Consider the following 70,616-nt stretch of genomic DNA (forward strand, 5'->3'; position numbering starts at 1 on the left):
AAGGCAGCAGAGCAAAGCTTGCTGTCAGCTTCCATAAATAGCAAAGATTTAAATTATTCAACAGCAGGCAAATGGGATGCACATTTATACAGAATGTGAGCATCTCCCTTGTTAGCTCTTAGAGCCCAAGATAGCTGAAGCATTTCCTTGTAGGCATCAGTCAGCTCCAACATAAAAGGGCAATACAAGAGCACAGAATCAAAGGAGTAGTTTTGTCTGTGGTTTTACACAAGGGACCAAAACTTTCCTGACTCTTAAGGTTGACTTTGGCAGCCACTAAACTTCTTGCTTACACAGTGCAAATAACTGTGTATTTGAAGAGCACTCTGTACTTTGAGAAGTGTTTAAAAACAAGAAACCTGGCTTTCCAAGGGGCTCTGGGTACTTAGGTACACTGCTGAAATGTCACTGACATTCACAAAGCTACCCCTCAGTGACAACTAACCTTGTAGGTGTGTAATGGTCCATTATAGCTACGTTATATAGGTCCATCATAATACATATAGGTACATTATAATACATATAAGTACATTATAAATAGCCATGTGCTATTTATAATGGCTATCTGTAAGTATGGGAGCCTGGAGCTGGAAGGTGGACAGCAAAGTGGGGATTCCCAGGCCAGCACCTGATGCTTCTCCAGGAGGCCAAAAAGAAACTGAGTGAAATGCCACATCTGGGCTGTTTCCAGCACCACCTTGGTGTATTCAGCAATGGCTCAGATGCCTTCCCATATCCCCAGTGCTCAGGTGCTGGCACTCCTGCGAAAAGGCCCCCAGCCCCAAGCCACGAGGTATCTCTGGTGTCTGGTGCACATACAGAGCCCACCAGGAGTGATAAAATACCACTGATCTGCTGATCTCATGTGCCAGGCTCAAAGCAGAGGGAGTGCTCTCCGTGCACCAATCCCCCTGTGTGCCAAGGAGGTCTGCAGACACCACCACTACCTTATGCCCAATGATTTAGGATGTTCCCCTGGAAGGCTCCAGGAATCAGTGCAGTGCCTGGGGCTTTGGGAGATTCTAGACAGAGGAAAGTTTCAGACTGAGTTGTCCTGGGCAGGAGGAAGCAGTAGCTAGCAACCTGTTGGCTACAAGGGGAAGGAACAATGCTGATTCCTCCTCAGGCCAGCTACTGGAGTAAAACTGGCTTAGAGAGCAGACTCCTCACTTATGCTCAAGCAAAATTGGTTGTTTACAGTGAAGAAGAGAAAACAGATGCTACAATCCTAATTTGTAGAAGGACCCAAAATTTCCTCTGTGGTACACAGTCAAGTAGAACTATCTCCACATATTAAAAAAAAAAAAAAAAACAGATCCAAGAATTTTAAAAAGTCCCTTATAAATAAATGAGCCTAATGTGCAAGAATCCAGCATGGTCCTTGAACATATAAAAATGGCAATGTATCATGTAAGGATCTTGTGAAATGTGACTTTGCTTATGCTTAACAAGAGGACGATGTTTCTTGGTTTCAGGGATTAAATTTTCCTCCTGCAAGCAAATAACACTTTGACAATTAATAGAAACCAAAAAGAAATACAGGCTACAAGATTGTTCATTTCAACAAAATAATCCTAGTATCTGAAACAGAATGGCTGAATATTCAAGAAAAATGAGTTGAGCAGAATGTGCAATCACATTGGGAAAATCTATTACTTATTCAGTAGCAAATGCATTAAGGATATCATCACAAGCAGTAGCACTGCCAAGTACTATTAAGCAGCCGTGCATTGAGTCAGGCTGCTCCTCATAATTTATTAAATGAATGCCTCTTTCTTCATTCCAGCAAAGACTGGCTTCTGAGATTGTGATGCTAAGAATGATTGGATGAATTGCTTTCTTCAGGACAGTTTTCCAGAGAGTGATGCTTTCTGTTTGCTTCATGCACTGTGGAAACCAATGCCTGATGTTGGCAGGAGTCCTGTGGGGCTGGGAGCCCTCAGCAGTGTGGCCCCAAGCTCCAGTGAGGGGTTGGGAGCATTTCTCCTCTGCAGAGTGCTGCAGAAAAAGCCAGCTGGTGGTCCCCTCACCTGCTCTGCTAGAGAGCTGAAGGCTGGGGACCCTCAGGGAGCAGCACATGAAATCCTGGATGGTTCATTCCCACATCAAGCCTAGAAAATAGAACAGTGTATCTCCTAATCTCACTACTCATTTTTTTTCTTATTTCCTTCAGGCTATTTGTAGCACATGCCATCCAGAAGCTGCAGACAGCACTGGTACAGGAGTCACTTCAGCAGCTCTAACGTGCACCATATGAGGATTCTCCTCAGCTGGAATCATCCTTAGAGAGCTGCAACCCACCAAATTTACATTTCCTTTTGCATCAGGGAACCTGTGCAAAAATTTACCTAAGGATCAGATAATAGGGTGACAAGATGACTTTGTATTATTTACAGTAAGCACATACAAATTCATTTTTACAGGAAAATCCCCCTGATGAGAGAAGAAAAATGTCCCATAGGAGTGGGAGTAAAACTTCACAACCACAGGGTGATTTGGGTCAGAAGGCACCTTTAAAGATCATCTAGTCCAGCCCTTCTGCCATGGCTAGGGATTCCACCCACTAGATCTGATTGCTCAGATTCCCATCCAGCCTGTCCTTGAACACTAACAGGACTGAGGCATTCACATCTGAACAACCTGTTCCAGTGTTTCACTACCCTCACTGTAACATATCTCTTCCTTATGTCCCGTCTCATTCAGCTTGAACATTGCTTCTTGCACTGTCCCTACAGGCCCAGGTAAAAACTCTCTTGCCATCTTTCTTGTGAACATCCCTTATTTATGGAAAGGCCCCATTACAGCCTCCCCAGATCTTTTCTTCTCCAAGCTGAACAATCCCAAGTGCAAAGCCCTCTGTCAGCAGCTCTCCCATCTCTCCCAGACAAGTTTGGGCTGACTTTTCTGCCATTCTAGGCCAAGTCTTTAAGAAAATGCACAACCAAAACAAAAATCAGGAACACCCTGAAAATATTTACATATCCAGAAGCAGGTAACATGTCAATGCCAATCTTTTTAGGAGATCCACACTTAATAATGCCCTGCTGCCTTTTGCAACACTCTTTTCAGGCAACAGCAAATGCTTCATCTCAGGAATTATCTGCACTTTTGTTGTTAATTATGCTATTACAGAATATTATAGCTGTCCAGGGAACCCATTCTGTTTAGCCTCCATCCAAATAAACACATAATCCTCAAAAATGTTATATCTACACATATAGTTAATTAAATTGGGGTGTTCTGAGTTTGAAGTCCACTATATAAACCCTTTGGAAAAAACCTAAGTCCTTTGGGTTTCCCTTGTGGACTGCCATACCAAATTTTCAAGCAGCTGCAGGAATTGAAATCTGGAATGTCACCATTTTGGCTTAACCTGGCCTGCCTCCTGTCCCCCCTGGAGCATTTGTGATAAGTAGCTCACCTCTGTGACAAATCCTAATGCTTGGCAGTTCCATCCACAAACAAAAGGCAGTCCTCTTGATGGACATCCTCAGCTTCCCAGGCCCAGATGGGGATTTCCCTCTGTTGTTAGCACACACACTGCCATCGATCTGCTCAGCTCCCTTGGAAGCCACCAGGAGTGCACCCAGCTGCTTCAGCAACAAGCCAGCCACTTGCAGGGGGTTAAGCTGCAAGGAAGAAGTGATCTCCATTTTATTCCTTGCAGGTCTGCTGCTATAACCTGAATGAACACTAACCAGGATAAATGTGAAACAGCAGTATAGAAAACCTTGAATGAATCCCATAATTAGCAGACACACGCACACGTTATTCTATTTCTCCTTTCAGAAAAATTTTTGCTTTCCCATCATAAAACACAGCACAATAAACTATTAAACTAGAAATTTGGATGACCATATTCTTCCTCATGTGTCTGAAAATCTGATAACAACAAATGTTCCAAGAGGAAAATGTCTTTTTCTTTTTTATCCCTTAGCTTCTCATCCCCAGCATCTTCATCCATCTTACAAGGAAGATCATTTTTTCATGCAAACTGTGCAGCTAATTCGCTCAGTTGTTTTGATTTTACATTTCTGAGTTGTCATGATGCCAGTACCTGTGGGAAAAGTTCACTGAATCCAGATAAGGGATAAGAGATCTACCCTGTCAAATTGAAAGAGGGCTGGCTGGAAGCTACATTTTGTTTTCCCTTTTTTCCACTTCTAAAAAGTAGAATTGAAACCACAATAGAGAACTAAGACTTGAAAATATTACTGAAACATTGAGGGGAGCAGAGATGGATGTTCTATTTCTTATGCATGATGTATCTTCAATGAGCAGGATAAGAGGGAGAGGAAGAAGAGGCAAATTATTTATTTTGGATTATTTCCTCTAGGAAAATAGAGTTTAGTTTAAATTAACATGTTTGGAAACTGCCACAAGACAGATACAGCAGAGAGAGCACCTTGGATATCTGAAATAAAATGAAAACAGCCTGGTTTCCTTTCTCATTCGAGGTGAGAATAGGTGTAAAGTGAATGTTACCATCTCTGTCCTGTTTCTAGAAGAAGTGAAATTCACCTCGGCTGTAGGGATCTGTTTCTCTTTCCTTTGTTTCCACTGTGGGACAGAGTCCATCCCCCCAAACTCCCATAAACAGGTGGTAGCTTCAGGTGGAAAGTCACTCATCCAAACATGCTTTCTAGTTTATTTTCAAAGAGGTGATTGGCAGGGCCCTCTCTCAAGCCTCTCTCACATCTCAGTCCCATTTGAGGTGGTCATCTCCACCACATCTTACTCATTCCGTGGTCTGCAAACCCAGCACTCAGCAGACACTGATAGAGATGGAGACAGCTGTCATCGGGCAGCATAGCCTACAAAATCACAGACAATTAACAGCTTTTTCTGCCCAAAGGTCTGAGGGACTAAGGGCAGGCAAAGCTGAAAGCCTGACAAGTGTCTGCCGAGTGTCTGGAGGAAGAGAAAGCAGCTGGAAGCCGCTGGTAGACTGTGCCAGACAGAGCCCCTGTCTGGGGCACTGCACTTCTGAGAGATCAGAGGACGAGCGACGTGATCCGGAGCTGTGACAGCACAATTGTTGCATTTGCCTATTACATCTGGCAACAGTTTCGTCAAGGGCTCAGAAGCTTGCAAGTTTGGCGTGTCAGACCATGCATCTATTTCCCAAATCACCGCGCTGACAAAAACTCAGTGGGAGATGCGCTGCTGCTGTGATGTGCCTCTGTGGAGAACAGCACCTCTCCCTTCTGCCGAGATTTTCTCTCAGTGTGAGCTGCTGCTTCTTGTAAATGTCTCTCTCAAAACGCTTCAGGTCTCCTGAAGAACTTGCCAGAGCACAGTTTGGCAGCTGTGGTTGAGGTGCCTGCATCCCAGCCCGGATGGGAGCAGAAGGGAACCTTCCCAGGCTCCACTGCACACACCAGAAAGGCTGTGGGATGTGAGTCCAGTCAGTGGGAAATGACTTGGGTTTCTACCAACATCATCCTCTGTGTTCATCCTCCCTGTTTCATTCAGCGTCCCTTTTTTTGGCTTACCCATTCCTCATGATTCAACACAAGTTTTTCTATTCCCAGTGCTTGCTTTCCTCTTAAGTCTGGCAGTCTTTGTGACCTCCAATATATCTGGCAGCTGGCTCAGTACTCACTCATACATGGTTTTACTGAAGAAGTTTAGTCTAGTCTAGTTTAGGGAAATTTAGTTTAGGGAAGGTCAGTGGTACAGTAATTAGCTGAAATATAAAAAGTACAGTGTCTTGTGTAAATGCATCTTGCCTCTGGTTTATCTCCACCTGGAGAGGTAAAGACCATAAGCTCAACACTAAAGAAGCAGGGAAGGACACTTCTGGAAGAGAGTGAATTGAGGAAATACAGTTTATTTGGGAAATGTGTTTAATTGCCTGAAGCACTGAGAATACTTGCTTTCAAGATTTTAGTGAATCGTATTTGTGCTGCAGAGTCAATTTTATCTCTGCCAATTGGTCAGAAATTATCTAAGAAATCACATACAAGTCTCCCTTTTCCACCTCATTCTCTGTTTTAAGAAGTTCTCAGAAGCCTTGCTAGCATAGACAACATGTTTACCTTCATATACCTGGGGTGGGGCAGGGAGTGGTGGTAGAGCTTAACTTCTCTTTATGCCACCTGTCATATTCCTCACCAACCACACAATCACAAAATAAATCATATTTCACCTGCCTTTTAACTGCCTCTGGCAACACTCCTTTATTCATTATCCAACAGTATTACTGGCCTATCTCAGGTCATAGGATAATTGCTTAAAAAATTAACTTCACCGTTTTCCCAAGAGAATCTGGACTACACAGACACAATCTGCAGGGTGCTCAGCTGTCATAAACTGTTCAAAAAAGGCTAAATCAGGACAAATTAAAAAATGAAAAATATGACTGAAATATAAGTGAAAAAATATAAGTGAAATTTTCAAAGCAGCCTATACTTATGAAGATAAATTCCTTTTTATTTTAAAGTGCTTCCACTGTTGTTTTGGGGGGTTTTTTTTGGTTTTTTTTTTTAATTCCAAAGTATTTTGTTTCATTAAATTCTGTCAACTTCTTCATGCCTTTTCAATTCTGGCTTCCTCCCATAGCTACAGGTTTCCCCTACAATGCCACCTAACATAATAGCAGTTTCTCTGGCTATTAAATAAATCTAGGAGCTCAGCTTGGAGCACCCACAATCTGACACTGGATCAAAGGCTGCTTGGACACTACTTTAATCACACTTGCAGGGCAAGGGCTGCTTCTGTACTGGAGCAGGGAGAGGCAAAATGGATGCTCTAAGTTTTGCTGCTGCCACCCAAATTTTGTAGGGAAGGTTGTACAGACTCCACCTTGTTAATACAATCTTTCTTCTTCTCTAGAGGAAAAAGGATAGCAAACCCAAAAAGATCCAACTGAAACAAGCTAAGAAGCAAAGTTTGAAGTAGGAAGGAGAAAATACTCCCTGGGAAGTGGCATCACCCACTAACTACAGCATAAGCTCAAAGGTATGGAGGTAAAGAAGGAAAAGATGCATTTTTTACTTTAGGTTTTGTCCCACAAGAGCCAGAAAAACTTGACAGAGACACCCATCACAACTTCATCACTACCACAGCTTTCAGCTGTGGAATGATTAAATCCCAGAATTAATGCAAGCATTTCCTAGGCTAAATAAAATTCTGTCAAACCTGATTTCCATAGCTGGATTATGCTTCTTAGGTTTGAGCAAGACAGCCAAGATTAGCCAAAGTCTTTCAAAACAGAATCCCACCTAAAATAGCCTTGGCTTCATTGTCAGGTCTAATTTTACTGAGTTATATCTTTGTCACAACCCTAAAGAACTCTGCTACAGATAGGACAAAATTGTGAGCTCCTTATCTCTACCCCAGAGGAACTCCAGGCAACCAGGAAGCAGTTTCACAGTCTGTATTAATCTTTGCAGTGCAGAGGCTGCTAAAGTTTTGCATTCAATAGCTCATATTTACCCAGACCTCTGTGTAGGGGCACAACCTTGCCTTTAAACAGGAGCTCACCACTGCTGCTAGAGAAGATAAAGAAGTGGAAGATGAGAGCTCATTTTTCCCTGTGATGTCAGAAGCTGGCCACCTTCCAAACAGCTGGGTGGTTTTTCCTGAAAACTCACTACCAGTACTCACAGCTACTGCCTCAGATGTTTAACAGAGGAAGGGGGAGAAGGTTCAAGGCAGTAACTGAATTTACCTGTGACATTTCATTTCACTGGAAACCCTTTATTTCTGCTAAGAAGGATGTTCACATGGTCCCCTCAAGTACTGCCAGTTTAATTACACCTTCAGTAATTCAGTCAGTGGTTGCTCAGTCTTCCCAGTTGAATTATTAATTAGCAGAGTGCAAAACCCCATAAGTGAGGATGTGAGGTGGAGCACTCTAGGAACACAGCTGTGGCTGCACAGACACAACATCTGGTAGAGTGAGTGATGGAGCTGTTCTCCATCTGAGCCTAATCTCACATCCCCAAGCACACAGGATCTGCCTTCTTCCCTCTCTGCTTCCTTCTCTTTCTGTCCTTTTGTTTTTCTTCCTTAAGAACTCTTTGCATCACCTTTCCTGAACAGAACTTTTGCATGGCTTCCCCCAGTAAACTGGTCCCCTCCCAAACACATTCCAAAGCAGGACATTGGAAGGAAGGAAACACTTGTTTTCAAGAGCTTGGGAAGAACATGAGCTATCTCAGACTTCAGTGGGAATGAAGATAAGGGTTTTGTACAATAGCTAACAATTAATTGTTAGGGTTGGAAGTGACCTCTGGAGATCATCTAGTCCAACCCCCACAATCCTTGAAAGAAAATATGGGAAGAAGGTGTCCCTGCCCATGGCATGGGGGCTGGAACTAGATGATGTTTAAGGTCCCTCCCAACCAAATCATTCCATGATATAACAGATGGGTCAGAGATGTGGCTATAGTGAAACAAACTGGATAGCTTCACTGAGACAGAGGAATGTGGAAAGCAAGAGGGAGATTATACATGAAATGGCAGAGAGAAAGTAAAAAGGCCCTTTTTAATGACTTAATTAACTATCCTTATGGCAGCTTTCTTTCAGTTGCTAAATTTGCATATATGCTTTCCCATAGTGATCCATATTTCTAGTTATTAACTTGTGACAAGGTCATCCACTTGAAAAGAATTTATGAACAAGGCAATGAAGTAATTAATTTCTCTGTTAGAGAACTTGTTTAGTCAATAAAAGTTCTTAAAATATTAAGAAATTTTCTGCTACTTGGAAGAATATACAGAATATGTGTGAATAAGTAGCAGGAAAAAACCCTTTCCCCTCAAGAAAAGTGATGGGCTAATTAAACCACTTCTCATACAGAGATACAATATTAAAAATTAATTAATTACAAAACATGACTTTCTGCTGGCTTCAAGAAAGCCCGTGCATAAATTAATTGACAGGTGTAGCATCCAAATACACTCCATGGAAGGGAATCAAAACTGTGATGGTCACTATGGGATACACAATCCATAACTGGTGGTGGTGGTCCATAAGTAACAATCCACGCTGTCTTTGCATGACCCTATGAGATTAATGTGCTTACAGCACAATCTTGGCACTTATGATGAGATGTCTGCTTTCCCTACAGAGCAGCAGCACTGAGTACTCTCCAACTGTTCAGTCCCCTTTCCCCTCCATACACATTTCCATATTGCTGCTTTTCTGATAATCCCCCATGGCCTCAGGACTTCCTCTGTAGCTGAAACAAGATACAAACCGTATTAATCTCAGAATAATGAGCCAGACCTCTTCTTCTACATGTTGCCAGCATCTTTGAAGCTGATCAGAGAGAGAAATAAATGGATACACATCTCTGGGTGAGCAAATGAAGGCTCCTTCCCAGCACGGGCTCCTCATCATTGTTAGTGTTATGTATTGCTGCCACTGAAGCTGTGCAGACACAAAGCCGTCCTTTGTAGGGGCTGAGTGTCACTGAAGCACAATGTCCTTTTCTTCATAGCAAAATACCAACTGGAAAGAAGTCAACAAGGTACAGGGAGTCCTCCTTGTTTATTGACTGTCTCAGGGACTGAATGCTGAAAGTAATTTGCACCAAGTTGTTGACCAGTTCTGGAGCTTTGGCTCAGGATTTTGCTTTCCTGGACAATGGTCAAGGAAGAGACAGGAATTGTGACAGTACAGGATTTCAAACCAAAAAAAAGGGGGGAAGTCTGAGCATAGTGCTTTGTTTCTGCCCTGCACAAATCCATTTTTTTGCAAAATCCAGAGGGACTACTGCAGAGCCCAGCACTAGCTGGCTGGAAATACAGAACCATGCTTTTCCCCGTGTATGCTGCTTAGATCTGTAGTTCAATAAAGGTGAAATTAGCCCTAAAGCCAAACACAGGAAATAGGAGGAAGACACCAGGAAAGTCAGGCCATATAAAATGTAAGACCTTCTTTTAAAAAGGGTGCTAAACAGCTAGCATTTTCTTAAAATTTTGAATGGGGAAAATAAGAGTTTAGGTTGGGAAATCACAAGACATGCCAAAGGTATGTGTATTTTGGCAGGGCAGTAAGCAGCAAAGGGGAGCCCACCATGGCCAAATTACAAATTACAATGCAAAGGTCTAAATATCCAAGAATTGCAGTAAGAATTGCCTCATGGAGGGAGTCTGGGAAAGCAGAGCACAAAGAGGCCATGGAAGACAGCAGAAGGCAGTTCCTGCAGCAGCAATAAGCCTCAAAGTTGGTGCCTCTGCTCCTCCTGCCTCCTCAGAACCTAAGAAGGTCAGGGAGTTGTTATTATTTATCACAGCTACTCTGAGACTTAAAGGAATATGTTGAATGAAGAAATTTAGATCCCTATTACCTGATAAACTGTGGATTTCACTCTTGAAGCAGAGGCCTTGTAACTCACATTTTTCTCACAGCTTTTTCTGCTCCCTGCTCTTTTATGGAGAGCTACCTGTAGTCATGACTAACAGTGAACACGTAAGAGAAATTCTCTTGGGATACAAATACAGAATGCACAAACAGCAATCTGTCTAACAATGCTGTCTACAGCTTTAAATTCAACAAGGAGCTTTCATCTTTTTATTTTTTTACCTCCACAGGCTGGGAAACCTCAGAGAAACATATTTAGCCCTGGTCATGGCTTTTTCATTTCAGCTTAACCTGTGCAAAGAACAGAGTCTTGCTTAAAATCTCAATTCTCCTTCATATCTGTGCGACCCAAATGTAACAATAAGGTCTGCCAAAGGTAATGGAGTCTTTCTCTTCCTGCTTCAAGTGCAATGCTCCCGACACAGATAGAATTCTCGAAAATCATATTAACAAAGCTGATGTCTATGCTCTTGGGAAGACACAGTCATTGCAATCAGGGTTATTATAGCATCAATAAACCAAAAAGAATTAAATTACTTTTGATCAAAGCTGACTATTCTCAATTGGTTGCCCGTTGAATTTGTATCAGCCAAATTAGCCAGATGAGGAAGATACACTCTGGTGGCTTGAAAATGAAGTACAACTCTTTGATCAGAAAGAAAAAGGAAGAAATTACTGCAAATGCTTGTCCTTCATATTTTTCAGTATGAAGTGTCACATGGGAAAAAAGATTTCTTTGGGAAATTATCTAAACCAATGCTTTGCACATTGGTACTGCTGGCTTTGCTTGTGCATTATCTCTGGATCGTATATTCCTGAGGTTTCTCTTCCTAACAATTTAATTGCTTGCATTGTTTGTGTTGCCTTTTTTTTCCTTTTTCCTATTAGACATAATGTCTTGTTTATAGCAGATAAAGAAGGCACCTTATTTCTGGACCAAGAAGAAGCCTTTTACTTCTAGAACTACTCTTATTTTCAAATTTATACATTACAAATTCCTGGGGACAGATTCTGCCTTTGTGGTCCAGCTGAGTCATACTTTTATAAATAACTTCACTGCATGAAATGGCTTTTCTTTCAGTGTAGACACTGTTTCTGCAGATGAGAAGTGATTGAGTTTGGTCCTAGGAAGCTTTCTGCAAAAATCTCACTGTTTTTCCTCTTGTTTTAAAGTGGAAAGGGGAAAAAGGATCAATAAAGGGGGCATGATTTAGTAATAAACCAGATTTCCAGTTTATCTGGAAAGGTCTGGATAAAGACCTGTGCCCCCTCAAATGTTTTCATGTATGGTATCTTTGCAGTAGTTTACTTGATGAAAACACAAACCAGGCCACATTAGCAATCACCACAGGTGATATTTGTCATTATTCCCTCATCTGTGACAGCAGACAACACAACAGGCTGATAATCTGCAAATAGCTCCAGTTCCTTCCCCTGCCACCAACTGAGGGAGCAATTTTGAGAAACTCACTTGTTCTTTTGGCACTTCAGTTTGCCACCTGTCGTGTAGTGATCGTGCCATTTAGCTTCCAACACAACCTGCTACTACCAAAGTGATGTATGAGGGCATGGTACTTGCTCTGCACCCATTTCTGCAGGGCCACACACACGAGCACTTTGCACTTACTTGCATTTCCTGCAGCAGCTCCTGCTGCACTCCTCATATTCCACACACAGATATTGGATGCCTCTTATTTCTACACACTTGACCTTCATGGGTTTTAACCCTTCCTCCTCTCCTTTTCTGTAGTGGCCCTGTAGCAATCTGCTCTGTGCTGCAGAAAAATACCTGACAAATACTCATTTGTGGCAAGAGAAATTGAAATGTGTGAGTATTTTCCTAAACTCCTAAAAGATTCCATCCTTTGTGCACAAAATGACCTTATCCAAAGGACTGTGGCACACCTGGACCCTCAAACTCAAATGATATATCATGATGGGTGTTGAAAATGGACAGGCTTAATTTTTATTTCCTTGACTTCCATTTTAAAAATCAAAAATTTAAAAATAAAGATTTACTTATCTCATTAATTGACTTTGTAACCAACAGCTTCTTTTTTTTTATAGCAAGTCTGTCAGTCACTTGGAAATTACAATTTCATTTAAAAGAAATCCTATGGAAATCAACAGCTTCTTGAAGATCAAGATATCATTTATCCTGTTTAAGAGAGACAGAATTATGTTAGATATCTATAATTGGACAGACTCCTGATGTTTTTCAAAACACCTTATATCCTCTACTTGCTCTGACTATGACTGAGTAGGAGCTGTCAAAAGATGAATGAGTAGGAACTTCCAAACCCAATATATTTAGAACAAACATTTTGTATTGGACTGGCCTGTCAATTTTGAGCCTTAAGCTATTCAGTATACCTTTTGAAAACCTCTATTATTTGTATTTAATAGTAATCCAAGATTATAAAATTAAATATATATCTTCCCAACAGCCTGTTCAAAATCCTTAGTTCCACTGAGAGAATGTCACATAATGTGCTCCAGAGCTACAGCATAATGGAAAGCAGAGCTGTAAGCCATACTGATAGACAAGCTGATGAGCTGTGTGATGGGGCTGGGAATAGAAACAGCTTTAGTCTGCCTTGGGAATGGATGTAAAAGCTGGCAGCCCCATAAGTAGGAGCTCATTGTCCTTCTTACACCATGACACACGCTGCATTTATAGTGCCTGTCCCTCTTGCACCTTGGTGAGCTGATTCCAAATTTAGGGCACATAAAGTGTTATCCTACCTTAAAACCAGGACATGTCAGAACATTTCTGTATGATTGTTTAGTGAGAACAGCTCCATCAGAAGAATCATCTCGTACAGAAAAGAGTCTGTACCCTTTGAAGAAACCAATGGAAACAGATACCTGTGTATTTGGATAAGTACATCCCAATTTTTCAAAATTTTAGGAATAGTTTAAAAGGTAGAACATGCTAGAACATTATAAGCTAGGGCTGGATTTCTGGTGAATGCTTTTCCAAATCTTTTCTTCTTCATTTTCAACCCACCATCTTAGAACCAGGAAATTTCCTTTACTTAAAAAAACAAAAAACCAAACAAAACCTAAAAAATTTAAACCACAGGATTTAGCAATGACACTCCAGAGAACTTCCTGCCATATTTTGTATGTTGACAATTCCCCAAAGGCTTTGTTTTGGTTCTTCTGCTCCAGTTTCAGGGGTTTTTTTTCATAGATTTTTCCAGCACTTTAAATATGAAATGAATCCTATAACCTTTCTTCTTCTAAGTATGTGTATAGTCCTCAACTAGTGAGGAAAATATAGGAACTGAAACTGACATGTAGGATATTTGAAAGACATCAATCAGACTCAATTTACCACATTCATCACAGGCAGTCTTAGTTTTCAGCTGTAAACCAAATCTGTTTGGTGCTCAGTAGCAGTTTCCCAGGTACATGCTCAGCATTAAATACAGGTAATTGCACGCATACAAATGTCCATGTTTCTGTTCATTAAACCAAATTCTCCCTTGAATTATACACCACTGACTTCAACAGAATCTCCTACGAATATACCTAAGAGTGCAAAACTGGATCCATCACTGCTGCACAGTTTGCTTTCTTTGCATCCATTTAAAGGCTTTTCCTTCCATTTGGCTTCATTCTTGAGTCTTCAGCAGGTTAAGAGTGAGGTAAATTATTTGGAAACATCTCATATTTATTGGTCCTCCTTCACAGCATAAATTATACAATGCAGTCATGTGAGATGAAAGAAGGAATTTTGTTAATATCTTACTTAAATATTAATTGACAAGTTCTAAAGACACAGGAACCTTTATCACTCCTGTGCTTCTAAAACATTTCAAACCTTTGATGGGGCACAAAATCTTCTATTCCCTTCTGAGCAACTAATATTTTTTAAAACACCACACTGGTTTCCTTTTCTTTCTAGTTTCTGTCTGCTGTTTACAAATAGATCCTTGTGGCTCCATGAATTCAAGAAAATTATACCTTGAAATTCACTGGAATGCCATCAGGCCTATTATTTTTGGGACTTTCTAGCTGCATAAATTAGATGTCAACTACCTGAATACATAGGCATAGAAATATATAGATACAGTTTTATACAGGCATAGAAAACAACATGAAAAACCATCTGTAATTAAGGAGAAATTATAGATAAAACTTCCATTTCAAATAATTCCTCCAGCAAATAACATAGGTGCACAAATATAAACAAAAGTGTATTAGTCCTCCGTATAGATTGAATTAAGTCTAGTTGGAAGTTAATTACAATACATTAATTTCTATTTCATAACAGTTATCGTATTTTTCCTTGTATTCATAAAATTCAGTCTTTTCACAGAAGTTCTGCTTACACAGGTGCAAATTCTTTTAATCTGTTTCCTATTGCACTTGAGATCTCAGGCTTTTGTTTTACACCTGCCTGAACCCTGCACTGCTCTGCCACCTAGTGCTTTGAAGGAAGGTGTCTTATATCAAATTCCAGCACAGGATGTTCAACAGAATAGATGTTTCTGTACAGAAACATTTTATTAATATTTCCTCACTAAAGGGGTGATTAAGGAGGAACTTGGTTTATCATCTTCTGAGGATATTATAATTGACCATTGCCAGAGATCATCTCTATGCAGATCTTAGAAATATACAAAATTGTTTAGCAACAGTCATCTTTGTATTTTAGGATATTACATCATCTTTATCAATCTTTCGAAAACGAAAAATAAATTAATTTTTACAAAAAATCCTAATAGAAGAAAAAAAATGATCAAATATCACCTGCATTTAATCATATGAAATTTTTAGACAAAAAAATGTCTATTTCAACTTCTAGCAGGTAGCCAGAGAATCAAAATGAAATTACTGGTGCATAAAAGCTTTGTTTGTAAATGTATTCTAAACCACAGCATTTGCAACAATGATCTTCCCTCTTGTTAATTTTAATTTACATTGTATCCAAAAGTGTGAATTTTATATTAGCACTATTGTGGTTTATATTTTTCTAAAAGTACATTTAAACATGGCTTATTTCAAGTAACAGACCATTTTAGAGGAATTTTTATTTTTAATTTTATTTGAAGGTAATGGAGCTTGACATTGGCAGAGTTAACATGACAAAGCTCTTCTTTTGAAGGAAAAGTCATTTAAACAAGACTGCTCTGACTCTCATTGAAGATAATTTCTTCTTTGAAAAATTAACTGGTGTGACATCAGTTACATATATGAATCTTCAATATTTATTGGTTGGTTCTAATTTTTCTTTTAGATACTATGAATGCCAAATTATTTCCCCCCCACATTACTCAAAAACCACAATGAAACATTGTCAAGCATCTTTTGTCTGGATTGCATAAATGCAGAATAAACATAAGCCAACATGAACTGTATGGCTCTGAGATGAAACACAGAGTGGCTGGGGTTGGAAGGGACCTCTGGAGATCATCTAGCTCAAACCCCATTACCTTTCCAGGGACTGAGGTTGACTGGCTTGTAGCTCTCTGGATCCTCTTGCTCTTTTTGAAGTTTGAGTTCTCATGTACCTCTCCATGATTTTACAAATAACCCTTAGCATTTGAGGGCGCACCCCATCAAGGTCCATGAATTTGTGGGCGTTGTTTGCCTTGACACCCAAAATGCTAATCTGATACTGATTGTACACAATCTTTTCTCCAGACTTTTTTGCTTGCCTACAGAGTCAGAGATTCCAGAGGGCTGCCTGAGCAGTAAAGATTGAAGCAAAAAGAGATCTTCCAAAACTCCACCTTCTCTGGATCCTTTGTCACCATCAGCAGTGAGCCCGCATTTTCCCAACTCTTCCTGTTGCTACTGATATACTAGAGAGAGCCCCTATTGTTGTCCTGGATATTCCTTGCCAGATTTAATTCCAAATGGACCTTAGGCTTCCAGATCTCATTTCTGTATACTCTGAAAACATTCCTATATCCCTCCCAAGTGCCTGAGAACCTTGCCCCTTTTTTTCACAAGCTTCCATAAATTTCCTTGTTCTCTTCATGTTTTGCCAGAAGCTCCCTGCTCATCTGTGCAGGTGTTTTGCCCCTTTGCTTGATTTCTTACCTGTAAGGATTCTCTGATCTTGATCTTGCAGGAAGTGATGCCTATTCAGTTTTTTTCCTACAGAACTGTCAAATACTAATATATAAAAAGCAACTGAGTGCAATTGGCAAGGTGTAATTGGTCCTATATGTGGACAAATCAAAGGACTCTCACCTCTCTCTAAAATACACTGCCCTGTGGGAAAGGTGTGTGTGTATCTGCCTTACTGCTTGGCTAATCTCAGCTCTAATGTGTCAGTCTCATCCCATGCAGCTCTGTCAAACGTTAGCTTTCCACTTCACATCCTGCTGGATGCCTTTTTTTGGCTTCACTTCTGAACAAGCAAAAAATAGACATGACTGGACTAAATCCTGTTTGGACAAATCAAAAGGACTTATGTTGTTTGCCTGTTTGGATACTGCCAACTGAATGGCATCAATTTACACTTATCACCTTTCATTATGACCTTACTTTATGGAGGAAATCTAATAACTTCTCTAACATCTGTTACTACCGGTTATGCTTCAAAGCATGGGATCCAGAGCAAGAAAAGTAGAAGTGAAACATTCCAGCCCACATCAGTCCACTCCATAAGCAGGCATAAGGAGTTCAGCCAACTACAAATCAAGGCTATTGTGGAAAGTGTGGTCCTGTGTCCTCCATTTTCATATTCCTACAGTCCACACTGCCACTTTTCTGACCCTGACAGAAGATCCCTATGGGGAGTTCCCCACCAAAAAAAACATGATGTAGAAATCCAGGGAACAGTTCTAAGTAAGCACAGCTCCCTGAACCAGGAAGGAAAGGAGCACATACACTCAAATGCCAGGGAAATAGAGGGACAACCCAGACACAGGTAGTTTTCTGCTGAAGGGAGCAGTCCATTTGGTGACAGAGAAAAACAATGAAAGGAAAAGGAGAGCCCACATTATCAGCAAGTGGCTCCAGGATTGGTGTCATCAGCAGAATTTTGGGTTCTTTGATCATGTGGCAACTTTTACAGTACCTGGCCTGCTGGAACTGGATGGGCTCAATCTCTCTGTTAAGGGCAGAAGGATTTTAACTCAAACTGGCAGAACTTGTTGAGAGGGCTTTAAGGAGAAGGGGATGCAGTTGGGCTGTCTGAAAGCAGACCCAAGGGTGGGTAAGCCTGAGCTAGGGGTGAAATCAGCGGCCCAGCTGAGGCACATGTATACCAATACACACAGCATGGGTAATAAACAAAGAGCTGGAAGCCATGGTGCAACAGCAGAGCTATGATGTAGTCACTATCATGGAAACATGGTGGCACGACTCACATAGCTAGAGCACTGCACTGGATGGCTACAAGCTCTTCAGAAAAGATAGGAAAGGGAGAAGAGGTGGACGGGTAGCTCTTTATATTAGGGAGGCTTTTGATGCCATAGGTATTGAAACTAATGATGATGGAGTTGAATGCCTACGGGTATGAAAGGTCAACAAGGCTGACATCCTACTGGGAATTCATTACTGTCCACCCAATCAGGAAGAAGTAGACAACTTATTCTATAAGGAGCTGGAGAATGTTTCAGGAACACCAGCCCTTGTTCTTGTAGGAGACTTCAGCCTCCAGACATCTGCTGGGAGCTTAATACAGCAGAAAAAAGGCAGTCCAGAAAGTTTTTAGAGTATGTTGAGGATAACTTTTGTCGCAGCTGGTGAGTGAGCCCACCAGGGGAGAGACTATGTTAGACCTGTTGTTTGCAAATAGAGATGGGCTGGTGGGAGATGTGGTGGCTGGAGGCCGCTTGTGATCATGAAATTATAGAATTATAGAATTCTTGATATTTGGAGAAATCAGGAAGAACATCAATAAGACTTTTACATTGGATTTCCGGAGAGCAGACTTTGGCTTATTTAGGAGACTTATTCAGAAAGTTCCTTGGGAAGCAGCTCTTAAAGGAGTTCAGGAAAGATGGGTGTGCTTCAAAACAGAGATCTTGAGGTCACAGGAACAGACTCTCCCTGTGTGCCGAAAGATGTGTCAATGAGACAAACGTCCAGCCTGGATAGGCAACGAGGTTTTGAAGGAACTTATGAATAAAGTATCATCTTTGGAAGGAGAGTCAGATCTCTCAGGAAGTATTTAAGAGGGCAGCTAGGGCATGTAGGAAAAAAAAATTAGAGAGGTCAAAGCTCGTAACTTAATTTGGCAACTTTTGTAAAGGATAACGAAAAATGTTTTTACAAATGTATTAATGGAGGAAGGAAAGGTAAGACCAATCAATGTTCTCTATTGGATGAGGGAGAGAACTTAGTAAATGTAGACAAGGAGAAGGCAGAAGTGCTTAAAGCCTTCTTTGCCTCTTTAGTGGGAAGACGGCTTGTCCTCAGGATAACTGTCCTCCTTGACTGGCAGATGGTGTCAGGGAGCAGAATGGTTCCCCTGTTATCCAAGAGAAAGCAGTCAGAGAATTGCCGAGCTGATTGAATGTTCATGAATCTATGGGACCAGATGAGATCCATCCCAGGGCAATGAGGGAGCTGGCAGATGGGCTTGCAAAGCTGCTCTCCATCATTTACCAACACTCTTGGCTCACTGGAAGCTGGCCAATGTGATGCCCATTCACAAAAAGGGTAGGAAGGAGGATCCTCGTAATTATAGGCCAGTTAGCCTGACCTCAGTACCTGGGAAAGCAATGGAACAGTTTATACTGAGCATCATCAGGCAGCACTTACAGGCTGGCCAGGGTATCAGACCCAGCCACCTTGGGTTTAGGAGGCGTGGGTCGTGTTTGACCAACCTGGTCTCCTTTTATGACCAAATGACCCACTTGGTGGATGCAGGAAAGGCTGTGGATGTTGTGTACCTGGACTTCAGCAAGGCCTTTGACACTGTCTCCCACAGCATACTCCTGGAAAAGCTGGCAGCCCATGGCTTGGACAGAAGCACTCTGTGCTGGGTTAAGAACTGGCTGGATGGCCAGGCCCAGAGAGTGACAGTGAACGGTGCTGCATTCAGCTGGCGACTGCTCACCAGTGGCGCTCCCCAGGGGTCCGTGCTGGGGCCAGTGCTGTTCAATATTTGTACTGATGACATGGATGAGGGTATTTATAGGATACTGGTGAGAGCCAGGGAAAAAGCAGCTTGGATTTTCTCAGGCTGCTCAAAGGAAAACATAAGAGAAAGAATTACTGATAAAGATTAAGCACCTGCAGGGCATGTGAGAGATGTGACAAGGGGTGTTACCTTCCTTGCACCAATGAAAGCAAGTCTATCCTCAGTTCTGTGACCTAGTCTATAAAAGTGTGCTTGTTTCTTTAATAAAGGCTTTTGCTTCTTTTCTGCCTTGGAAGGAAGTCATGGTGCTATATTTTTTCACTGCATTATAGACCAATAGCAACAGGTATTGAGTCCTTCATTAGTAAATTTGCAGACAACAGTAAGTTGGGACCATGCGTTGATCTGTTGGAAGGCAGGAGGGCTCTGCAGAGAAACCTGGCATTGTTGGATGGATGGGTAGAGTCGAAAAGGATGAAGTTTAATAAGTCTAAGAGTCGAGTCCTGCATTTTGGCCGCAATAACCCTGTGCAGCGCTATAGGCTGGGGACACTGTAGCTGGACAGTGCCCAGGCAGAAAGGGACCTGAGGGTACTGGTACAGCTGAACAGGAGCCAGCAGTGTGCCCTGCTGGCCAAGAAGACCCATGGCATCCTGGCCTGTATGAGGAACAGGGTGGAGCATAGCAGGAGCAGGGAGGTCATTCTTGCCCTGTACACAGCACTGGTGAGGCCACACCTTGAGTGCTGTGTCCAGTTCTGGCCCCTCAGTTTAGGAAGGACATTGAGACACTTGAGTGTGTCCAGAGGAGGCAACGAGGCTGGTGAGGGGCTTGGAACACAAACCCTGTGAGGAATGGCTGAATGAGCTGGGGGTGTTTAGCCTGGAAAAAGGAGACTCAGGGGTGACCTTATCACTCTGTACAACTCCCTGAAAGGTGGTTGTAGTCAGATGGGGGTTGGTCTCTTTCACCAGGCAGCAACTGATAAACCAGAGGACGCAGTCTCAAGCTGCGCCAAGGGAAATACAGGTTGGATACTAGGAAAAAGTTTTTTATGGAAAGAGTGATAAAATACTGGAATTATCCCCCTGGGGAGGTGGTGGAGTCACCACCCCTGGATGTGTTTAAACAGAGATTGGATGTGACACTTGGTGCCATGATTTAGTTGAGGTGTTAGGGCATGGGCTGGACTCGATGATCGTGAAGGTCTCTTCCCACCTAGTGATTCTGTCATAGGGTTGGAGTGGGTTTGCATTTTTTTGGCAGCAAATACCTACTGGGGAGGGGCTGAGCCACAATACCAAAGATACTGTGTGTACACTGAAATCCCAAACAAAAACCAAAAACAGACTTAAACCTAATGCAGTGGTGCTGCTGTGTGCCTAAAACCAAAGTGAAAAACCAGGCAGGTGCTGCAAGTGCACCTCTGAAGGGAACCAGTGGAGAGCGCAGGCAGAGGTGCCTCCTCTCTGCCCAGGACTCCAGCTGAAGGCACCATGGCTGTGAGCAGTTTTCCAAGCACACACTGACCATCTACTGAACAGCTGCAGAGAGACAGCTTTGACTCCTGCCACATTTACAGATTTCCAGTCACTACATTTCAGTTTGGTTTTCCATTCAAGTGTACGCTGAAGGGGAAAAAACCAGACTTTCCACATCCCTTTAAATAGAAAATTATCTTGTATACTGACAATAGCAAGGAACACTCAGCCTTCATCCAGTGCAAAGAACAAAACCGCAAATACTACATAGTAACCACTGTTTTGCTCAAACCTATGACTTTCATCAGTTATTTCAAACAGCAGCACTGTGGAGAGATCCACACAAAGGAAATAACCAAATAACTGCATCTTTCCTTGCAAATAACCTCTGTTTTTAATCAATATCACTTTTAAACATTTATTCCCCTCCGAAAGAGCAGCAGCCAAAATCAGAAAGCAAATTTCCCTGGGCCACTTAACAAACTTTACTGTACATTGATGAATTTAAAAGATGTTATTTACAAAACTAGCATAGAACATTACCATTCAAATTGTTCAGGGTATAGTATGCAGATAGCCAAATCCAAGGCAGATTCTGATTTCTCTCTGACTGCTGTGATGTATCACTGAGTAGCATTTTCCACTACATGCTAGAAAAACAACACCTGATTGTAAAATATGACAGAACACAAAATTCAGGCTTCCCAAAAGGCATACCAAAAGTTCAGAGGAGTTCTGTTCACACTAAGTGAATGAGAAAAACATTCTTGAAAATCATGAACTGTCTTCCTGCAGCAACTGTTTTTGCTACCACTAATTCCACAGCATCAATTTTGAACAAACCAAGATGGACGCTTCCTGGCTCTTTCAATAATCCGCTTGCCTTCATCTTTTTCTGTGGGTTTTTCTCCTTCATAAAGAACAACAGTCTCTACAGTTGGAGTATTAAATGGTCCTCCTTCCTTCTTGTATATTTCCATCCGTATCAGTCGAGTCTCTTCTTTGACCTTTGCATAACAATAGCCACAAAGCACATGTTTCTGCTTCAAGTTTCCACATTCAGGACAAACATCTATGTTCCTCTGAAATGACAGCGGAAAACATGGAATTCTTTAATGTGAACAGCAATAAAAAAAGAAACAGGGAACAAATAAAAATATTAAATTAGAGAAACTAATCTACTGTTTCAAAATGTATTCTACACAACTTATCTGTAATGTGCTGCTGTGTCAAATGCTTGCTACTAAAAATAACCTATAAATTCAGCATCTAAGTCATTATGCCTAATTATGTTTGGAAATCGTATGGACTCATTTAGATGCAAAAAAAAATCTAGGCTTTTTCCACTTATGCTATCTATCCGTTCAGCCGAAGTTCACATTTTGTTGGCTTGCACCTCAAGTGTCACTGTTTATTTAACCTCAGACCACTGTCATACATGATGAAAGTACCTGTTACAAAGGATTTTTAAAGATTACAGTATCTTTTAAGCTTATTAATTTATAAACAAAGTCCAGAGAGCTTATGCAGTCAGTACCTCCCTCAGCAAGGACTCCCCAGAGCCAGGGCTCTGCTGCCCACCTTTATCTCAATGAGCTTGTTGGGATTCCTCCGCCGGCAGCGGTTCACCTCGATGGTGCGCCTCTGCTTGGGCGCCGCCATCCACAGCACGCTCTCCAGCGGGCTCGGCGCCTCGGCATCACTCCACCCGCGGGGAACAAGGGCCGGGCCTTGCACAGCTACTGCTGGTCCTGCAGGACAAAGGAAAAGAGGGCGGTGACTGTCCCACTCTCTGTACTGGTGCAGCCTTCCCTTGATTATGGCGTGCAGTTTGGGCACCACAACATAAGAAGCTCTTATACAGCATTCAAAGGAGGACCATGAGGAAGCAGAGGGGCAGGCACTCATCTTTTCTCTGTGGTGACAGGACTCGAGAGAATGGCATGACGGAATCAAGAGAGATAAAGGTCAGTCAAGAACAAAAAGTTCTTCCCCCAGAGGGTGGCTGGACATGGAACAGTGGAAGTGGTCACAGCTCCAAGCCTGACACAGGTCAGGAAGCGTCCGCACAACGCTCACGGTGTGACTCTTGGGACTTACTGACCTTTGTGTGCCCCTTCCAGCTCACCATGATCTGTGATTCGGCGAAAAAGAAATTCCTTACAGCCAAGCCCCATTTCCGTGCGGCCGAGGAAACACACGGATGCTGCTGTCACCCCGAACAAGGCCAGCGCGGCGCCCCCGCCCTCACGGACCCCAGAGCCCTCGCTCACTCCGCCCTTCTGAAGCAAAACGAGTGCCTCAGCCCTCTCACAGAATCACAGAATTGATGGCGCTGGAAGGCACCTCTGAGATCATCAAACCCTTCCTAAGGCAGATGACACAGGAACGCGTCCAGTTCCTTCAGCTGGGTGGAGAAGAGGCCGGGACCTACCCCAGGGCGGGCTCTGGCCCCCGAAGACACCCGGCCAGAGGCCGCGCTCCAGCCGCCCCCAGCAACGCTGCAGCAGAGCGCGAAGCCGCGGCAGCGGAGAGCGGACCAGCACCAGCACCGCCATAACCCCACAAGGCCCCGCCGAGCCCTCGGGGGAGGCGCCCCTGTTCCTGAGCCTTCTGGGAAACCGAGTGCCTCAGCCTGTCACGACATTGCAGGGAGACAGGACCAGGACTCCACGTCCCAGCACTACACTCGCCACCAGGAGGGCGGGGCGGCGGGAGGTGGAAGGAGGACTCGAACTCCCAGTATGCCTCACGGCGCGCCTCTCCGCCAACCATCTCCCGGCACTCTCAGGGACCGGCCACCACCCGCCAATCAGCGCGCTCGCTGTGCCTTCGCCCTGGCAGCGGGAGCGGCAGCCGCGCCTGCGCCGAGGAGCCGGCGCGGGGAGCGCAGGGCTTGTGCCAAAATGGCGGAGCGCGGCTACAGCTTCTCCCTGACCACCTTCAGGTGCCGGGGCAGGGGCGGCTGTGGGCTCGGGGGCAGAGACTGAGGGGCTGTCGGGCCAGCGGGAGAAGGGCGCGCAGCCTGAGCGGGGCTGCCTGCCGGCGGCGGCGAGGCGGGACCGAGGGGGCGCTTTGCAGAGTCATCGGGCCTGCGAGCGCTTGGGCGCAGCGGGGCTGGACGTGGATAGGAGCGGCGGGCGTGGGGAGAGTGGCGGGGGTCAGGCGGCCGAGGGGCCTCTCCAGAGGCTTCCTGAAGGGCGCGGGGAGCCCTTCGTCCCTGCAGGCCCTGCGTCTCACCTGGTGTCTGTCGCTGACCTCGGGCCCAGCGCGGGCGCCGCTTGTGCCTCCTCGTTGCTGAGAGACAGAGCTGCTGTAGGACGGCGTTCAGATCTGTCTCGACACTGATAATACCTTACAGCCAGTGCTTGGCCCAGCAAACTCGGGATCAGCACACGCACTATAGGCTGGGGGATACTAATGTGATTCTCAGCGAACTGGAAATGCGTGATGGCAGCTGAGCTGTGGTGTCCTGAGAGCTTGCTTCAGAACAAGCCTTGCAGATATGCGAATGAGTGAAGCAGATGAGTTTTAAAATAGTTTGTATTCCTTCCTGCTACACTTGGCAGTCGCTGCTCTCCTTGCACTTGGTGTCGTGCGCAGCCCGAATGAGGAATGATGGCAAGCACAGAGTGAATGTGCTATTGGAGCAGTGAATGTTGGGGTGTTGCTCCAATACCTAGACTGAAGATTAATTCAGAATAAAGGAAATTACCTTCCATTCATTTTTGAAACTATTAAGGTATTCAGACCTATGTTGCATATAGAAAAATGAACAACTGGACACAAGAACCTTTATGCTGCTCGTGGTGAAGTGTCTCCTTAATCTCATCCGAGAGTCACACTATGTAATTGCAAAAGGAATTGCTAAAAGCTTGTTCAGTTGAGCAAACGAAGCAGTTTGCCACCTCAAATGATGAAAAGAATGTTCTTGATGGATGGAAGCAGCCCATCATGCTTGCTCTGCTCAAGATTGAATTCTTTATTAGTTTTCAGAAATTATTTCCTAAGGGAGTTACAAACTTCTTGTATTTTACAGAAGCACTACGTGCTTGGAATGATTGTTCTGATTTGTTACGCTTTGTAGTGGAAAAGCCAGAATTACTACTTTGTCACCCTTATTCTGTATTTCCTCAGTGTATAAATGACTACACCGATTGATTATTGCTTGCTTTGTTTTCTTCATCTAAGCACTGAGTTACATAATATCCAATTTTAATTCTGCAGCTAGTAAAGCAGCAGTGTCTGAAATACAGCCTAGAGAATAGATACACTTGCAAAATCACTGGTCCAGTGCGTGGCTGTCTCTGGTGTCCTTTTTCCTGGGGATGGAGAATTGACCCCTCCAGCCCTGTCCTTGTGAATATGTTACTTTGTAATTTACTTTGCTTGACACCTGCAGCTCTTTTCCATAATTCTGTATCTGTTGCCAGAATAACAGGGATTGTTAAAACAAAATGCAGGAACACCTGGGAATGGAATAGGTATTCAATCAAAAAGCATAGCTGCATTTTGCTGGCTCCTTTCAGCAGTGAACGTCAGTGTCTTGAAAGCTTTTGGAAACAACACAAAAAATTTGGAAATTACAATGTAATTTCTGTAGGAAGTCATGACATGCCCTGAAGATTTTTCCTACTGAGTGGAAAACTTCATTTTGCATCTTCTTTTTTAGTCCTTCTGGAAAGCTTGTTCAGATTGAATATGCTTTGGCTGCAGTAGCTGCTGGAGCTCCATCAGTTGGAATTAAAGGTATGTCCTGAAAATACTTTACTGACAGATTTGGGATTTTGACTATTTTTCGAGAGAACTAAACCAGTTTGGATCATGTACTGGGTCCTTTGTACTGGATCCTTCTTTTCTATTACACATTTTGTTACTCTTTCAGTGGATTTTTCACATGTTTTAATAGGTTTAATGTTTACTGGGGTTCTTTTTTGGGTGATTTTGAAGACATTTCAGCTGGTAGATGTTTAGTTTTGGGGGTTTTTTGTGTTCCTTTCCATATATATAGAAATAACACATAAAAAAGTTACTTAGATTGCTCAATTATTAATGTTACACAAAATCTTTAGAATGGGATTATGGGAGTAGTATGGTTATATAAATAAAGAAACAATGTGTTGGGTGTATTCATCAAAGTATCCCTCTTTAACTTAATTGTAAGTTTGAACAGCTTTTAAAAAGAGAGGATGAAATTTACAGTTTAATAAGATCATTCTGTGTTTGCTAATTTTAGTTTAATTTTTAAAGAAATTTTTTGTTCTTTTCCAGCTGCAAATGGGGTGGTGTTGGCAACTGAGAAGAAGCAGAAATCCATTCTGTATGATGAAAGGAGCGTCCACAAAGTAGAACCAATTACCAAACATATAGGCCTAGTGTACAGTGGTATGGGTCCAGATTACAGGTATTAAAGCATTTTGTTTGATCACCATTTAGATGCATATTCATACAGGAAGTTTAAGTAAAAGGTAGCAATTAGCTGTTTCTTTCTAAGTGTACATCATAAACTATATTGCACTGTAAATGACATTCACTTGAAATTTTTCTTAATATCTTCATTAACTTGTCAAATAACCTTGTATCCAAAAAAGCGGTGTAATTCAGCCTTACTTTTAATATTTCAGCAATTACTTGGTTGCTAAAGATAGCTCAGCATGATCTTATGTTTTTACACTGATGTTATGCCAGATGTACAACTGCTGAATAGATATTTATTACTGTGATTTTTCAATTCTAGTTGGAATTTTTTTGACATAGTACTTTTGTTGTTGTTTTCAGAGTACTTGTGCACAGAGCTCGGAAGCTGGCCCAGCAGTATTACTTGGTTTATCATGAGCCCATTCCAACAGCTCAGCTAGTACAGAGAATTGCTTCTGTGATGCAGGAGTACACACAGTCTGGGTAAGTGCTGGAATTGAAGAATATCTTAGAAAGATTGTGTTGTTTAAATGCAATGAGTAACAGCTGCCCAGTGATTGGAATTTTTGTGGAAAAGTGTGCCAAGGGGAGGAGCACTGACTGAGAATGGATCTCCACATCTTGCACACAAACATGTCAGCCAAGACAGGACACTTTCCGTTTTGTTCTGTTGGTCGACTTGTCCTTATTACAGCTCTGGTCTGGGGAGAAGACCAGCACACCCAAAATAATTAGTCACCTTTGACATTCACTGGATAATTTATTATGATTTGTTTTCCTGTAGTGGTGTTCGTCCCTTTGGTGTATCACTGCTAATATGTGGCTGGAATGAAGGGCGGCCGTATTTATTCCAGTCAGATCCATCTGTAAGTATCTTACACTTGTAAGTTCTGCTGCTTTACTAAAACATATGAAGCTTTGCATGTGCTCATGAAATACTTTCTGAGGTGAGAATAATAATACAGAGCTAGAATGAAACATAACTTCAGAAGTCAAAATGGGTCATTGCAGTAGGTTCTTGGAACAAGCCTGCATCATTCTGTGCTTACGTGTTCTTGTACTGCTTGAGGGATGGCAGCTGTTTCTGAGGGAGATCATCCATTTTCATACCTTCCCTCATAGTTGATAGTGCCAGCAAAAATGGTGTTCTGCAACAGATACTAGGAAAAAAGAAATTGACGGTTTATACTGCTCCAAACTGGATGGAAGTTAAGCCAAAACCTGTTGTATTGTAAATGTAAAGCACATGCTTTGGTATTTAATGACAGTGGTTAATTTAAATGAGTTTATTTGCTGGGTTTGCATTGCACTTAATAAAAACTGTTCTTTGATGCATGTGAGAGGTGCAGTGCTTCATACAAAAAAATGAGGTCATTGTAGTGATCACTGATGCTCCAGTGTAACAAGCAAAATGCAGATGCCTTGTTTCAGACAGTTTGATTGAGGCTGATGGTCTTCATGCCAGGGGAATGAATACAGTCTTGGTAGTAATGAGCATAAGTCAGATGGTTGATTTGCAACAAGTTTATCTTCAAAAGAATGTGTGGGGTGAGCCTCAGCAAGGATTTGAGTGTACACTTTCTCAAAGGCCAACATACTTATTTCCATTTAAGGAATCCCAGATCCATGCTAATGACATCCTGAATGTGTCTTTCAAAGTAGCAGGAGGATGAATACACATTTTGTACAGTTTCACAGAATATGTTCCCATATAAAATTTGTCTCATTATGATCCAGAATTGTCTCCTGTGGTCTCAGAACACTCAGTATTTTCAGAATTGCTTCTGTACTTTTTTACCAAGTTATTGAATACATAGTGTTTCACTAAATTACACAAAGCAATTCAATCAATGGATTATTGCTTTTACAGGGAGCTTATTTTGCCTGGAAAGCAACAGCAATGGGAAAAAATTACGTCAATGGGAAAACATTTCTTGAGAAAAGGTAATGTATTTGATATTCTTTGAAAGGATACTGTGTTTTGTTCAGGTTCCATATAAAATAGCCAGATCTAAAAAAATACATACTTTTTAAATTGTAAGGACAAAGTTTTAAAATACTTAAGGTGTGATGCTTCCAGTGTACTTGTTCATGTGTGCACAGGACATATGATTTATTTAAATTCCAACTTTTGTGTTTATGTAGAATTACTTGAGTGCAATAAACATTTTATTCAGTGTATTTGCAGCAATATTATATACAGTGTCAGTAGAAAAACTAGGGATATTTTTTAAACAGTATCTTTTGCTGTTAATGTCACTATGTTTACAATTAATCTTTGTATGAGAAACAGAAAAATTTTAGTAGTTTGGGGGATTTTAGAGACTCCAGGGTTATTAAAATTTGTAAAGGTTTTTGTCCTATTCTGAAATAAATGAATGTCTGTTCACAGATACAATGAAGATTTGGAGCTTGAAGATGCCATTCATACAGCTATCTTAACACTAAAGGTTAGCAAAGTATTTAAGAAGGAAGTTTCTTATGTCTTCACTGATAGATTTACTGAACTGTCATTTGTTTGGGTTTTTTTTAATAGGAGAGCTTTGAAGGACAAATGACAGAAGACAACATTGAAGTTGGCATCTGTAATGAAGCTGGTTTTAGGAGGCTCACTCCAACTGAGGTTAAGGACTACTTGGCTGCAATAGCCTAGTAGAAACTGAGCTAGACTGTGTGTTTCACACAAAGGTCTTTTTAATTTTGGCTACTTAAATGTTTTTCTTTGCAGTTTTTGCATACTTATTTCTACATGGTTTGTCTGAGAGATTTTTTAAACATCATGGGTGCAAATACAACGGTCCTTGATAATTGTAATACATGGAATCTTGTTAAAGATAATTCTTTCCCTTGATACACAAAATACTGTACAAAATGTAAAGTTATAGTGACAGCTTGAAAAAGGCTAAAGAATAAAATCAAAGGCCATTGTTTTGGGGGAAGGTGTCTGTGTGTCTTTTTAATCCCAGCTTGTTTATCTACATAAAGCTTAGGTTTCAGTATCCTTATTTTTGAGGAGACAGTTTTTCACATACAGCGAACTTACGTTCAGCCTTCTTTTAAAAAATTTAAATGTTGAGTGACAGGATAATTTTTTAACTTTGTTGAAATGTTAATTAACCTCCAGAAATAGTTTTATGTGTTGCAAAAGATCATGTACTTTCACAAATGGGCAGGAAAGTCTTCCATTTCCATTTCAGGTGTGTACTGTGATCTAATAGAGCCTCTTCTTTTGACCATCCTAGCTTTTGTGTCACAAGAACTTGTTTTACTTGAGTTATTTCTTGGCCCTAGAAATTGCACCTTTTCAATCTCAAAATACTGCTAGGAAAAGTAGAAGTATTAACTCTTCCTGAAAACTAAATGCATTTATCCCCATCAATAAAAATCAATGGGATTTACAAAACAGAATGAGAGTATGAAATGTAATTTCTGTATCCCTTGAATTGTGCTAAAGCATTTTCCAACTTGCAAGATCATTTTAAAGATGTAATGAAAGGAGCATTTCATTTGTGCACCATAAATTTTACAGATATCATTGTGTGGATGTGTCAATACATTTGTTACATGTGTCGAGTTGTTCAAGTCAAGAAAACCTACATTTACTACAAAAGAAACAGGATAAATATACATTTGCCATTTATGTCACTGCTTTCAGATTTTATATATTTTAAAGCAATCTGATTGTTAAAATGTTGATAATGAACTGGGACCATAGCTGGGTCAGTCTGCTTGTACGTAAGGCTGACGTTGTAGGGGAGCAGCCTGGCAGGTCCCACTTCAGCCAGCCATAATTAATGGAGAAAATACAGATTATGAGTAGAAAGTAGTATATAAGTTGATTGACCTGTCTTCTGATGGTTTATGTTATCATCAGATGAAGAAGAATTTCTGAAGCATGCCATAAGTGAAGTTTTATTTCCTAATGTCAGAAATAAAAGCTCTGTCCAAATGGTTCATTAAGATTACTTTTTGAATATTTTACTCTGAGAACCAGGCCGTACTCTGATTCTTATTCTAGAGAAAATAAAACAACTCAAATCTGAAACTGAAAGCCTTATATTTCTGCAACTTTGATTTAGAATTATTTATGCACACTTAGTTTTTTAATGCTGTATAAATATTCAAGAGTTTTCCACATGCAAAAATGTGTGTAGGTACTTCAGAAATTGACTGCAGTGGTTTATTTGTCTCTGCTAATAGAAACAGTTGATGAGCATAGAACACCCTATGAAGGGTAGTTTAAACCAAAGCAAGTTTCAAACCATGGTAAACTACTCCTTGTTTTGTGTTAAAGGATGGGAGTAGGTTCTGTAGTCTACTGCCAATGATTTTCACTGTGATGAGCCAAGCTGGTGACTGCTGTCACACTGCTAAGAACTGAGTCCCAAAGCTCCCTGGTAATACTTAAACCCTGCAGTGATCAGAGATCATGGCACTTGGTGTAATTTGGAAGCAATATGCATAATATTTTGAACTCAGGCTTTATTTAGAGTATTAGATAATCTTCTTACTGGTAGTCGGACCTTGATACTATGCTGCTCTGATGGGGAAGGCGGTGTGGTTTTTATCTTTTTTTAACTGCATATCTAGAATAGTAGCTAAATTTTATCTACTATTTAAAGGGAAATCTTTAAACTGCAGAGAACTAAGTAATGTATTTTTTAAATTCTTAAATTCATATATTTTTAAAATCTTTAAAATTTAAGGAGTTAAGTATTTTTAACTTGAAGATGTATTTCTTAAATCACTTCAGGAGTGAGTGATACTAGTGCAGTGGATTACCAAGTTTTATGGTGGTTGTAATTTTCAAGAAGCTTTAGGTGCACGAGATTAGCTTTTTATATATATATATTTGTAGAAACTGCATGAAGGGGTCAAGGTGCAATAAGACAGACAAACACTGTTTCTTTGTGAGCAATGACAAATTGCAGGCTTGATTATTTCACCGCACTATGAATTATAACTTTGTGTCATTTAACTTGTTCTTATTAATGCAGTCATCTGAAAGAAGAAAAAGAAGACACTCGTTACTTGAAGCATGTAATGTTGATTTGCTTATCCTGGAAGAAGATCTGCTCCAGGGTTCTCAGGATATGTGACAGCTGTGAGGATTGGGCTTTATTTAACAAGTGGGATCAGGATCTGAGAACAGTAAATTGATTTAATGAAATTATTACTTTAAGTCACACAATCATCAGGTTGATATCTGGTCCAGCCTCCCTGGTCAAGCAGGATCATCTTAGAGCAGAGGGCACAGGGTTGTGTCTAGATGGTTCTTGAATAGCTCCAGTGAGGGAGACTCCATAACCTCTCCAGGCAGCCTGTTCTAGTGTGCCATCACCTACAGGAAAGGACATACAAGTGCAGTAAGCCTCTTTGACTTTCTGTCGCTTTCCAGATCCTGTGAAATCATTCAGACAAGTAGAGATCATCTCTCCCTGCAAGAAGTGGCAAGTCTCTCCCACGCTGGAAGGGAATGTTGCTGCAGGTAGAGTGGGACCATGGCTGTGTCTGCTGCATGGAGGCAGGCTGCAGCTTGGGGCAAATATTGGGGACATTTGCTCACACATTCACAGAACGGTTTAGTACAGCACATTTTTGTTGTCCAAATGTAATGGACCCAGTGTGCACAGGGTCCAACATGCATGGAGCTGTTGCTTCTCCAGTGAAGTTAAAAGTACAAGGCTAACTTGTCTCTGGCCTGTCGGTTCCCATTACTCTGTGCTATTTCAGCCTTGCTTTGAATATAGTGTGCTGTTTTAGGCACCACACTGTAACAAAGATAGCTATAGAGGGCTTCCAAAGGGGAGCAACAAAGATAGCGAAGGGCTTGAGGGGAAGCCCTGAAAGGAGTGTCTGAGGTCACTTGGTCTGTTCAGCCTGGAGACTGGGGACACCTCATGGCGGTGACAGCTTCCTCATGAGGGGCAGAGGAGGGGCAGGCACTCATCTCTGTGGTGACCAACGCACAGGACGAGCTGTGACAGCCTGGAGCTGTGTTAGGGGAGGTTTAGGTTGGTATCAAAAAGAAATTAATCGCACACGGTGGTTGGGCCCTGGCACAGGCTCCCCAGCACCAAGCCTGACACAGTTCAAGTGTTTTTTTAGTCAATATTCTCAGGCACACGATGTGACTCTTGGGGCTGTCCTGGGGAGGGCCGCAGTTGCACGCAACGATCCTTGTGAGCTCATTCCAAATCAGAATATTGAGACTGCGTCTGACCTGTGTAAAGCATTTCGCCCTGGTAGGGTTTTTGCGATAACCCGCGGGCAGGCCGGGGATCGGAGCCAGGCCGGGCGGGCTGGGGCCGGCGGAGCGAGGCGGGTGGTGCGCTGTCCCCGCCCGGCGGCCCCGGGGGAGGTGCCGCGCTGGGCCGAGCGCGACACGCCACGCCAGCCCGGGGCGAGGGCTGTGGCCGCCGGGCTGTGAGTACGGACTGCGGGGGCCGGCGAGAGGGGCAGGGAGCGGGCCCGGGAGCCCCCGGAGAGGCGAGGCGGGCCGAGCTTATCCCTCCCGGCAGTGGCTGGGGGACAGGGGGAACAGGAGGGACAAGGGCCGGCGTCCCGCTCCGTCCGCCCCGCCGGGGCCGGCGTGTGGGCCGAGGGCGAGGCCGGGGCCAGCCGAGGGGCCGAGCCGGGCCGGGGCGAGCGCTGAGGGCGCCGTGCCCTCAGCCGAGATGGCGGCGCGGCCTCCCTGGCGCGGCGCACACGTGATGGCGGAGCGGCGGGGAGAGGAGGGGGCCGGGCCGCGGGCGGGGGGAGACGGGAGGGGAGGGGAGGGGAGGCCGGACCCCGGGCGGGAGGGGCGGATCGGGCCCTGGGGCGAGGGCAAGGGACTCTGTGTAACTCTGCAGCGCCACCGCGCAGTTTGTGCAGAAAAAGCAGTTGCGTCTGTGGTCTTATTGTCACTGCAGCCCTTGATTTACTCTATGTGTGTAGGAGTTGTAGCTGCTATGGGGAGAAGTGCCCAGTTACTAGTCGTGAGGTTTTACTCACATGCAAGGATAAGCTTGTGGTAGTGGCAAAGACTTCGAGGGGGAAAAGCTGATTTTTCTGGCCTCCTGTGGCCCTGAAGAGAGTTAATAAGTTGTATTGGAAGGCATCAGGATTCTTGGCTGTGAAGAGGCCGGAGGAGATGTTGCTGATGCTGGATGTAGACCAGGCCAGTAGCAGTTAATGCAGGACCAGGCCATGTCTTGTTGCTGCTTTTCAGTTGAAATTTCATTTATCTTGTCCTTTAATACCAGTTTACTTTAACATGCGTGTTACTTAAGAATTATAGGAAGAAGTACAGTGTTTATACTTGTAGGCAGGAGTCAAAATTGATTAATTTCATTATTAATAGGGGTTATTGTCTTAAATATGCTATTGTTTGGTGTAATAGGAATCCTACATTTTCAAAGACAGCACATAATCAGTAAAGGAATTCCTATCATACTTTCGCCAAGGAAGGCCTACTAAAGTAATACAGATCGAAAGAATAGATTTATCAGAAGCAACTCAATAAATCTCTTAGTAGAATTAGAAAACATATCTCTCTGCTCTGGGCTGGAACACTTTTTACTGTGATGCCTTTTACTAGACCAGGTTGCTCCAAGCCCCATCCAACCTGACTGTGACCTTGACCACTTCAGGGATGAGGCATCCACAACCTCTCTGGGCAACCTGTCCCAGTGCTTCACCACCCTCTGAGGGGTTCATGCACTGAGTTGAACAGTGCAGGCTGAAAGCTGAGTATGTGTAAGCATGGTGAGTAGCTTTTAATTTTAGTGGTGTGATGATAGGGAGAGGCAAGATTTGCATATGGCATTAACATTAACATAAGAATGCTTATAGCATTCTAATGTTGGTCTAGATGGCAGCCTTTGCAAATGATCTGTGTGAGTTAACATCCCTCTGACTGGCTGACTGAAGGTCTCACATGGCAGGTGGAGGGAAATCACAAGCTTGCAAGCTCTGTGTGTAGACTTAAATGCTGCCTAGCTGAGAACTGGGGTCTTCTGAGGCTGCAGGTTGGATTTCTAAAGGTGAAGGAAAGGGATTGAATTCATCACCAGGACTTTGTGTTGAGGTTCCAGTTGCTTGTGCTTTGCAGTAGCTGTTGCACTAAAATCTACTGCAAAGCTGGAGTGCATACTGTTAGAACTCTTTTGACTGTCTTTATTCTTGGCCATACATTAACAATCTTCTCCTTTGTTCTCACTTGACAGGAATAATGTTTCCAACATGTCTGTGCAGTCGCTGCTTTGTGAAAGAATTGCTGTTGCCAAAGACTTGATTAAGAGAGCAGAAGCTCTTTCCAAGTCCCAGAAGAGGAGAATAGAAGGTGGGGCAAAGCTATGTGGGAAACTGAAGGCTGAGCTGAATTTCTTACACAAGGTAGAGGCAGGGAAAGTGGCCATTAAAGAATCCCATCTGCAGAGTACAAACCTTACTCACCTACAAGCCATTATTCAGTCAGCAGAGAACCTGGAGGATGTTGTCAGCGTGCTCCATGTCTTTGCTTACGAGGACAGGTTTGGAGACAAGCAGACGCTGGTGGTGGATGTCGTGGCAAACGGGGGTCACACCTGGGTGAAGGCCATTGGTCGTAAAGCTGAGGCCCTGCATAACATCTGGCTGGGAAGAGGCCAGTATGGTGACAAAAGTGTCATTGAGCAGGCAGAGGACTTCCTGCAAGCGAGCCGGCAGCAGCCAGTGGAGTACAGCAATCCCCACATCATCTTTGCATTCTACAACAGCGTGTCCAGTCCTATGGCAGAGAGGCTCAAGGAGATGGGAATATCTGTGAGAGGAGATGTTGTGGCTGTGAACTCACTGGTAGAACCATCTGCTGAAAACGAGCATCTTAACTCCAGTGAATCAGATGAAGAAGGCCCTGAGCTCCTGCAGGTGACGAGAGTAGACCGGGACAATTTAGTGGCCAGCATTGCTTTCCCTACCCAGATCAAAGTAAACGTCTGCAACAGAGTTAATTTGGACATCACTACCTTAATAACCTATGTCTCTGCACTGAGCTATGGTGGCTGCTACTTTGTCTTCAAAGAAAAAGTGCTGACAGAGCAAGCAGCCCAAGAAAGAAGGGAGAGAGTCCTGCCTCAGCTGAAGGAGTTCATGGAGGGAAAAGAGCTCTTTGCCTGTGAATCTGCTGTCAGAGATTTTCAGTCCATCTTGGAAACACTGGGAGGACCTGGAGAGAAAGAGCGAGCTGCATTGCTTGTTAAAAGAATTAACGTGGTGCCAGATCAGCCCTCTGACCGTGCCTTAGGACTAGTGGCTAGTTCAAAAATCAACAGCCGCTCTCTAGCCATTTTTGGGACAGGAGACACTTTAAAAGCCATCACCATGACTGCAAATAGTGGGTTTGTGAGGGCAGCTGCAAACCAAGGTGTCAGGTTCAGTGTTTTTGTCCATCAGCCACGAGCATTGACAGAAAGCAAAGAATCTTTTGCCACACCTCTACCAAAGCGCTGCCCATCTGATAATGGAGTATAAGTCATTAAATGAGTTAGTAATGGAAATACTGCAGGTACTGCACTGGAGGCATTTGGAGTAACAGAAGCACCATAGCAATGCACTTCTGGGTGTGTATCAATGATGACAGCAACTAGCAGTGGAAGAGCTCCTCAAGGGATTTGTAATATTTTTACTCCTTCCTGGAGGTTATTTTTTTGTCCAACTGGCCATTAATTTATTCACTGAAGTAATAAGAATTCAATGAAAATTGTTAACTGGCTTACAATGTATTGATTGTATCCATCCCCATTAAAAACTTCAGTTAAAGCACAGTTACTGAGGTGCCTTTGTTATTTTTGTCCTCTTCAGAAAGGTAAAATTCATCATCTTAGATGAACTTTGGGCTTTGCTTCATGGAACTTAAATCTTTCTTTCCTCTATTCTGTTCAATGTTTTTTTTGGTTGATTCACAGGGACCTCGTGCAGAGACCTGTGCCTTTTTGGGAGTGTGATGTTTTGTGAAGATGTGACTAGTAGCCATGAATAGAAAGCAACTTAAGCCTTGATATACAATAGGTATTTGTATACCATGGTCACACTGAATTGGGCAGAAGCTTTAAAATTCCAGGAAAAATGAGTTGAAATTGGAGTTTATTTTGCATTAATACGTTGTGATTCTTGGGCTAAACTGGACAGCCAGTGGTAGCAGACCAAGGAGTCACGTCTACTTCACTATTCTCTTTGCCTTTGTCCAAATGCAGAGTCTTGCTGGTTGTAACGTCCAACTCAAAGCTTCAGATAACAGAATCCTAAACTGAGCTAGCACCCAGGTAGTTTTTGATATTAGCATGCTCTTTGCTGAGTACTCATGGTGAACTTGAATCTGGCTTTGTTGCGTGTGGATTACCTTAAACAAAGCCTCAGTGGGGTCCTTCAGTGTTGGAGTGATGGAGGAGATTTGCAGAGTATGTTCTTAAATCCTAGTTTGCTCTGTTGTAAAGAGAAGCCTTTTTACTTGTGGTGTAATTGCTCTTTATATTCAAAGTGTAGAAGAAACAACTATTTTTGCTGTATTTTTTTCTTTTACTTTGCCTGGGAGAAATTTGCTGTTGTAGGAGTCTTTATCATGGCTTTTTTTCTGAATGCTGTAATAACACCACTTGCTGTTTGGTATTAATTTTCACCAGTTTTCTAGTGGAAAATTTTGAGATGTCAGAGTTGAGAGAAGCTCTGAGCCCCAAGCAGTACATTTTTATCAGGTCAGTGAAAGAGATACCCACTGAATATTTTATAGGGTGTTGTTTAACACAGTTGCATTATTATACAGCTTAATAGTTCAGGCAAAGAACATTTTCATGCCTCTCCACTCTAAATTATTTTTACAGTACGATGTATCTGCTGTGCTGCCCTTAGCCTTAGGTTCAAACAATTTTTTTCTGGTCCCCAGCAGTGACACAGACATACTGGAATGCCAGCAAGACCACTCTGCATGCCTTGTTCAGCTGAGTAAGATGAACTCTCAAGTGGCAGAAGTGCACTTCTTGGTGGTGGGATTCTTGGTCTGTTCTTATAGTGCCTGTGGAGTAAAATGTTAGGAGTTGTCACCAGTAACCACATGCTGCATAGCTTTATCTGAAGCTTTTAGCAACGTGGAGAGCAGTCTGCTCTCTATGCTCCCCAATTTCTGTGGGTCCCTGAAGTAGTTCCTGAAGTTCAAGGTGTGTGGAGATGGATTTTGGGTTTTGCTGCTTCAGCATGCAGTGTAGTATCTGCAACTTTCTCAGTTCCATCTTGGTGAGTTCTAACAAAACATCTAGCTTGTTTCTACAGTCTAACACAGTATAATGAAACCTCATGGCAGGATTCATCTCCCACTGTATCCACTAATTTTCTTGGAAGTTCTTCTGAAGGAAAAGGAGAACAAGCACAATGAAACAATAATATGTTGGCTGTGCTGCAGAAATACAAGTCTGCCTTAGTAGCTAACAGCACAAGCTTAACTGTGTGGGAGCTTAGAGTGGTAGTAATCTATCATGGTGTGATGGATTTACCAGACACAGAGATGTCTGTGAAATGTTATAAACAGCTGGAAGGAAAGTACTTTTCATTTCTGCCATGAGAGCTCTTACACCTGTGTGATGTCTTTCCTCTGCAGAGGTGTGGGAATAGGGCTTGGGGAGGCCATCTGTCTAAGAGAAAAAGAACCGTGTGTTTCAAAACTTGTGTTTCTGTTTTGCATCACATGTCCTGAAAAAGGCTACAGGAAACCTCCTAGTTAATAATTTATTAACAAATATGTGGGGGAGAGGGGTTCTTTTTGTCTGTAGCTCAGAGCTGTAAAAATCGAGGTTCCAAAAGACAGCTTACTATTTCATATGTTAATGGATTGGAATGGACCTTAAGGATCACCTAGAACCAACACCACCTGCCATGGGCAGGGACACTTCCCACTAGACCAGGTTGTTTAAGGCCTCAGCCAGCCTGGCCTTGAATACTGCCAGGCATGGTATATCCATAGCCACCCTGGGCAGTCTGCTTCACTGTCTCACCACATTTGCAGTAAAAAAAAATCCTTCCTAATATTTAACCTAAATTTTCCCTCTTTGAATATGTACCCATTACTCCTTGTCCTGTCATTGCAGTTTCTGATGAGGAGTCCCTCTCCAGTTTCCCTGAGGTCCCTTTCAGATACTGGAAGGTTGCCATCAGGTCTCCATGCAACCTGCTCTTCTCCAGGCTGAACAGCCCCAATATTCTCAGCCTGTGTTCATAGAGGAGGTGCTCCAGTCCTCCTATCAGCTTTCTGGCCTCCTCTGGACTTGCTCCAACACTTCCATGTTGTTTTTATGTTGGGGACACCAGAACTGTGCACAGTACTCCAGGGGGATCACATGTGAGAAGAGTAGAGGAGCAGAATCACCTCCTTTGACCCTCTGGCCAGGCTCCTTGTGATCCAGCCCAGGATTAGATTGGCTTTCTGGGCTGTGAGGACACACTGCTGGCTCATTTGGAGTTTTTAATCACCTGTCACCCCCAGGTCTTTCTTAGCAAGGCTGCTCTCAATCACTTCTCTGCCCAACCCATTGGTGTGTCTGGGATTGCTGTGATCTACATGTAGGACCTTGCACTTGAACTTCGTGAGGTTTGCATCAGGCCCTGGGCTGCATTACCCCTTCCCTCCGTGGTGCCAACTGTATCACAGAGCTTGGTGGACTACCAAGTGGTCCATCCATCAAATCCCTGTCTGTCCAATCTGGGACAAGGACATTGTGCAGAAGTGTGAAATGCTTTGCATTTGCAGCTAGGCAATGTCAGTTGCTCTGCCCGTCCACCAACACTGTAGCCCCATTACAGAAGGTCACCAAATTTGTAAGGTGTCATTTTCCCATTGTAAAACCATTTTGGCTGTTACCAGTCACCTCTTTGTTGGTCAGGTACTTAGGATGGTTTCCAGTAGAATCTGCTCTGTGGCCTTTCCTGGCACAGGTAAAACTGACTGGTCAATAGTTCCTTGGGTCTTTTGCTTTCCCCTTTTTAAAAATGGGGGTTACATTTCCCTTTTCCCCATCATCAGGGACTTCATCTGACTGCTGTAGTTTTTCAGAAATATTGAACAGTGGCTCAACAACTTTGCCAGCTACCTTAGGACCCTTGGATGAGCCTCATCGGGTCCTATTGACTTGTGCACATTCTGAAACCTGGGATGGTCTCAAACCTGATCCTCTCCTAGAGTGGGCTTCATGCTCCCAGTCGCTGCATCTGCCTCTCTTGACTTGGGTGGCATGGCTGGAGCACTTGCCATTGAATACAGAGGCACAGAAGTCATTGAGAGCCCCAGCCTTCTCTTTGTCCAGCGTAGTCAGGTCTCCCTTTTCCTTCTGGAAGGGGCCCACATTAGCCCAGTCTTTATCTTGCTTGCAATGTGTCTGTAGAAGCCCTTCCTGTCAGCCTTAATATTCCTGGCCAGACACAGGTCTAACTGGGCCTTGGCTTCTCTAAGCCTTGTCCTTAACCTCTCATACAATTTTCCTGCTGTTTTCAGGCCCTCTGTCCTAATTTCCACTTTCTGAAAGCTTCTTTTTTCACTTTGAGTTTGTACAGCAGCTCCTTGTCCATAGAGGCCTCCTGGCATTTTTGCTAGTCTTCTTGTTGTTGAGATATCTTGCTCCTGAGCTTGGAGGAAGGGATCCTTGAAATTCAGCCAGCATTCTTGAACCCCTTTCCCTTCCAGGGCTCTATCCAATGGGACTCTTATCAAATAAGTCCTTGGAGAGGCAAAAGTCTGCTCTTCTGAGGTCCAAGGTTTTGAGATTGCTGTGTTCCCTCCTCACCATCCTTAGGATCATAAACACCATCTCCTGGTAATGCAGCCAGGGCTGCTTTGAAGCACTACATTCCCCACTAGCTCCTTCCTCTTGGTGGGCACAAGGTCCAGTAATGGTACCAAAGATACTTTTTTCCTTCTTTGTCATATGCATCCTATCATTCCCTACTAAACCAGGCTTGGCAAAGTGAGTCCTAAGAGTCTGAGTAACCAAAACCCTGACTAAGGCACAATTGCTCTAGCCATTTGTTGACCTACCATATTTGTTTGCATATTCCAAGGCCCTCTCCATTGACCTGGAGGATTAATGAAAAAACTACTTGAACTCCACGGCCTTTATTATGCCTCCCAGGGCTCCTTTTTAGTCCATTTTAGTGCTTCCCAGGCTGGTGCCAGCTGTATCACTGGCTCCCACATGGAACTAATGGTAATAATCTGTGTTGGAGTAGGCTTGGGAGCTTCTCAGTAATGTCCCAGATCCACACTCCTGGAAAGCTGCGCACCTCCCTTGGGAGTGAGTCAGGCCAACAGAAAAGTGCCTCTGTATCTCATAAAGTAGAATCACCCACTCCTATCACCTGCCACCTTTTCTTGGTTGTACTAGTTGTTAATTTCTTTATTTGTGGAGAAGGTTGAGCAGCTCCAGTTATCTCCTGCTCTCTGAAATCCATCTGGATCATCAAGTTCTATTCCCAAAGGCTTTTGACTGAATTGAAGGCATATTTACTCCTCCTCTAGTCTGATGGGTGATGACTCACTCCCTAAGTTTTGTGCTCTACCTTTGCACCCTGGCCATTCAAACAGCCCCGTGTGCTCCCTGGAGCTGTTTAAGTCTCCCTTGAATGCTCCTGGCAATGCTTCCTCCTTGCCAGTGATTTTTTACTGATTAATCTTTTTTACAATATTACAGGATATAGTCAAAGGTAGGTGCATTGTAACAGTGCATTTATGCATGTTAATTCTTTATGGTCTTTCAATCCTTTGCATTTAAGTTAATATGCTCGTAGCTTTTTTACCCTGAGGAGGGCTTTGAATGAATAAAAGGGAGACAACTGCTTTATTCTGCTTCTTACTGTGACTCTAAAGAATTTCCATAATTTTCCTTGCTGTATTGCAGTCAGCAATCTTGAATATCTTCGTGGGCACCCTCTAAAGAGTTTATCCAAGCCACAGGTGAGAGGGCAGCAGCCTGCATTTTAACACGGTAGGTGACCCAGAGAAAGCAGTGAAAAGCAAGTGACCTCTGTATTCCTGGGGTCAGAAGTGGGTGGGTTCTGTTTGCAGTATTCCTTCACAGCTGCTGCTACAGAGCTGGCAGGCTTGTTTTGCCACTTTTGTGACACTTTCGTGTGACCAGCAAGGGCAACTCTGTTTAAAAGCCTCTGGAGCCATCGTGTGGTGATTTTCTTCATTACCAGTCCTTTTTGGCCAACAAGGTATTTGTTACTGAATGCATTTTCTTTCTTTTACTAATTTCTGCCAATCATATAGGCAATATTTTAGGAATATTAAACCCTTTCTATATGCTATTAGGCAACTTATTGTTATTTTTTGTTTCCCTGTTGCATCTTGCCATGAAAAACTCAGAATGTGGATGCTCTTTTTTTTTTTTTTTTTTATTTTTTTTTTTTTTTATTTTTTTTTTTTTCCCCACAGTGGTGTTTTTTGCTTATCAGTCAAACAGAAGTGTGCTGTTGACAGACTCTAAAAATTGTTTTATAAGATGAAAGAATGCTGACTTGGAAACAAAATGTGTTTTGATTGTAATATTTGGTGGCTTTTTATATTGCCTTTGAATATACTGGTGATTCTACTCATAAATCAGTGTTCTGGTTTGGTCCATTTAGGTATCTTTTACCTAATGCCACCAGTAGAGGATTAGATGTTAAACTTCCCTTATTTATGACTTTGCAGATGAGCCATTAGAAGATGGAAAATCATATCTGAAATTAGTTTGTATAAACAGAAATCCAAGGCTGCTTTTCCTTTCTTCCGACATCACACAACTGCTTTACATACACTACACCAGGCACTAGAGAATATGGAGATGTCTTACTTGCTGCTATGGATTTTGAGGGATTTTTTTTAGCAGAAGTTTTCAGCATTAAGTTCCTTGAGAAAGATGGTGTCCTAAATTTTTTGTTTTTAGGGAACCTTTTTCTTCTGACACTTCTAATTTATTTTAGAGTATTTCTGTCTGGTTCTCTAAGGAAAGCCAACATCACTGTTCTGTGCAGCACTCAGTTCTGCTCTCTTTGCTCCAACAGTAATCATGTCAAACAAAGAATGCTGCAATTGATGCCAGGCAATAGGAAGCACTTGGATATTATATGAGAAATAAATCAGTAAGTTAAGTTTTTGTGCATTCACGTTTCTGTGTGTGTTCTTTAATTGCTGTTCTGGCTGGCAAAACTTGTAGATCAACGATTTATTTGCCATTGTACCTGCAAGCCATTAAAACACTCAGAGATAGTTTTTGCATGTTTGTAGCCACAACTATTTAAAAGCTAATGGGCTAAACAGCTGTTTGTGTTTCAAACTGCCCCTGTCATCTGAGGATACCTTCAGCAGATGTAAAGCATTCTGCTGGAGTCAGCTGGAGCCTGAAAATGCTTTCACAAGCCTGCCTCTAGTTCCTTCAAGCTGAAAGTAGGCTTGGTCATAACAGATATAAAATAAGAAAACACAAGCATCAGTTGTATGAAATATGTTCAAGAGGTGACATAAAAAAATAGAAAAAGAAAACCACCCTAAAATATTTTAACCTTTTTTTTTGTTTAAGTGGACAAAGGAAGGAATTTTAAATAATGACGAAGCATGTACTTGCGATGACATTCTTTATTTCAGGTTATTATGCAAGCAAAACAGCACAGGTCAGCTGATATCTAATTAATCTGGTAAGGTAAGCATAAATTAGATGGGGTTCTGGAACTGGAGGCTATGGTTACAGTTTTCCTGCAAGATGTAGTTCTTGGAATAGCTCCTCCATCTAGCTTGCAACAGGAACCTCAAGTGTGTTCTTGGTGGTGAAATCACCTCTATAGGTAAGTGGATGTTGCTTTTTCATCAAGTTTTAAAGTTGCAATTTACTCTAGACCGGAAAAAAAAAAAAAAAAAAAAAAAAAAAAAAAAAAAAAAAAAAAAAAAAAAAAAAGAGAGTGAGTATCATATTACTACATGGCTGAGAACTGCGACTTTGGGGCTTTGCAAGTTGTTCCCTATGAAAGCCATAGAAATTAAGGTTGTTCCTACATAAAGTATTGTAGGGAATAAGCAAACAAAACCCCCTCCTCACAGCTTTATTTTTCCATTGTGTGTATTTAAATGATCCTCATCTATATCTCTTACGAAAGGTGAGTGATCTCACATATGATGAAATATGTAATATGAAATAATAGAAAAAGACCCCAAATCAAACCTCAAATTAACAAAATAAGGAAACCCCCACAAAATCCCCCAAATAATTAACATGATAATGAAGCTGAACTCCTTTATTTATTAATGATACATGATAAAGCAGCTCAGTGGTATAATAAGAAATATGAATTTACAGGCCACAGAACTTTTATGCTGTGTAGGTACCAAAATCCTCCTCAGGTCTTTCTTCTGCAGGATTCATTTGGCCCATCTTTATTGAGATGGTGTTTATCTGAGTGAAATGTCACTCAAACATGCCACAGGCCTTCATACCAATGGAACCTGACCATATAAATATGTTTTCATTTTTAGTGTGGTTGGGTTTGTGGTTTTTTTCCCTCATTAGAAATGTGCATTATAAGCCAGCATTAACTATATCCACAAGAGAAACCTCTTCCAGGTCAGGGGAGGTCTGACCTTTTTGCTTTACATAGAGTTGTAAAATGCACTCATCCCTCATAACACAATTTAGCTTAAGGAGTGGTGTCTTCCTCTCAGTTGCAGCAATTCATTTATGTTTTTGGAATAAGGAGAGGCTAGATATATGCCATTTATCCTGCCAAAAGTAGACTACATGGAAAAACAGCATTTTGATTCACCCTCTTGCCTTAGTGCAGGAAAGGTGGGAGGTTGGCGAAACAAAACTGAAATACTAACAATATGGACAATCAAAGACAAAATGGGTCTTACCAGATATTTCAGTGAATGACTCCTGGCTTGGTTCTTGGCTTGGCTCCACACTGGGCTTAAGGGTAGACTCAGCACTGGACTCTCCACTCAGGTCCCAGAAGGTCTGTTCACCTTCTTGCACTGCGTCGTTCCCAGCTTGCTCTGTGCTGTCCTCCTTGTGTGAGTCTCCGCTGTAGTCCGGGGGCAGCTCTGTGCCTGGTTGCAAGCTGGGATCACTGCTTTGCTCCATGCTTGTTGCCTCAAGCACTGGGGTAACAGGGGTACCTGCAAATAAAGTGAGAGGAATTTACAGGATGAGGAGTATGGTTTGAAAAGTTATTTCTAGGGATATCTAAAAATGTGTATAGTTCTTTTTATGGATCAGAAATCCCAACTAGGAGTCTAGGGAGGGGGAGAAAAATAAGTCTAGGAATAAGTACAATATGAATGTGAATCTTATTTAAATAGACAGAGGTGGATTTGCCAATATGTTGTGGACTCACCTTGTGCCTTTAGTTGATCAACCAGGATTAGAATCAGCAGTGCTGAAAGGATTGTCATGTTTTTCAGCATGGTCACCTAAATGCCAAGTAAAGAACAAGCCCTTGGAGTACAAATTGTAATGTGTGGTGGACAAAAAAGCCCTGGCTATTTAAAGGCAAGCTCCTACATCTATGCACTTTGACATCCACCTGAAAATAACAGGTTACAAAACCAACATCAAATTACATTCTCAAAATGAATGAAGGATCTATCAGAGGCTGTGATCAGGCAATTCCTGACCTTTGTTTCAGGGTGAGATAACCTTTGCTGCAAGCAGTAAAGGACTTTGGGGACAGAGAGGTGGGACAGCAGTGGCCCAAACTGCAGTAGCACTGGTAGTGATGTCACTGTGTGCCTCTGGCAGTGCTGGTTTCTCCAGGCAGTTGATCCTGTTGGTTTTGAATGAGGAGCTTCAAAAATCCTTTGATATGACACTTGACAGATTGAATATTCCTTATGGGTAAAAGGTGAAAGGTGAGGTGTGACTGAAAAACATGCACCTGGCTTCTGTGTTGTAAGGAAATAATACCAGTGTGAAAGAACTGCCATGTTTTGGTCAAGCATTTCATTGGGAAGACTTCCTTTGTCATGGTTGAAAACCTGTTTGTGTGTGTATTGTTCAGCCTGTGGTATCCCAGTCCCATAGTAATGCACTTCAAAAGTTTGGACAGAACCAGAAAGTCTAGGGAGGACCTGTCTCCTATGCATGGTTTCATCAGCAAAGCACAATTACTGTTCCAAGGGTCATTTCTGGTCCAGAGAAGTTGCTCTAATCACATTCATGTAGTTCAGTTCCCCATGACCTTTCCTATCCAGGGAAGTGGGTCATGACCAGACACTCAGAAGTTATGGCAACTGTAAGTTATGTTTTGGGGTAAGTTATGTTTTGGGGTCTGCCAAAGGAGTCGTGAACCTCAGGGCTGTGTGAGCAACTCTCTGTGTGTTGCAGATAGAGAATTGTGAGGCTGACTCTGTAGATTACACTTGTATGAGTGAGTGGTCTATTTGCTGCAACTACCAATTCTGGAGTAATTAGGGGAATTAGGTTAATGTCAAATCGATGTAAAGGAATTCAGAATCCAACTCTTTAAGATTTCCCCCCTCCCTGTTTCCCTGATTTCACTTGTTTAATATTGCATCAACTTAGTTTTTGAGCACAGTGTTTCTTTCAAGTTGCTTCTACCTCTAGGGTTTGCCTGAGGCATTATTCTTCTAATCAAGCTTTTTATGCTGCAACTGAAGGATTTTATTTATTTCTTGAAAAGAAAAAGAAATACTGATGTCCATGAACACCTACTGGTACATGGTTGCTGCAGCAGATTTCTCCTGTGTAACTAGTCTCAACTGAATGTTGATGTGTAACATCATCTCTTTTCAAGTGTGGAAGAATTTTTCTTCAGTATGGAAGAATTTGTTGCCGACTCACCTACAACAATGTGATGCACAGGTCAGAAATCTGCAGATAACTATCTGCAATGAGCAAGATTCCTCAGTGTAGACTAAGAACTCTTGTTTTTTGTTCTTGAAAATGTTTTTCCTACAGAGTTTTCATGAGGTATGGAGCCTGCCAATTTTGAAGAAGAGTAAATAAGTATATTGCAGAATTTGTTACTCCTAATGGGTTACTCCTGTATGAGGAAACTGAAAGAGGAATTATGTTGCTCCCTCAGTGGATCTCTAGTTTGGTTTTGAAATATTTATCTTCCCTTTTAATAAAACTCATTGAGCACAGTAGCCCATCTTGCTCTTCCCAGATTCTTCTGTTTGTTTCATTGTTATAGTTTCTAAATATATCAAGCAGCTAATTTAGGCATTTTAAGGCAGGGTTACAGGTTAGTTGTTTGCCTGGAGACAAAGTTAATTTCACTGCTATTTCACTGCTCCCAGTCGTATTGTTAAGGGGAAATCTCAAGAAGTAGTAACAAAGGGATACCTTTTGAGTGGGATTTCTTACTGTGTGAGGTTTTGAGTTTTTTTCAAAAATTAATAGAGACTGTCTCTATTCAGTATCTTCAATGGTCTGAAGGTAAATGCAGTTAACATTACTGAAGGAATCATCAGATGAGATGAGAATCCTGTGAAATAAGTAATGGTGAGGACAGAGGTGTTACAGGTTTATTGCTTTTAGCTACAATTTTTCAATGTGCCCCAGCCATCAAGACAAGTTACATGGACAGTATAAAGGAATTAAAGTCATACTTAAGCAATGAAGGCTGCCCCTAGAAATGTCTTGCTCCAACTGTTTCTGTCCCCAGATTCCCAAATGTGGCCCACAGGCCAAATATTAACATTATAGAATAGATATTCTGTATACTACAGAATATAACCAAACTAGAGAGGATAAAGAAATAAACCATAAATGCTGAAAAAAATCCTCCCTGTGAAGGGACAAATATTTTCAGATGTAAAGTCTGTTTATTTTATGAAGAAGAAGGATACAGGAGTGACTTGTGTTTTGTCATTTCATAAAGGGAGAAAAAAACCCAAAAAGCTGAGTCCTAAAGCAGTCATTAATGGCAGGGATGGAGGCATAGACAGAGACTGGATTGATGCCAAAGCAAAATTAATGATTTAGGTACTAATAATTGAATTTACAGGGAACTGAGTAGTATTGAAAAAGCCAATGGACTAAAAAAACCCTAGGTATGATTATCTAATGGTTCCTCTTAGCCTTGTCTTTTGAGTCTCAATTGGCCATATTGATATTGGACTCCTAGGAAAATGCAAATACTGTAGGCAGGTCACCACCTTCCTCTGTGAGGTGGTGGAAGACATTTTGTCTCACTGTTAAAATGCAAGAAGGTTACAGCATTTGTATCTTTCTGGTTACAAATGTGCAGTTTGTACAAACTGTTCCTACACTGTGTCTGCCTCAGTCATGTGCAGAAGGTGGAAAGTAGTACTAGTGTCCCCTTGTCTTTAGTCAGGACAATAGGAGTGAGCTCCACCTTAACTGAATGAGAGTTTTGGAGGGTATCTGATAGAAACTGAAATCTAATCTGATAGTTACAGAATCTCTGCTGATACCTGGAGTGTGACAGGTTGTGATGCTGTGACAGACCATCCCTGTGCTTATTCTTCACTTGTTCTCCATTTGGTCCAGGTGCCTTGGCTGATATGGAGACTGGCAACTGGGACTCCAGCAGGTGTGGGAAAGGAAATTCTTCATATGCTTCTGTGCCTGTGCAATGACTGGATGTGGGAACTTGTCTTGCATTGTAATGATTGAGTTCAAGAACTCCAAAGGTGTGCTGTGAAATCAAGCAGCATGCAGGGAAGTTTTGACAGCAAGTGATGGTAACTGAATGTGATATGTAACCACCCTTCCCCCACCTCCAAATTCAGAAATACAGTGCAGGGTATTTAACAAAAGTGTTTTCACATCCTATAAATATTGTGAATAAATGATACTAAAATAATTTTTAAAAACTTGTTTCCTTTCTTCCCTTGCATGATTTTTATATTTCTTGTACTTGAAAGTAAGGCAGAGGCATGAAATGAAGCTCAGTGAAGCTAGGAGCAAAGCAAGGGACATTGTTTGTCAGATGGTGGAGGGATTAGTTGTGAGAGGTTTGCACAAGCTCAGGAGAGAGCTGCATATAAAGTAAAACTGTGGGTAAATAACTTGGGACATGGAAGAAACATCTAGACCAAAAGTTCCTCAGATGAAAAGTAGGATCATAGCTAATTCGGCTTGGAAGGGATTGCAGGGGATCTCTAGTCTGATATGCCACTGAAAGCAAGGCCAGCTGGTTCATACCATTTCCCTCAGAGCTTTATTCAGTGTGGTTCTGAAGTCCTCCAAGGACAGAATCTGCATAACCTCTCTGGGAAACTTCCTCCTATGCTTGACAGTGCTCACAGTGAAAAAGTGCTTCCTTATGTTCCAGCTGATCGCTCCTTGTTTCAACTTATGCCTGTCATCTTTTACCCTCACAATCTTATCCTCTTATCCTTATGTCAAGCATGGCTTTTGGAACCCTTCATAAATAGCTGGAAAGAAAGTGAGAGAATATTAGGGGCTGACATACTATGTTTGTTTATGTGCATAAAATATAAAGACTTTCTCTAAATTCTTACATTTCTCTGGGCATCAACTCATGGCCACCTTTGCAAATAGTGCACCAGGTTAGGTGAGTCCTTGGTTAGACAGGGTTATGTTAAGCATTATCCTTTGCTGGACTAGTGTAGGGGAGGGAAGGGTGTTGATTCTAATGTGAGTCACTGAAATAGCTGCAGAATACTTAAAAACAAATGTAGGTGCTTATCTTCATTGCTGTTTGAGCAATAAGCAAATTCTTATAATTCTGTGTTTTAGGGGTTTGGGGGTTTTTTTGGTTTATTTTTGCATCTTGCCAAAAGAGAATTTAAAAAATTGTTAATTTTAGAGAAGTTGACTCAGTGCTAAGGAGCTGTGAGATTAGATTGCACAACATTAGGCAGAAACTGATGCTTTAAAAACAAGTTTTTTTTTTGTTTTTTTTTTTTTATTAGCAGCAAGGACCAGACTTTCTGGAAAAGTGAAGGATGCCAAGACTAGTGCATTCCTTTCTTGTGAGCTGATGCCTAGGGCATCTTGTGGAAGATATAACTATTCATATTTTGGGAAAAGTATTGTTCCTTCAAATAGTCCTCTTCTTTTTCATGGAAATTAGCTTGAGAGAAAAGGAAAGTCAAAGATTCTAGTCAAATTCTACAGGAGAAAAAGAAGAATTTTTTGTACTTCACTTAGTGTTTAATGTTTCAGAAGGGTTTTTAGAGCTAATTGATTGATTGTTTGGCTTGGTTTCCCAATAAAAAAAGTTTTGGCATTTTCTGGAGAATCTGAGAAAAAATATAGTCAGGATCTTTTGTGTATAGATAAGGGTATGCTAAGTTACATATCAGAAGCTCTAAATACAACAGTTTGAAATAACATTTTATTATTCAGAGCAGACTTTCAGCACTACTAGGAATACAGGTATTTTTCTTTTGCCCCAGAAGTCCAATGTAGTTTATAAAAGTAAATAAGTTTTTATCACTTCACAGCTAGGGATACTGTGGCACAGACAAGACTACAAGGCTGACTGAATGATAACCTGCTGCCTCTCAGAGATGTCTCAAGATAAAGTATTTATTTCAGGTTTTCCAGAAATGAGGGGAGGAGCAACTGTGGACAGGAGGTGAAGGAGGTCAAGAGAGAGAGAGAGAAAGATGTTGTGGAAAGTTAAGATACCTTTGGTAGGTCAGAGGGAATTGGTGTTTCGGGTGTGCACTCTTTGTAGGCTGGTAGAATAACTCAGGATGGTAAAGTTGAAACAGGTCCTGCTGTCCTCAGTTGAGCCCTGCACAAGTCTGAGAACCACTTTTATCAGAGTAGGCGTGGAGAACTAATTTCATAAACTGTTACTGGACAATTTTCCCACAGAGATCCCTTCTTTCTTGCTGTCAATAATTACGTGTTTAGGAAGGCCTAAATGCCATGTTTGTTTCTGTTCACTGTGGGTGTTACTTGGGCTGTCTCATTCTCTCCAGTAACATCAGATGCTTTTGGAATCCTCTTATGTTTTGCATTATTAAATCTGATGACAGTGCTTTCCATAAGCCAGCGATGGAAAAATGAATGATAGTTGAGAAATTAATCCAATATGTGGGATTAATAACAAGGTGGAGAACTGATTTTTACAGAAAAGTTGTCAGAAGTCACTTGATCCGTGTGTCTTCCTTTCTAACAACATTTCAGAGCTGACTGTGATGCTTGACTGACTAAATCAACCCACAGGCTCATGGTGCAAGGAGAATATCCAACTGCTCAAGTAAGGCAGCTTTAAGCCACTTCTTTGTATTGAAGGGAACGATCTGATTCTGTTTGGCTTAAATGGTTGTCTCCTAGGAGTAGTTCATGCAACTTCCACAGGGAATTGTGCTCTTTATTTAACACTCTGGTAGTCATTAGATAATGTAACCTAATATGATGTTATTAAGTGAATGTAATGAAAATACTGTAGATAAATAAGAGGCAGCTCCTCTAAAGCTGTAAGGACTGGGGAGATGGTTTTATATCTTGTTTTGTCTGCCAAGTCTTTCAGTTTATAAGAACATGATAAACTGGGAGCTCTCTGAAGCTGTGCAGCACTCTGTTCCTCTGTATAAAGTTTCTAATTTGGTTAAGCACTCCACTTTGATATCCTGTTAGTTGTACCAACTGAGGGAGTGAAGAAAAGACAGGGTATGTAAGTCTTTACTTTTCGTATTCTTTATTAAGGGTACTCTATTTTTGGCCATGTAAATTTGGATGTTAGTTTGAATTCTTGAATATGAACTGAAATAAAAGCCTTTACAGAAGCTCCTGTTTAATTCTGAGAGGTGTAATTTGCCACAAATCAGACTGTATTATGACTTGCCTGAATTGAACCTGGGTAAGATGATAAAAGATTGCTCAACCAGTTTAACTCACAAAGCAGAAATGCCACCCAGGGAGTCTTGATTCTCTCTCCTCTTCTACTTTGTCCCTGTGCTTTCTCTTCTGGCACCAGTGCTGCTTAACTGTCTTCTGGGATGCTGATGAACCTGCTGATGTGGCAGAAAACTCTTTTCCTACTATATTGGAGAATTAGGATACCTCAGCAGAGGTCAAGTGAATGCTGGAGGTGGTACAGAAAAACAGTGAAACATGTGGCCAAGAACAGAGTGTGTCAGTGGCTGCTGGTCACCTCAACTGATCTCATCTGGTAGCTCCATAACTCTCTTGAAAGACATAAATTGAAATGGTGGGTTGTAGTTACTTTTTGTCTGTGTAAGAGCAAATTAGCAGTAATTAGTCCAAATGGAGCTGATGTGGCAGTAGCAGTTTTGGGCCAGGCACAGCAGAGATGTCTCAGAAGAGCTCCCATGCAAGTTCTGGCACTGGGGGACTTGGCAGCACCAGACAGAGCTGAGGATTGTGGTGCTGCAGCTCAGAGCTTTGAGCTTCCCCCCAAGCCTTGTTGCTTTTAATGGAAATTCTCCTGCCACCCCTGCCTTGTCCATAGTTACTGAGTGACAGGGATTGACATTTGAGACCAGGTAAGAGTGATTGAGCCAGCAAAGCAGAAGTGCAGTTTGCAGTGGTGCTCTGCTGAGAAAAGACAGACAAATGGAATTAGCTGATACATTCACCTGCTTGCTTGTTAAGTAGGAGATGCAGGCTTGCTTTTATCAAGAAAATATTTTCCACTTTGTATTCTTGTTCCAGTTCTTTCATGTCACAACACCATCATATCCTTTCAGTCTTTCTTCATATCTTTCTCCTGCTATTCTTTTCTAAATGCACCTTTGTCACTGTTTCATAAAACAGCTTTAGTCTCCATTCCATGGAGGGTCATCTGAAATAGGTCAGGAGGGAAGGAGCTCACCTGAACTTTGCCAGGAAGGAGTGGATAGAAGCATTTTCTTATCTGTAAAACTTTGGCCTCTCAGCTTTCTGCCAGGGGGCAAAGATGCTTACTCAGAGATAATGCAACCCTATTCAACTGTTGGAAACTTTGGTTTACCAAGCAGCATATTTGGCTCCATATGTCATGGCTTCCCACTGCCTATAGGAGGTTTTCTGAAATTGACTGCTTTGTGTAGATGAAGATTTATGAAAAAACAAGTGCCAGTGCAGCACAGATAAGAGGCCTTATTTTCTGTCAAGGATGTCCACCATACTGTGCCAATTCCAGCAGGTTCTTGGGAAAATGGGAGAATGCTTTGAAAATGGTTTGTGAGCATCATAATACAGTCATAGATTTCATTACCATCTTTCTTATACCAGGGAAGCATGTTCTATTATGAATTGTTTTTCCTTCTTCAGGACTCAATTTTTCTAAAGCTAGTGGAAGACATGCTATCAACTTCAATAAGAGCAGTTCTGAGGAGCACTAGAGCTCATATCTTCTGCCTTTTTAAATCTTATATGAGTGAAGGAGTCATCCTCCTCTCCTGGAATGTTCCTCTTCAGGTTACTATCACACTATGTAAATGGAGCTTATCCAGCTTTTTTGATTCTCTATGGATACCTTTTTGATACGCATCTTTTCTCTGACTTTATAACTTCATTGTTATCACTTTTGATTAGTTTTCCATCTCAACAGCCCTTGAGCACAGCTGTTGGATCAAGCAAGTGCTTTCCTTAGCATTCTGATAATTCTATTAGATGTGGGCATGGATATTCTTGGGTTCAACTCAGTTTGCAGTTCTGGTATGTGCTGTTTGTCCTTGTGAACTGGATAGGTATGAAGGAGGTTTAACCAGCCAAATGAAAATGGATTATGTGATCTGGAGGGGATAACTGGAGGGTGTTGGAGGCAATGATCCAAAATAACTCTTTTAACTTTCCCTTTACCCTCCTTCTTCCTGAGACAGAGCAAGCTGGGCAAGAATAAATGTTTCAGAATTTCTTCCTCTAGTCATTTTTACAACTTATGCCCTGTATTCAGATGATTTCTCTTTCTCCTCATTCTTTCCACAGAGAAATAGAGTAGTGTTTTCACAGAGGCAGAATTATATTCTACATTCTAAATTCCAGTGGCATCAAGAAGGGTCTGTCTTTCTCGAGGCCCTTTTTGTTCTCCACTGTTTGGTTATGTCAGTTTTCCTACATAGCAGTGTGAAGCCAGGGGTGAAAATAATGGTCAGCTTGGCACCATGGTGCAGCTCCTAGGTGGTTCATACTACTGGGTAATGCATATACCTCCCAGCTTCCTTTAGGCTCCTAGAGTTTGATATTGAAATTTCTATTAAACCTCTGGTTTAGTCTTTGGTTATTTTTAAATGCAACATGAATTCTGGCACATCCCCAAGCCTGGCTTCTTATTTCCACCCTTTTAACCTTGCCTCTGTGGCATTTGTCTGGCTATGCAGTCAGACAAGCCAGGGGAACTATTTTGCTGGAAAAGGGCTCAAAACAAAAAGGGTGATTTTAGCTGGGGTTTTGGTTTTTTCCAGTCCTGTTTCATGGTGCAGCTATTTGAATATCCAAAGGGAAAGAATAGTGATGACTGTAGCAGGGCAGAGGAGGTTGGCCTGCACTGTTCAGCAGTGATCCAGCTTTATTTTGTGACTTTAAAAGCACCTGAGTTGCAATGACAGTTGAGGCACACAAAACAGAAGGGATGCCAGAGACAGGCAGAGCTTGCTTTTCCCTTGTCAACTAAGGAGCTATTTGTAACACAGGATGCTGACTCCCATCAGGGAATTGGGAAATTCTGGTCTTGCAAAGCGTGCCTGCTGCTTAGTAGGTAAAGCTGCTGTGATTTGTGGCCAGCCAAAAATACACTGTTAGCACAGCAATTGGTATTTCTGTTGAGGAAAAAAAAAAAAGGGACTGTATTAAAGAAGAAATATTCTTTGAGTTAGAAGTAGGTGTCAGATGATTGGCTAGCAGAGCTGTGGTTATCTGCTTCTTATCTTGGGACTAGAAACTGAGCCCCTGTAATGCAAAGTTCATCTAATGCAGGTGTAAGTACTTTATCACAAAATCCTGGTGGAATCTGCTCTTTATGAGGTACTGAAAGAGTTAAGGGAAAACTTCATCTCTGCTCAGCCTAGCAGCATCCAGTTTAGAAGATAAAAGTACCCTTCAGCGTGAACAGCCAGCAAAATGTATTTGAAAATAAATTGTTTAATGCCAATTGTCATTAAGAATTTATTTTCAAATATGTTTTGCAGTTTGCTCATGCTGAAAGGTCTTTTTATCTTTGTGAATGTCAGACTGTGGGACTAAACCAAATAGGTAGCTTTCTTTTTAAATAAAGTGGAAAATACTGGAGCAAGATTATATCTGTCACAGATTATAATATTTATATATATTTTTCATCAAACCCAAATTCCCCAAGGACTGTCAGATTTGTATGAAGTCTCAGAGTCCTGGATTTTGCATCTGGCTTTGTGATTGCCTTAATGGAAGACCAAGCTGTTTGCATTTGCTCTACCAACACTCAGTTAGGCTTGGTGACATGAACACAAGAGCCAGTCTAAAGCTGTTTATAAGGATGATACTTTAAGTAACACAGTGAGTGCATGTGTCATGGCTCAGCCTGACATTTAGGTTCAAACTTGGCAGTTCTGGCCACATCTGATACGATTTGTTAGCAACCTCTTGATTAGAAACTAAGTACCATAGCTGCACTCCAGAGAACTCCCTGAGACTCACCATTTCCTGGACAGCATCAATTATTTTACAGGCTAAAAATCCTGTCTCTTCTGGAAAATTATGAATTCCTTTATTTCTTTCTTTGATGTTCCAGAGGGAATGTAAAACTCCAGTCAAACAAGTTTTGTTTGATTTTGTTCTGTTTTTACTTGTTTCTGGTACTGTGCTGACCTCTAGAGAAATAAACCTTGTTAACTAGTTAGAAGTGAAACTGAATTTCTGGATGTAGGACTTGCTGAAATATTCTAATCAGTTAAACAGTTTGCATTCCAGTAGAGTTCAAGAAGCCCTATTTAAAATCTCTATAAAATATTGCTTGAATTTATCCTACATTACTGATTTCACAAAATAGATCCCAAGCACTTGTGCAATGTAATGGAGCTCAGGTTTTGGTCTGATAGGTTGTTTGTAAACAAATGCAACTGCTCCCAAAAAGGGCAGCCCTTCTTTCCGTGTTTCCCATCATCAGAGGTGTGTTTCTACCTTTGCCTTAAGGCAGATGTGTCTGATCCTCTGCTGAAACTGCTCAGAGAGCTGAACAGAGAGAAAGCTGCCAGTGCCAAGGACAGACACCTTGGGAGCACACAGGTAAGGCAGAGACTGCTTCTGTCAAAAGGGGCAGCAGCCAGCCATGAAGTCATCTGGCACTGAGATGGATTGGCATGTTGCAAGTGTTTTAGGAATGTTCATGATATGCTGGAGGACTCCCACAAGAAAGTGATGAATTCTGTGGATTTGTAATTCTGTGCTTAGGTCAGTAGGGGGAAGACATGCTCTCAATACATAAACTGAATAATAATAGTAAAACCAAATAGCCATTCCCTGGTCACCATGGACTCTGGATGAAGTAGCAGACTTAAGTTGTATCAGCACATGGCTCAGAGGACTTGTATAAATATTACATGGAAAATCAGATCTGTCGTTTCCTAATGGTGGAGTAGTGGGCTGTGCCAATTTTCACAGCAGTATTTAATGTAATTTTATGTATATGATAGACATTGTAATAGATGTCCAGATGTATGACAGATGTCCAGAGGCCTGTGTATCTTGGTGGAGACAGGTATGTAGAGCATAGAAGAGGGCACAGTCTTCCCAGATCTCTGTCTATCTGTTGTCCCAGTAGCCTGCTCTACCCTGCTGAAGCATATGAGGGAAGAGCAGAAAGGAGTCTCTAAGCAGCAGAGGACAAAGCCAGAGGCCAGTGGGTACCAGGAGGTGGTGGTGATGATGATAGGAGAGCAGATGTGTGGGAAATTTGGAACTATTGGCAAGGGTTGTCGTAGGAAGGTACAAAGGAATAAATTAAGGAAGCATTACAAGGACAGTACAGGAATCCCTGTGGAGGAATGTGTGGAATTGGACATCACCATTAATAGCTGAAGGAAGAAGGAAGATGTGTGAAGAGATTAGTAAGGAATAGCAACCTCTCCCTGGCACATGTTCTCACAGGTAATGGGAACTTTACAAAGAGTAAGACAGCTTGACAGCTCTTCTTGCAGTTAATAGGAACCTTTTTGGCAGCCTGAAGTTTTTTTCCTGGAAACACCAGGAAGATATGGTTTGTCTGAATGTCACAGAATGAAGCTCCTGTGTTTCTCTGAGGAATAACTATAGTAACAATCTAATGAATATGGTATGGGATTTTGTCATGTCAGTTCATTGGCCATTTGTGTGGAAGGGAAGGAAGAAAGCAACACAATATGTTCCCAGAGAGCTGATGTGGGATGGCTGTTATTATTGAAAACCTTGTTTCTTGTCACTAGCTCAGTTTGGTCAGAAGTCATAGCTACCAGCAGAGAGGAGTATATTGAATATTAAGAAGTGCCTTGATTCCTGTTGTGAGGTGCCAGGCACTGCAGGCACTGCAGGCACTGCAGGCACTGCCAGCAGACAGGCTGACCTGAGATACAGATGAAGGCAGATGTCCTGGGAGAAACCAAATGCAGATTGTTCACTCAGATCTTCTCTGTGGGAGAGTTAACCATGGGTTATGCCTGTTGCACTATTTTTAATAGTTCTGGGTTGGTTTTCTTTAATGCTTTATGTATGTCACAGGGCTTGTCAAATTGTTAAAGTTGTCGTAGCTCTGCAGGGAGCCAAGTGCAGGGCTCACACATCCCAGGCAGATACTAAAATGCAGGAGGTCTGTGGCCTGAAGCACTAGGGAATGATAGTGTTGAGCAACTCTGCCTCAAGGAAAGATGAACACAAAGCCTTACCAAAGATAAATTATTAGGGTGCACTAGAAGAGACTCAAGACTTTTTGTTTCTCAGCAACAGTCTGTTGTAACACCAAGCTGTACGAATTTGAAAATTTATTTTATCTTTATTTGCTGCACTTAACTAAGAAAACAGTAGGACTTTTTATTTATTTATTAATTATTCTCTTGGAATCAAGAGTGTTCTTATTATGCTGGTCAAATTTGCTGTGATCTCTCTCCTGGAAAAGCTAAGTAATGGAGTTTTATCCTTCTATATTATGCCAATAGTAAATATTAAAAAAAAAATGCAACACCCTTCCAAAACTACAGGGCAAGTCATTGCAGAGCTATAGCTGTCCAGTTAGGCAGAAGGGCAATTCTTGGCTCTATTTTTAGATTTTATTTATTTATTTATTTATTTAAGTGCTAGAATTTGTGGGGACCTCTTATCCTAAACATAAATTTCTGCACAAGCTTGAAGTTCTGTGTTCCAGGGGGTACTTTTTTATGATTCCTTCTTTGACTGTGGACTCAGTTTGAGGGCTGTGGCTCTCCAGAGAGCTCTGAGCTTGTTCCCAAGAAGCCTGTGCTCTGTTCCTGGCTTTCCATCCAGTCTGCTGCTTGGCACTAAGCAGCTCACTTTCCTTCTGCTGTTCCTAATACCCCTTTTATATCCCATTTTTTCGAATAACAGATGCTGGGGCTGGTGTGCTTGCTTTCAGTGATGTCTCAAATCACCCAGGGCAGGGAGGAGACCCTGGTGTCAGCTGGGGCTTCCCAAGCTGAGCTCCTGTGGCTGGGTCTGGGAGCTCACAATAAATGACCTGTGGGTATTATGAGCCCCAAATGTTGACTGGGCTGAGTGTTGTTTGCTAATCTGCAAGGGAAAAAAAGCTGGGGGATAGTTGGTCTAGATGAATGCTGTCCTGTGAGCAGCAATATTAAAAGGCATACTGCTGCATATCAGTGCAGAATTCTCTGAAAAAGGGATGGATATCTTTTGGCATGTCCTTGTTTTCCAAATTAAACTGTTTACTTCAAATTTGAATTATTATTTCATTTAAATGGAATGCACATTTTGCAGTCATTCTTTGAAATCAGAGATACCTGATGCTTTTTCACTAAACCATATGTATTATTATTATTACTATAATTTAATTTTCAGCAAAACTCAGAGTTTTATTTGCATTCCTGTTCCTTTTCTGAAATAAAGAATTCCCCTGTGGCAATGACAAATCTATATTATAGTCTTACAGATATATTTGCACTGGGGTATTAAACTCAGGCTGTATTAAAGAAAAATTTGCCTTGAAGCAGGTTTCTGCCTGAAAAGGTTGTTCACTTTAAGAAATGTAGATTAATCAAAGCTGCAGTTTCAGTTTCTTGCAGTCCCACCTGCCATTCAGGAAGTGTCTGTTTTCAGATGGAATTCCTATGGGGGAGGAAATTCCCCACAGATTAGGAAGGATTTTTCATGTAAGACTATTTTGATTTGTGTAAGGGACTAAAAGGCTATTTTTCATGTCACCGGAGAACTTCTAGCCAAACAGATATTTTTCTTTTTGAGCTACTTAACTTGAAGGTATTCTTGTTTAGAAGAAGAGTTCCTAGGAGTTGTTGCAAATAAAACTATTTCCTAATGATGTAATTATCCAAAACCTGCATTTAGATAGCAAGAAAAACAAAGAATTATAAACTAACGCAAACCTTTATCCTTGTGCCTAGGACATCTGTAAACTCAAATACACAAATTAAAACCCATGGTGTCAGCTCCCTTTCTGTCCAGCAGGTCTGTGGGGCAGATGCAGACAGATGTGCTGCCAAAGTCCAGATCCCCACAGTAATCTGGGCAGAGGCTCTGTTTGACTATGAGAGTGCATAGACACCCTCCCTGATATCTTTACTAGTTGAAAACACCTTTCAGTTGCATTGTAGAAAGTAAAGTGGTTTGGACTTTGGGAAATATGCTTCAATCAAAATCCAGAAGAGGGAGCCCTCCATCAAAATAAGGCTCTGAACTGGATCATGACCAAGATTCGCAAAAGTTTCCACTTTCTCATCCACCTGTTTATAAATCACTTGGTGGAATTTCTTGCCTGTCTGCCTATTCTTTAAAGCCTAACAGCTCACAGTTTCTAGTTTTAAACAATATCATTCAATAACTGACATGCATGTGTGAGATTTTTTTTTAAATCTCTGGCTGCACATAACAGATACAGAATTCGGCCCCTATAAAAGAAGGGCTTCCAATATCCTGCAAAGCAAAACATGTTTTCTGTGTCATGCTTAGTGTACCAAATAGCAAATTCTGATTTTCACTCAGAGAAAAACCTTCCCCTGCTTTAAGGAACCATGCAGTTATCAACCTGGTTCTTGCTAGGCTGAAGTCAGTAGTTTGCTGTTGTCTTTGATAGGAGGGGGAGCAGGGCCTTTAGCATCACAGACTTTTTATACAGGAATTTCTCTCAGTTCTCATGATGAGTAATTAACTCTGAGCAAGACCAATCTGTGGTATGGTGAAGCTAAATGACCTCTGAGACTCTGTGTGATATTTGTAATATTCTCTAGGTTCCCTTTTTAACCTACCCACAACAGCCCCAAATGTCCAGAAATGCTGATTCCCCAAGTTACATCAATTTCCAGCCACTGATATTTTGGCTCTCAGCAGATATTGGCTTCAGATCTCTCAAGTTTACTGCTTGTCCTGTCACTCTGGTTGCACATTACAAGTTAGAGTAGATTTGAGGTCCAATGCACAAAGAGTGTTTTGTCAATTATGTTTTTGCTTCTTCTTTTAATTTTTTTTTTTTTCCTCTAGATGTAGCTCCAGGGTTTGTATAGTTCTCCCACTGTCCCTCCAGAATCAACTCCAGTGTGACTCAGAGGCATGACTTTTGTCTAGCAAATAAATTCCTTTTTTTACTGAGAGAGGATGTGACAGTGACCTTGCTTGATAGGACATGATTTGAGAAAGAAGGACAAAAGATGCATTGTATTAGGCAGGAGCAAAAAGATCCATGACTCTGGAGTCAGTGGCTAAACTTTCTGTTAAAGAGACCCCAGACAGCTTTCCCTTTTCTCTTTTCTTTTCTTTTCTTTTCTTTTCTTTTCTTTTCTTTTCTTTTCTTTTCTTTTCTTTTCTTTTCTTTTCTTCCCTTTTCTTTTCTTCCCTTTTCTTTTCTTCCCTTTTCTTCTCTTTTCTTCTCTTTTCTTTCCTTCTCTTCCCTTTTCTCCTCTTTTCTTCTCTTTTCTTCTCTTTTCTTCTCTTTTCTTCTCTTTTCTTCTCTTTTCTTCTCTTTTTTCTTTTCTTTTCTTTTCTTTTCTTTTCTTTTCTTTTTTTTTCTTTTCTTTTTTTTTCTTTTTTTTTCTTTTTTTTTCTTTTCTTTTCTTTTCTTTTCTTTTCTTTTCTTTTCTTTCTTTTCTTTTCTTTTCTTTCTTTCTTTTCTTTCCCTTTCCTTTCCCTTTCCTTTCCCTTTCCTTTTCCCTTCCTTTCCCTTCCTTTCCCTTCCTTTCCCCTTTCCTTTATTCCCTTCCTTTCCCTTCCTTTCCCTTCCTTTCCCTTTCCTTTTTCCCTTCCTTTCCCCTTCCTTTCCCTTCCTTTCCCTTCCTTTCCCTTCCTTTCCCTTCCTTTCCCTTCCTTCCTTCCTTTCCCTTCCTTTCCCTTCCTTTCCCTTCCTTTCCCTTCCTTTCCCTCCCTTTCCCTTCCTTTCCCTTCCTTTTCCCTTCCTTCCCTCCTTCCCTTTCCTTTCCCTTCCTTTCCCTTCCTTTCCCTTCCTTTCCCTTCCTTTCCCTTCCTTTCCTTTCCTTTCCTTTTCCTTTCCTTTCCTTTCCCTTTCCTTTCCTTTCCTTTCCTTTCCTTTCCTTTCCTTTCCTTTCCTTTCCTTTCCTTTCCTTTCCTTCCTTTCCCTTTCCTTTCCCTTTCCTTTCTTTCCTTTCCTTTCCTTTCTTTCCTTTCCTTTCCTTTCCTTTCCTTTCCTTTCCCTTTCCTTTCCTCTTCCTTCCTTTCCTTCCTTTCCTTTCCTTTCCTTTCCTTTCCTTTCCTTTCCTTCCTTCCTTTCCTTTCCTTTCCTTTCCTTTCCTTTTCCTTTCCTTTCCTTTCCTTTCCTTTCCTTTCCTTTCCTTTCCTTTCCTTTCCTTTCCTTTCCTTTCCTTTCCTTTCCTTTCCTTTCCTTTCCTTTCCTTTCCTTTTCCTCTTTTCCACATTTTATTTTCTACTCTATTTTCTCTTTTATTTTTCTCCTTTCTCTTTTCTCTCAGTTTGAGCAAAACTTTCCATATAACTACACAGGATTGTTCCTCTACTTACCTGGACTATACCCTCATCTTAATTTGTCCCTTGATGTAAGGTTGAATTAATACATTGAACAGTCATTCTAGTCATAAATGTAAAGGGCATGTATTGAGATAGCATACAGCATATGGAAAAGTCTAACCAAAAAAGGAACAGGCTAGGTTCTTGGAAATCAAACTTTCATTAAATTTGTTATCCTGTATAATACCTCTGAGGTGAATGGTAGCTGCCAGTGTTTCATGCTCACACACAGTGGCTTGTTTGTGCTGTCTAGAAGACAGTAATGAAAGCATTTTTAGATCACAATATGTGGATGTTCCTTGGGCTTTAGGAAGAAAAGCACGTGTGTTTTACTCCTGAGCTGTGTGCTGTGATTATCCATTTCAGAAAACCCTTCTGGGTGTATTTTGGGGATGGCAGGCACTGTTGGTGATTGAGTAGGTCATGGCCATCTTGAGGTCTGCATGTTATCAGTGAGAAGGCAGTAGTAGTAGGTAGTAGTAGTAGTAGTAGGTCCCTTCCTTTCCCACTGCTCAAACACAAGGTTAGTCAAATTGCCTTCCCCTTGGGTCTGAGTGCTGCAAGGTGAGATCAGGCTGTCACATTTCCTTCTGTTGGAAGGTGAAAATGCATTGGTAAATTAGACCCTTCCTGCTGCTGGAAGGAGAGCTTGGATGGGAACACCTGCACCCTGAACCTCTGTTCCCGTTGGTAAAATCTGCTGCCAGCCAGGAGGCAGACAGGCAGTGGACAGTGGGAATGGCTCACGAGCCAGTACACAAGGACTGCTCTGCCTTCCAGGCCAGAGCAGTGTAGTAAGAAAGGATCCAGTTTTTTCACACTGACATTCGGGTTTGTTTTTTAATAAAAAGCAGTGTAATTAATAAACCAAAATAAAATCAGCTCATGGGCTGACTGCAGCTAATGCCCTTAAAATAACCCAGTAATATATGAAAAAGTCTCCTACTGCCCAAAGACAACTAGTTAACTTCCTTTTATGAAACTGTAGGTCTTTTTATTGGGCTACAAAACTGTTTCAAACAAATGAAAACCAAATGTGAAAAAAAAAAAGTGAGTGTTTTTTTTTAAACTCGTACCAAAATAGCGTAAGCCACAGGGCTCTTCAAGCAAAGCTCTGCCTCAGTCTCTCCTGCAGGCTGGCTTGGGCTTTTGTGACTGAATGCAGGGCTCATCTATTGAGCAACACGCTGCAGCGTGCTGGAGACAGGACCTGTGCGTGGAATCAGGGATGCTGAGCAGCCATTCAGTGTGGAGCTATTCAGAGCAGCGAACCCTGAGCTGGGGGAAAGCATTATGCAACTCCAGATTGGCACACGTTGTGTTCTCCAGCCCAAAATAGTTGCTATTGTGGAGGCAGGCTGTTTTGACATTCACAAATGCAAAAGCTTTCAGCAGGCGTGGTGAACCTCTGCTCTGCCTTGTAACATTATTCATTCTGTGCTAAACAGACACGACGCCCAGAGCAGCCCTGCTATAAATGAGTGCATCCACTATTGAGATCAATAGAGCTGCACTTGCTTGCATCAGGGCTGGATTTTTGCCTATAAATTCCACACAGTTCCTCTGTGGATGGAAAATATATTAACCTCCTGCGAACGCAAAACTCAGCGTGTCATCTGTAGGATTTTGCTTTCCAGTGATTGCTTCCTTACTGGAGAACAATTATGTTCAAGTGGGAAATGTTTTAGCAAAAAGGTCTTTGTGTACTGCCTGAACGTGCTCATGTCTTGGCCTCAGTGAAAACAATCCATGTGTAAGGATTATGGTCCAGGCACTTAGGTCTTGAATTCTGATAAAGTCCATGTAAGAACTAAATGCCAGGCTGCTTTGGGCAAGAGACCAGTAAATGAGACTGCAATAAGGTGTGTGACTGTGTAGAGCAAGTCTTAGTAAGCAAAATACATAGATTTTATTTCCTCTATCTGTGAGTCTTGTCTGCTGAGTTAGTCTGTCCATTAAATACTCCCTCATCTGGCTCATATTTCAGTCAAAGGCTAAATCCCTGCCCATATATTTACCTGACCATGCACATGGTATTGGGGCCAAGACTCATTAAGATATGTAGATTGTCATATTTTCCTGCAAAATGAAGGAGAATCCAGCTCCTAAACTGGCACGTTACCGACTTTTACATTTCTATGTGTGCCACTCTAGCTCGTTAATTTTTTGCTGTGTGCTCCACAAGAGGGAGAGGGCTTGGAGGATGAATAGCCAAATGGATCTAGGATATGGAAATTCCAGAGGAAACCATCTGATTCATTGGGATTATTGGGCAAGAGTCACACAGCATACAGAAGATCCACAGAAACTTTTTGGGTTTTTTTTGGCTCCCCTTATATTGCTTGGGAGGTCCATGGCAAAAGCAAGTTGACACACAGAAGATAATGTACTCTATCTTAAAAATGAAAGTAATTAGAGAATATGGCACTGCATTTGAGGAAAATCTGTCACTTTGCAGTTAAATTGTGTAGAGCAAAACATACCTTCAAGAGGTTTCACATAGATACTTAATTTGAAATGTTTTCTGAATATTGAGTGTTTGTGTGCTCTCTCAATACAGTCACTTCTTAAAGGAGTATAAGTTATATATTCAACCTAGTTTTCTATGGAATGATGTATGACATTTGGTCAAATGCCTTGTGCTCTCAGGATAAATTATAAAGTACTTAAATGTATTTTGTTACACATTATACTTCATCTTCAGGCAAAAATGTGTTTTGTCAAAATATTGATTTGTATTATCAGGGCACGTTGTATAAAATCCAAGACTGAATTTCATTTTAGGGGACTGTGCAATTTGTCTAACCATTCCAAGGAAAAGGACATCAAATACATATGAGCAACTGTGTTGGTGAAATGAATTTTAATCATGTTTATCATCCTTCCAGATACACTGTACAATGGCATTTGATAAATTTCACTCCCTAGACCTTAGTCTGATCACTGATGAGATACGAATGTTACAACGTCCTACTGGCATCGAGCTGGATTCCTGCTCTTAATAGAGTGCTGATAATATAGACACTAGTAATTTATCTGTTACTTAAGAAAAATTAAATCTGATTTTGTGAAAGGAGGAAAAACAAATAAATGAATATAGGTGAGACATACCCTGCAGTATATACTTGGTGTCTAGAGGTTTTGAGGACTGAATCTATTTGAGGGATTGTTTTTTTTCTTTCCATCATGTGCTTAAAACTTGAGAGTCATGAAACACAGAGTCTTTCATTTTCAATTTTTCTGTTTCTTTCCTACAGATTTTTCAGATAACCTTGGAAAAATTGTATGGGGCTAATTCTGCGCTGGAAATCAATAGGCCATATTCCACAAAGAAATGAGGACTGAAACTGCATCATTCCTGCATCTTCTGTCTCTGCACATATAAAAATAGGCCAACAGTGTGCTCCTACCTCCTCTTTGGGGTACAGCAAACCTAAATCACCTGCTATTTGCAAAGATTCTAGTGTCAAAAATCTGTAGGATGCCTCTGCTTGAATCTGCTGGGACTCTGAAGAGTCTTGGGTATGGGTTACCCAGCAGAGGGCAACATCACTCTCACACATGAAAGCTATTTGTATGCTGCTTGATCCAAAACTTGCTGAAAGCAAGAGGAATCTTTTCTTTGGCCTTTATAGCTCTGTTTAAATGCAGATTTTGACTATATTTCAATATTAGACTTGAAATGAAATGGCAGTGTGTTAGCACTCCCATGGCACTGTTGGCAGCTAGCCTTAGGAAAAAACTTCAAAACCTTCCACTGCTGGCCAGAAACACAATAGCAATTTTTATTTTGTTGGTGGTTGATACAGTGCTAATATCCTTAACAGCTGTGACTGTGAGGTGCTTTGAGTGTTGCATGGCTTTAGTTAACTTTTATCACTCTTATCTATTTATTTGATATGCAGCCCAAGGGTATTTGAGGCACATATCACAGGAGCTAGAAAAGAAACACATCAGGTGGATCCTGACTTCATGGAAACTAATGGCAGAATTTTCTTTCATTTTCAATGAGGTCAGGGCTGTGCCTGGGCTTCCCCTTGGAGTTTTTGGCTCTCAGGGTCCTTGGGGCACTATTTAACCTTATTGACCCTGACCAGCTTCTCCCCCCTCTCTGGGACACCAGTTTCAGCTCAGGACTTGGCACCCAGTCCTGGAGTGAACTATGCATGTTTATCTCTGACCTTGCCTCCTGGATGGAGCCCTGTCCTGTCTCCAGTCCCACCTCTTGCCCTTGTCTGCTGGAAGTGCCTTGGAAGTGCCTGGTTACTTTGCCTGGTGAGATTCACTGGTGTGACCTGTGGCTCTGCCCCATCCTCGGAACCTCTGGCACTGCCACTCTGCCTGTGGCAGTTCACCTGTGCTCCCTGGTTTGATCCACTAATGGCACAGCCCTGCTCCCTCTGCCCATGCAGGGACCCAGTCTATGCCTGTGACAAACCCCCAATAAGAAACACAGTCAAACCATTTAGAGCTCTTGAACTGAACAGAGGGGTTATAACAAATCTTTGCAGGATCACAAGTCTGTGTAGTGCAAACATGTGCAACTCAGGAAACAGAGATAGTTGTATACAGCTTAACTAAGTGGTAAGCAGCTCTTGCTGGAAGCTGGTCTTTTAGATACCCAGATCTATTAAAGAAAGGGTTAGTCTTCAGCCTTGCAGAAAACAGCTTGAAAAGTGGAAAACTATAGAAGTCAAAAGAATAAGAATTGAAAATAGAAGTATCCAGACAATCCAACTTACCTTTATTATACTTGGAATTTAGGAAATCAGGTGGATTTTAGGCTAACTTCACGATTATTGCAGTTTTATTTCCTGATGCTTGGATGTTTGTGACTAGCCAGAAGATGACAGACAGAAGACACAGAAGATGACAGACAGTGATATTTTTTGTCCACTGTGAGGCAAAAGGGGCAAACTTCACTCAGTTTTCTATTAAGCTTTCCTCTCCAAGCATCAAAACAACAAGTGCATAGAAGCAATCTGAAATTCTATTTGGGGAAAAACAGCTATCCTCAGGGTATTTACTTGTAAGCTAACGACTGATTCACCTTTTATATTCCTTTCCTTTTCCTCTGTGTTTTGTTTTTGTTTTTGTTTGTTTGTTTTTTGTTGTTGTTTCTCTCTCTTTTTTTTTCCCCATGTTAAGAAATGCAGGATGATTGGTTCTTCTGTTGTTGTTGTTAATACGAAATGCAAATACTTGTACAAAAATTTGGTACTGAGTAGTTGATATTTCATATCAGTTTCAAATTTCATATCAACTGAGCTTCTGGGTACTCTATCTTTCATGTGAGGGAAGGACTTTCACAATTTCAAGGGTGTTTCTTTGTGATCCCTGCTCTGGCTTTGTTTCTTAAGTTGAAGTGGGAGAAGCATCATTATTCAGTAGCTAATTGCAAGGAGAAACTTGTCCAGCCCCTAATGGGAGCTGCACCCTTTAACAGGAGCTTTACAATGAATTGAGAACATTTAAAATGCCCAAGGCTTGTCTGTTTGGTGTAAATAATGTCTCTTCAGCTTTAATGGATGCAAGGAGACAACAGTTTTGTGTGGAAAATGTACCACACCAAAATGAAAACTGCTTATTGTTTGCAAGCTAAATTTGGAGAAAAGTGGTATAACAAAGTCTAAATTCCTCATTTACACAGTTCTCCCGTGGGAGAAGGCTTTGTAAGTGCTTCTTGTTGCTTTTTCCCTGTAAAATGACATTGGACCAACGGCATTTGGTGGAAAGATTTTGGGATCTGCCAATACAGGTCCAGGAGCAAAAGTTACTCTGTGGGATATCCCTGGGTGTGCTTGCAGTGTAAAATGAACGTAGTGCTGCACCAGGAGGATGCAGGAAGACCTGCTGTAATGACTCAGTTCAGGTGAGTTTAACAGCCTGTGGATCTCAGGATAAGGTGCACTTCTGAGAGCAAAGCTTGTGCAAGGGACTGCACCGTGTCCCTTCCATGGGACTCTAGGAGTAACAGCACTGCTAAAAAGAGGTGGTTTTTCTCTTCCCCTGCTGGAAACCTCCAAGGTTTCCACTGCTAATACTGGAAAACCTGTGCTAATACTTCAGACACTTACTTGGTTATATTTGGGTAGATTTGAAAAAGTCTTTTTAGCAAGGAAGGTGTTATTTGTTGTTACTCTTTACAGATCACAATTCCCCTGATGAAAGAAGTCAGAATGCTTCTGCCTTGAAGTATGAGTGCTGTGGCTCTTACTGCTTTTTATTCTCTTCTGAGAATTGGTCAGAGAGAACACCCTCTGTGGACACTGCCTTTCCTTGCCATTTTGTCTTTCTCTCTTATTTCCTGTTGTCCTGTTCTCATGTAGTATTAATGCACAAGATGATGATTCAGGAATGAGTTGACAGAGGTTTCACTGTCTGTTTTACCAGTAAATTGTTGCTGAAATGTTTGTCACTAATGTGAAACCATTTATTTGTAGTATGTATTAACACTTCCAGTTGATGGCATGAATCAGTGGGTTCTACTCTTTGGTTATCAGATTAACACATTTACTATTATAGACTCTTGGATACATAGATTTTTGCAAAGCACATATGAAACAACTTATTTTAGTCAATTGTCTTGGACCACATAGAGCATGAGTCCATTGAACAGGGACCTTGATTTAAAACAAAAGTGCCTTCAGAGTAAGGTTTCTAACATTCACAGAGTGGATTAATTAATTGAAATATTTGTTGGGTTTTTTTTTACAAAAAAGGTACTATTGCATAGGAAGGTTATATGTATTTTTCCAGTAGATTTAATTGTGAAGATTGTTTTGAGAAAATGGCACCTCACCACTACTACTGAATAAGGTAGCTGAAATTCCTCTGAATTATCACCTAAATTCAAGTTCAGCTTCACAAAAGATTGTGTCAGTAGTAGTGTATAAAGTGTATAAAGCATTTCAGTAAATTGTAGGAAGCTTAGGGAATAAATTATTTGGGCCTGCCAGACTGTGGAAAAAATGTAAATGTATCACTGGTGAACAAAAGAAAATTATTTGCAATAAGGCTCACTGTTTTCTGCTTCTGAAGTTGTTGTTATCAAAAAAGCTTCCACGTTATGGGTGGCAAATACTAAGGCTCTCTATCAATATCTTGTGTGGTTGATGTCTGTAAAAGATCTAAAAGTCTTTCTGATCATATCCTAAACAGAGAACAGCACAGCACCCGGTCATAAGATTGCATACAGCCTACAGTTAGTTTTCTGGAGTGAAAACTGTCAGTAAAATTTTTCTGAAATTAATTGCTGTCAGTTTAAGTCAGTGTTATCAACAACATCATTTCCAGTCAGTATTTCTACCATACACATGAAGCCCATTATCCAGGTCTGCTGTGCTTAACTATCACAGACCTGGCATATGTCTGTCTGGCAAAACACATGGATTTCCTTTAATCCATCTATCTGAATGAGAGCACTAGCTCCTTATTTGGCATGCTTTTATAAACCATCTATTTTCATTTTAGTAAGGTGTTTCCAGCACATGTTGATAGTCTTAGTAAGTACGTAATTATACTCATAAATTAAAAAGACTTTCCTATCTGTCTTTTTTCTTTCTTTTTTTTTTTCAGGTTTTACTGTAAAGGTGGGCATCATGCAGATATAGGCAGTGTAATTATTTCATACTCTTTTCAGGTTTTGATATCTTGAGTATAAAGGCTCAAACCCGTGATTTTTGGGCCTGTGCTTCTTTTGGCATTTGTTTAGTTGAATGGGTCAGTCTGTCCAGAGGAAGTACAGTATTCTCTCTGTTTCATAAAATCCTCAGCCTTACAGCTCCTTTCTACATTGTAGTTGACTCTCTCAGTGTTTTTGCCTTCTGTCAACTCCTGCTTCCAATACTGGAGCGGTTTCTGAGAAGATTGACTAAATACTTTTCTTCTTTAGTGTCTGTCCAAATATCCTGACATTGTCTATTGTCTGAGGCACATAAAAATTTCTTCTAGAGGAAAGTGCCAGAACATTTATACATATTGTCAGAGACATTGTTCCAGTACTCAGAAATAGACTCTGATATGCCATTCAAGACTGTTATAGCATAAAGCTTGGGGCAGAGATAAAGAGAGATCCTCATCTAAGACACTGGAAGGAAAAGAAAGAAGCTAAAAACAAACTTAGGGGGGAAAAAGAGATGGCAGATCCTGAGGCAGTTTGAATAAAATTTGAGATTAGGATAGATTTTATCAGTGTGGTAAAATAAGTCAGTGTTAAAATTAATCTGTGAAGAAGCAAATTATTTATTATTATACTTATTAGGATTTTAATGATTTTGAATAAATACATTGCAATTCTTTTCAAACAATACAAAACTATTCAAATGTAGATGCAAAATGTCCACAGAACTGGGCAATATTTCCAACAGGATGATAACTATCTAATTATTATGAGATTGTTAGTGTTGTTTTGCAACTAACATGCTTCTGCATCTTCTGTAGTCATAATGTAAATAATATATAACATGAGCATATTGCATCAGCAGTTTACAGTTTATTACTATTTAATTGCCAGTCTTTAATTTTACCTGACATTAAAACCATGTCAAGCAATTGGCAAGACCACAGTTGTCCCTGATATTAGGAACAATTTTTGCACAGTGTTTCTGAATCAAAGACTGGCATTTCTCAAACACATATTCTATTATTAGGCCAAATCCTCAGATCTTAAGAACTCTGGATTTTTTGTGTATTTGCAAAAATATCTTGTTCTGAAATCCTGTTCTATATATATGTTTGAAGAATTATTTGTAATTTTCAGAATATTTCCCATTTGCTGCACAAATCTTTTGTACTGTAAACCCTGTCAAAAATGATGTATCAGTGAAGATACCAGTTTCAGTCAATTTACTCGAAGGACTTCAGCAAAGTGTAGTTCTTCTAATTACATTTATTATTATTACTTAAATAAGAATTTATTATTTATTATTGAATAAATAAATTACATCTATTTGTTTGTTATTTAAAGTTATTTATTTGATTTCTTTCTCTCTAGGATTCCTTCATGCTGCCTGTTGAGCGTGTCCTGCCATTTCATACCTGACTGGGAGGGAAAACCAAATGTAGAGTTAAGCTGGCAAAGCTGCTCTGTAAAGTTTCTTTCCTCCACAGTGAGCGTGCTGTGTTTCCAGACACTTCACACTTCATAGCCACTGAGAAATGCAGCCCTCCTGACAGCAGAATGGATAAAAGTTCCACAAATGGGAAACACAGGTGTGTCTGGTGCTGCTGGGCTCCTTCTCACACACAGATGTGATGGCACAGTGTC

At 41.4% G+C, this 70,616-nt stretch overlaps 4 protein-coding genes across 7 annotated transcripts; 2 read left to right on the top strand and 2 right to left on the bottom strand.

The window, feature by feature from the left end:
* Positions 1–21,316: 21,316 nt before the first annotated feature.
* MRPL32 (mitochondrial ribosomal protein L32) lies at positions 21,317–23,513 on the bottom strand. The gene is made up of 3 exons (XM_079302204.1): positions 23,290–23,513; positions 22,437–22,606; positions 21,317–21,937 (listed from the first exon to the last, which is right to left on the bottom strand). The coding sequence occupies exons 1-3, from the start codon at positions 23,411–23,413 to the stop codon at positions 21,683–21,685; spliced, it is 549 nt and encodes a 182-aa protein (XP_079158330.1). The 5' UTR covers positions 23,414–23,513; the 3' UTR covers positions 21,317–21,682.
* Positions 23,514–23,637: 124 nt separating this feature from the next.
* On the top strand, positions 23,638–29,212 carry PSMA2 (proteasome 20S subunit alpha 2). Its single transcript, XM_079299724.1, has 8 exons — positions 23,638–23,802; positions 25,528–25,604; positions 26,127–26,259; positions 26,634–26,756; positions 27,058–27,139; positions 28,144–28,217; positions 28,666–28,723; positions 28,810–29,212. Exons 1-8 carry the CDS (start codon positions 23,762–23,764, stop codon positions 28,924–28,926), a joined length of 705 nt encoding a protein of 234 aa, XP_079155850.1. The 5' UTR covers positions 23,638–23,761; the 3' UTR covers positions 28,927–29,212.
* Positions 29,213–32,513: 3,301 nt separating this feature from the next.
* LOC306800440 (UPF0415 protein C7orf25 homolog) lies at positions 32,514–36,059 on the top strand. 4 transcript variants are annotated; one of them, XM_079302542.1, is made up of 2 exons: positions 32,514–32,699; positions 34,484–36,059. In XM_079302542.1, the coding sequence occupies exon 2, from the start codon at positions 34,500–34,502 to the stop codon at positions 35,766–35,768; it is 1,269 nt and encodes a 422-aa protein (XP_079158668.1). In that variant the 5' UTR covers positions 32,514–32,699; positions 34,484–34,499; the 3' UTR covers positions 35,769–36,059. The 4 variants fall into 4 exon arrangements, with proteins under 4 accessions (XP_079158668.1, XP_079158669.1, XP_079158666.1 ...); XM_079302543.1 differs by having other exon boundaries at positions 32,545–32,703; XM_079302540.1 differs by lacking the exon at positions 32,514–32,699 and adding an exon at positions 33,902–34,022.
* Positions 36,060–42,888: 6,829 nt separating this feature from the next.
* LOC306799956 (uncharacterized protein) lies at positions 42,889–44,850 on the bottom strand. Its single transcript, XM_079301621.1, has 3 exons — positions 44,643–44,850; positions 44,161–44,424; positions 42,889–43,144 (listed from the first exon to the last, which is right to left on the bottom strand). The coding sequence occupies exons 1-3, from the start codon at positions 44,710–44,712 to the stop codon at positions 43,140–43,142; spliced, it is 339 nt and encodes a 112-aa protein (XP_079157747.1). The 5' UTR covers positions 44,713–44,850; the 3' UTR covers positions 42,889–43,139.
* Positions 44,851–70,616: the final 25,766 nt, after the last annotated feature.

The sequence above is a fragment of the Erithacus rubecula genome (assembly GCF_903797595.1).
Source record: "Erithacus rubecula genome assembly, chromosome: 3".
NCBI classification, from domain to species: domain Eukaryota; kingdom Metazoa; phylum Chordata; class Aves; order Passeriformes; family Muscicapidae; genus Erithacus; species Erithacus rubecula.

Bases quoted from the DNA above. Each gene is read 5' to 3' on its own strand.
- MRPL32 (XM_079302204.1), bottom strand. From the start codon at position 23,413: ATGGCGGTGCTGGTGCTGGTCCGCTCTCCGCTGCCGCGGCTTCGCGCT. The intron at 22,607-23,289 runs GTAGGTCCCGGC...TTTGTCCTGCAG, and splicing joins GGGCCAGAGCCCGCCCTGGG to GACCAGCAGTAGCTGTGCAA. The intron at 21,938-22,436 runs GTGGGCAGCAGA...CTGTCATTTCAG, and splicing joins ACAAGCTCATTGAGATAAAG to AGGAACATAGATGTTTGTCC.
- PSMA2 (XM_079299724.1), top strand. From the start codon at position 23,762: ATGGCGGAGCGCGGCTACAGCTTCTCCCTGACCACCTTCAG. The intron at 28,218-28,665 runs GTAATGTATTTG...GTCTGTTCACAG, and splicing joins AAAACATTTCTTGAGAAAAG to ATACAATGAAGATTTGGAGC. The intron at 28,724-28,809 runs GTTAGCAAAGTA...TTTTTTTAATAG, and splicing joins CAGCTATCTTAACACTAAAG to GAGAGCTTTGAAGGACAAAT.
- LOC306800440 (XM_079302542.1), top strand. From the start codon at position 34,500: ATGTCTGTGCAGTCGCTGCTTTGTGAAAGAATTGCTGTTGCCAAAGAC.
- LOC306799956 (XM_079301621.1), bottom strand. From the start codon at position 44,712: ATGCTGAAAAACATGACAATCCTTTCAGCACTGCTGATTCTAATCCTG. The intron at 44,425-44,642 runs GTGAGTCCACAA...CTTTATTTGCAG, and splicing joins TGATCAACTAAAGGCACAAG to GTACCCCTGTTACCCCAGTG.